Source organism: Phascolarctos cinereus, unplaced genomic scaffold (assembly GCF_003287225.1).
Source record: "Phascolarctos cinereus isolate Bilbo 61053 unplaced genomic scaffold, phaCin_HiC Scaffold_4;HRSCAF=312, whole genome shotgun sequence".
Taxonomy (NCBI): Eukaryota; Metazoa; Chordata; class Mammalia; order Diprotodontia; family Phascolarctidae; genus Phascolarctos; species Phascolarctos cinereus.
This window is the reverse complement of record NW_027555847.1, coordinates 303,549,678-303,621,766: the sequence shown is the minus strand read 5'-3', so window position 1 is coordinate 303,621,766 and position 72,089 is coordinate 303,549,678. Positions and strand designations below refer to the sequence as shown.

At 36.5% G+C, this 72,089-nt stretch overlaps 1 pseudogene; it reads left to right on the top strand.

Moving 5' to 3' along the window:
• Window positions 1-46,071: 46,071 nt before the first annotated feature.
• On the top strand, window positions 46,072-47,359 carry LOC110221986 (rab GDP dissociation inhibitor beta pseudogene; annotated as a pseudogene).
• The last annotated feature ends 24,730 nt before the right edge of the window (window positions 47,360-72,089 follow it).

The following is a 72,089-nucleotide window of genomic DNA, read 5'->3' as shown; positions in this document are numbered from 1 at the left end:
AATACATCAGAGAATAAGTCCCAGCAAATAGCACTCCAAGCAATGAAGAATGGTTGAGATTTTCAAAAGCACAGGTTCTGCTTAGGTCAGCTTTAAGGACTTCAACTCTAGTGTTGGTTAATTTAGCAAAAACTCAAGCCATTCTCAATTCAAAAGATACCTGGAAGGACAAATAATTCCTTAAAATGTTGTTGTTTTAATCCCTGTTAATGCCCTTCTTTACTTATGTCTGAATTAAGGAATGGTAGAATTGCCCTAATTACCAATTAAAGCAGTCTAAGCAGATTAAATTAATTTCTATTACCAAAACTGATGGACTATCCACCCAAAGTAAATTTTGCTTTGATTAGGTTTTCCTTAGTACCTATGATGGTGCATGGGCCCAAGCTGAGACCTTTGCCCCTCACCCAAAAAGAATTTGGGTCTCATTTGTTTATGGCCCCAGAAAACCCTTGAACTTTCCTTGAACTCACTTACTTGGTCAAGGAAGTCTCTGGTGGTTGCCTGAGGATATAATCCACTCAGCTGGCCTTCCCTTATAGTCTATGCCCAATCTCCCAGTTCTTTGTTACCCTAATTAAGCATAGCCCTCCACTGTCCCAGTCACTCTCATCCAAATCCTCCCTAGACCCTCCAGGCACCCCAGATTACTGGCCATTCCCATCAAGACACCCCTTATCCCAGCCCCTCCTCTAGTCACACCCCAAACTACTTGGCTTCTCCTAGATCCTTCCCATAGTCTTTCTGTATATACGATCCATCCTGGCCACCATTTAATGGCTGAGATTTCTTCAAGCCCACTTGTCCTTAGGAGTGTCACACATGTTCTGATTCCTTAAGAGTCTGGCCTATACGGCTCATCTTTAATAAACCTTGTCTGTGGCTGAAAGAAGGCCTGGATCAAATTCTTGAGGGCAGGACCCTTGTGTTGTGATTTTGGGGTTCCAGCACCCCTAACATCTAAACCTCAACACCTGAATCTTCAGTGCAGCTAATAAGGCATGGCAAAGAACTAAGCATCTTGCTTCAGAAAATTGTTTTGTTTTGTTTTCCTTTGTTCTTAAAAAGAACCATGACATTAGGGAGGTGATGCCATGACATGCAAGTGAATCAGATCTAAGTGAGGGAGGGCTGAGCAAAATCACCAGCATCACTTTCTCCTCTAGAGCAATCTGGGTCCAGGGGCCAGAATGGGGTTCGGAGTGACGAAAAAATTATGGAGGGCAAGAATAAAAGAGAGATGACCTGTGCTATGCTATGTTTATGTTGGTTTTTGTTTGTTTCTTTGTTTTGTTGTTGTTGTTGTTGTTGTTGTTATTGTTTTTTGCTTTTTTTTTCCAGAGGCAATTGGCCTCAGAGTAACACAGCTAGTAACTGTTATGTGTCTGAGGCTGGATTTGAACTCAGGTCCTCCTGACTCCAGAGCCAGTGCTCTATCCTCTGCACCACCTAGCTGCCCCCTATGTTTATGTTTTATCCAGTACAAGCTAACATCTGTATTCCCACAAAGTTCAAGCTGATTTTGATCTTAGGCAGAAGAAACAAAGGGTAGAAGAACATATCTCTATTCTCCAGGTCGTCAAGGAGAAGTGTTCTTTGAAAGGATAGAAGAAGCAAAAAGGAAACAAAGAAAAAAAGGAATTAAAAAGAGAGGAGAAAATTCTGACCTCTATTATGATCTTGGAAGATGTAGAAGTGAGATGCAATGAATATGGAAGATGTATTGTTTAGAACTAACTGGGGTAAAAAAAAACTCACCAATTTAAAAGCAAAGGATATAAACAAAAAAGAACATTTAAAAAGAAAAAAAATTAATCTACTAAGGCAAACAAGGGGAACTACTACTCTGGACCTGATTCTCTCAAACAAGGAAGACCTGTTTTGTGAAGCAGAAACAATGAGAATCTTTGGGGCAAGTAGCTATTCCATTATTAAGTTGAGGATGGAGAGAATAAAAGGAGTGGATTTACAATGAAAGGACCCAGAATCAAATTCCTCCACTGTGCTTATTATCTGTATAACCTTAGTCAGATAAAGTCTCTTGGTGTCAGTTTCTTCATCTATAAAATAAAGGGAGTTGACAGTCTCTGTAGTCCCTTCAAGCTCTATGATTCTATATGAAAACTAAACAGAATTTAGTATGCTTACTGGACTTTGGGAGAGAATAATTTAAAAGTTTGGAGGAAAAAGAGATAAGATCCAAAGGTCAGATATTTTGTAGAAGTCAGTCCATAAATGTTGAGATTCCTTTAAGAATGAAGACCTACAGGCTACAGAAATAGTTTCTAGGATCCTTTATTGTTCTTGTGAGGAAGAAAAAAAGGAGAATTGTTAAAAGACACCAACATCTATGGAAAACATATTGACTAAGTAAGATTTTAAAGACATAAAAAATGTCAAATTAAAAAGAATAACATGATCATAAATAGGACCTGAATGAACTCAAGTTATTCCATGAGTTACACCAGCCAAAAGGTATTTTTTTAAACTTTGTTGGAGGCAAAGGAATATCAAAGAAGGAATAGAGGTGCTGCTTGAGGCAAATGTGATAACAAAAATGATCAACAGTTAGAAGGCTCTAATACTCAACTCATATGTTCAGTTTTTTCTAACAAGGACAATGCTCTTTGGACTGAAAAATAGAACAAAAATGGTTGACCATGAAAACAATTACCCTTAGGGAAGGAAAACACTTTAGGGCCTGAAAGATGTGGCAGATGTGACTGTTGAACAGCTACAGACAGTCTTTGAAAGATCTTGGAGAATGGGTGAGGTGCTACAAGACTAAAGAAGGGCAAATTTCCCAGCTTTCCATAAAAAAGGAGAAGGGCGTCTGCAAAACAAAGGTTAGTACATATGTGTGTATGTGTATGTATATATTCCATATGTATGTATGTATGTATGTATGTATGTATGTATGTATGTATGTATAAAAGGATTATTCTGTATTTTGAAAGGCAAGCAGTGAATTGTAAAACCAGTGTGGCTTCATCAAGAACATATCGCGCCAGACTAACTTCATTTCCTTTTCTAACACTCACTAGACTTCTAGATCAGGAAAATGTAGGGTGCTTACATTTCAGCAAAAATTTAAGTCTTGCATTCTATCAAAGTGTTTTTTAACAGCTCAGTCTCTTTCACTCCATAAAGTCAATCACTTGCCAGATCTTTTTTTTTATTTCTATCTCCCCAAAACCTCTTGCAGAGATCCCTTCTCACTCCACACCTAGTTTCACCACCCTAATTCAAACCTGCTTTACCTCCCAACTGGAATATTACCATAGGTTCCCATTTGATTTCCCTGACTCAAGTGTCTTCTCACACTCAACTCTGTTCAACTGCCAATAGGATTTGCCTAAAGCACTAGTCTGATCATGTCATGTCTTCCCACCTCAATAAACTCCAAGGATTCTCTATTACATTTAAGATAAATATAAAGTCTTCTGGCATTTAAAGCTCTTTACAACTTGTTCTCTTCCTACTTTTGCCATCTTTCTACCTATCACTTTTCTTCAGGCATTCTACTTGCTCCAATCATTCTGGGTTACTTGCTGTTCTTCACATATGAACATCCCTGCTCCAGCAATACCCGAAAAGTCCCCTTTACTTACCTCTGACAGACTCAGCTTAATCTCTTTACCTTCTCCTTGAAGCCTACTAGGATTCCCCACTTCTCCTTGCTCCCACCAGCTGCTAGTGCTCTCCTTCCCCAAACTATCTTTTCCATTATTTTCTATTCTGCACAAGATCATAGCTTTAGAGTTGCAAGGGGATTTAGAAGCCAAGTCCAACCCTCTCTTTTAGAGATAAGGAAACTGAGACACAGCAAGGTGAACTGGTTTGCTCAGGTCACACAGATAGTAAGGGTCTGAGGTGTGATATCAGCGATTAGTCTAGGACCATTTGGATTTTGAAGGGTCATCAAAGGCCAATGAGTTCAATCCTATCGACTACATATGAGAAATTGAGCACTAGAAATTACTTGGCTTGCCCAGAGTCACACTGTTATCTGAAGAAGGATTTGAATTCACATCTTGCAGACTCCAAGTCCAGCAGTCTCTCCACTATACCACACTGCCTGTATTAAAATGTCTCCAATTAGAATGTAAGTTCCTGAGGGCAAGAGCTGATTTACTTTGGTCTTTGTTTCCCCAGCACTCAGCATAAAGCCTGGTACATAGTGTGTACTTAAGAAGTTATTGTTGGTTGATTGAAAAAGATATTTGACCAAACTGAATCAAATGTAATTTCATAGGACTAAATGTAAAGTTCTATATTTGGTTTAAAAAAAATCAATGTCATAAGAATAACTGGGGAAGGACAAACTCATACATAGCAACATAGATTCATTTGAAAACTATCTAGGGATATTAGTGGACTCAAGACTTAATGTGAATCTAGTAGTATAAAAGCCCACCCTCCAAAAAAAAGAAACCTAATGGTGTTGTCAGCTGCATTGAGAGTTACAGTAATGAGGTGGGAAGGAGTGCTTGAGATAGATGGGGCAAACAGGATGCTGGATGTATCAGCCAGAAAGTGCACATAGATCACAATCTGACTTCAAGAAGACTATGCATAGGGGCAGCTAGGTTCAAATCTGGCCTCAGACACATAACGCTTACTAGCTGTGTGACCCTGGGGAAGTCACTTAACCCCATTGCCTAAAAAAAAAAAAGAAGAAGAAGAAGAAGAAGACTATGTACTGAAACTCCCCACAGTGGGCTTATCTGTATGCATTCACAAAGCACCTCAGACTGCCTGACATTCCAGACATTCTGAAGCAGCACTCCTCCTCCTCTCTCCTGTTCCCCCTCCCATTTTCTTAACTTGTGGTAACTCTCCCTCTCCCCCTATCCCGTTAAACTATAGACCAGACATATAACCTGGCTCAGTGCTCTGTCTCCCATAGGGAGCAAGACCCATTGGTGCTCTGTCTCTCATGGAGAGCCTTTGTTAGACATTCTGGCCTCTGATCAGGAACAGGGCCCACTGACCTCATCAACCCAATAAATGCCTTTATTAACCTAGAGACAGTCTGAGTGAGTTCTTTCAGGACAGGTACAGTGACCCACACAATGATTCTTCATCAACAGTGTTCAGAATAGAGAAGATAATAATTCTGCTTCACTCTGCTGTGCTCAGAACCTGTGTCATTTCTGATTGCCATATTTTAGAAAGGACATTAAGAAACTGAAAGACATTTAAAAGAGAATCAAGTTGGTGAGAGATCAAAATTCAAGGATCCATTAAAAGTACTAAGGATCCCTAATCAGAATATGAGAAGACTGAAAGACGACATAAGTGTCTTCAAGAATTTGATGGACTGGCTAAAATTCCTTAAGAGTCTAGCCAAATACTCTGCTTCTTAAAATCTAGCCACTGCTCAGGTTCTTAAGATCTGGCTCACTTCCATTAGCAATACAAATGCTTAGATTCCTTAAGAGTCTGCCCAATATGACAGATGTTCTAATAAACCTTGTCTTTGGCTGAAAGAAGGCTTGGGTTGAATTCATTTGGACAGGACCTGTGTGTTGTGATTTTGGGGTCCTAGCACCCCTAAGCTCCTAAACCTCAACATTTTGGTGGCCCATACAAGGAAGCTCCCTAACCCCAAGTTCTTCTCCAGCCAAGACTGAAAGGTATGTATGCCTCCCCACCTTCTTTCTTGACCTGCAGTTGAGGTTGTTCTCCAAGCACCTAGGAAGGTTAGGAGGTGCTTTCTGGGCAGACAGTTACAAGGCTTTCTCACACTTGGCCTGATGCTTTCAGGCTCTCAGTCCATTGGTTGAGTTCCAGGCCATAGACCTGGGTACACTTTCCGCAGCATAGAGAACAAGAAAGTACAGACACCCTTTCAGGAAGCATATGCCCAATGTTAATTCTCTCAGCACTAGGGAATTGGGAAAACTGCAGGTGCTTTTTGGTTTTCTGAGGCTAATTTACTCCCTTCCCCCTAAAGCCCTAGATCGAAAGTTAGAACAGCTAAAAACTTTTATGATCAAACATCAAGGAGTTTTGAAATATCTCCTTAAAACTCTGGTCACTCCCTTCTCCTACTCTCTTCCCTTGAGTCAAAAGGGTATCTCTGTTAACCTCTCTCCTAGGAGAAGAGAGTTTTACCCTTCCTCCTCCACCTTCTAATTAGCCCTCCCCTACCTGGTGAAAGAAAGGAGAGGCAGCACTTATAGCAAGGGCCCAACTGACAATGGCTTTGGGCCCTTGGGGCAATCTTTGCCTGGAATCACCACCCAGGTTCAGCACATCCTGTTCACTCTCCCACTCCCACCTCAACCCCCAGCAGCCATGGGGAGTGAAGGAAAGGGGATAGGTCAAGGTAAAGATAGTAGCCAGACTCTGTAGTTGGCTAAGTTCTCTCTTTTAAAGTTATAATTTAACAAGTTAATCATAAGATGCTGATTCTGTGTGTAAAAGTAATTTGGAGATGACATTTAACAAAACTGAAGTCATCCGATTGGTAATGGGTTTGTTTCAATTTCAAATCTGTGAATTTTTTGTATCAGTTATGTCAAGCAACTTTTCATAATCAGGTTACCCCTAAAACAATTTGGCTACTGTTGATTATTGTTTTAATGTGTAAACTTGCCAAAAAGCTTGTTTGGGTTTGGTCTTGTTCAGAATTTTTAAGTATATAGAAATCATCTCTAATGATTGGCTTTTTATACCAGGACAAATTTAAATTTAAGATATAAATCCTGGAAAAGTTTTTCCTAAGCTATGATTAGTGAAACTTGCTGTTTGAAGTAAAAGCTCATGGGATTTTATTTTGAGTTGTCTAATGGATCATAATAATCCCTCGATAATCAATAATCCACCATCTGAGAGAAATGCTACAAGCTACTCAGAGAGACTGTGATACTGGTGGGGAAAAGCTGAGAGGATAATTTTAGCTTCAGTCTAAGGTGGGATCCTCCTGGCTCAGTTTCCCCATTATATTCCTTTAAAAAGGAATGTTACCCATCTGGCTATTCCTGAGTCTGCCTATGAGGTGGATTTGATACTGCATGGTTGGAAAACTGAATCATCTGAATCTAAACAGAGCTAAGGATATTTTATCTTGTCATATTTGGGCCCTAAATCTAGTCCCTGCTTTATCCTTGTATAGCAGATTTCTATGATTAGAGCAAGTGGTCAGTAAAAGATAAATGCAAGTGTGTGAGATCTTGCTGTTTTGACCTGAATGTGTAGTCATTCAATACCCCCAAACAACTGAAATTAAATCAGAAACATCTTCAGTTTGGTTTGGGGAAGAGAATTTAAGTGATAATTGAAGTGAAAGTCAGGCTCTGGCAAATTCATTTGTATAACTGTTGAACCCAGGGGTGGAAAACTTCTACCTGCAAAAGTGTTACTTAATTTGTAGAAAAAGTAATAGGATCAGATAATCCTGCAGGTCAAATGTAAATGATTTTAATGGAGCTCTTACACTTTTGCTTCTCCCTATTTCCGGGACCTGAAAGTTTGTGAGATCTGTGTCTTCCAGACTGCAGGCCATTCACCTACAGTTGGTAGCAAAAGGTGGGTACTAGCCAATGTCATCCCATCGTTCCCTGGATGCAGCCTGTGTTCTGTTCCAGTCAATCTTCTCTTTGGGACCCCCTTGAGGGAGAGACAGCTCTACACCCCTTGCCAGCAGGAAGCAGTTTCAGAAGCCAAGACCTTTGCCCCTTACCCAAAAAAGAATTTGGGTCCCATTTGTTTGAGGGGGTAATGATAAGGATGGAATCTGGACCCCAAAAAGGGAAAACTCTGGACTTTCCCACATGGCCAAATCTCTGGCATTCCCCTGAGGCTGCTATGATCCTATCAAATGGCTTTTCAGTATTGCCAACTCCCAATTCTCTGTTCCTAGCCCTCCATTGTTTTACCTCCCTATGGCCCCAGGCCACTTTCTACCCTGAATCCTATCTGGATTCCATTCTCCCTTGGTCAAATGGTCCAGGTCCCTGGTCTTCTGTTCACCCAGTTTACTAGCCACTCCTATTCAGATCTTCCTTAGACCCCTCCTCAATCACCCCAAACTACTTGGCCACTCCTAGATCCCTCCCACAGTCTTTCTGTATATAAGGTCCATCTTGTCTCTATTAAGATGCTCAGATTCTTAAGATCTGACCCACTTGCATTAGCAATACAAATGCTTAGACTCCTTAAGAGTCTGCTCAATATGCTGAATGTTCTAATAAACCTTGTCTTTGGCTGAAAAAAAAAGAATTTAATGGACTGATATGTGGAAGCAAGATTTAATTTATTGTATTTTATTCTAGAGGGAACATGTGTAGGCTCGCTACTTGGTGATTGCATATATACAGATTTTAAGCTTGATGTAAGAAAAAATGTCATAAAATTAGAAATGCACAAAAATGGAATGGATTGCCTAGGTAAGTAGTGGGTCCCACTAACTAGAGGTTTTTAAGGGAACAAGCATTTATTAAGCACCTACTATAAGCCATTCACTGCACTGTTTTATAAATAGTTTCTCATTTGACCTTCATAACAACTTTGTAATATAGGTGCTATTACTACTCTCTTTTTACAATTGAAGAAATTGAGGCAAAAAGAGATCGAACAACTTGCCCAGGCTCATATAGATAGTAAATATTTGAGGCCAGGTTTAAACTCAGGTCTTCCTGACACCAGGCTATGTGGGGTGTTTATGAACCCCCTTGTAATAATCAGTTAGAGACTTTTCTTAAGAAGGGCAAAAAGGAGTTGTATTGCTTTCTCATGAGAAAGGACACACCCCATGTTGCTTAAGATGCCCTCCCCAAAGGAGTTTGTGGGCGGATAGCTCAGAGCAAGTTTATATAGACCCTAACCCAAAACCCCACCCACCCACTGACTCTTTTTCCCATTGGCTGGGCTTCAGAGCTCACAGTCTAAGGGCCAAAACTTCTCCCCAGCACCAAGGACAAAAAGGGAGAGAAACAGGGAATGGTTTGCTTCAACAACTAGAAAGCGGGCCTGAGGAGGCGAACAGGATGTGGCTCTGTCATCTGATCTACTTGTGACATTCTGCTTTCTCAGCAAAGCAGCTTCTGAGAAATATAGGGTGGGATCCTACACTGAGGAGGCTGTACTATTTCAGCATTCCATTCAAGGCCTAAGACTATCAGAAGGCTGGAGTGACTTTTTGCCCACAATGTTGTAAAGTGGATGCTCTGTCAAGCCCTGGTTGGACTTGATGGCTTTCTTTTCTTTTGGTCCTTTCATTTCTCTTGGAATTCTCTTTTGCCATGAAGTAGAAGATTCAAGATACTCTTTAGTGTATAGCCATACATTTTAGGCTTTTGTCTACGGTAATTATATTTAGATTTGGGAGAGAGATTTCTGGTTATATGATATTTATAACTGCATAAATTCCAGCAAAGATAGAATGCCTATTCACAGAATAGAATGTAAAGTAGGTGCATTTTGTTTTCTATGATTTTCTATCCTTTATATTATACCCTCCCCTATCCTTCCTTTCATTGTTCTGCCCTACTCTCCTACTTCCCCAGAAGGTCTGGCTATACCTAGGAGTACTCTGACACTGTCCTTTAGAATGCCCTCTTTAGCCTGTCCTCTCTCTCAGTGTTCTGTGCTTAGATCTACTCATGACCCTCAGTCTCCAATTAAAGCTTATCTTTCTTACATTTCATTCCTTTGGCTAACAGATAAATTAATTCAAGCCAAGGTGCTAATGGCTGATAGTGGCTTAATATATTACCCTCTCTCACAAAAATATTTGCATTTTAACAAGGGCCTTTAACCCAATAAAATGACAGTAGTGGGTGGGCCTGACTCAGGCTAATCCCCTGGTGATTTAAGAAACCTATTGTAATAAAAAGATACACTTGTAGGTCAGTTAACAGAAAGACTTACTTAGCCATATAGCACAAAAAGGAGACTCAGCAAGGATACTGCAGCACTCAAATCTGGTAGACATTTTCCTCCTTTCTCTACCTGTCCCTACTAAGTGCCCTGTAAATTCATAAGGCATCTATCCAGCAGGGCAATATGTATGGTTATGATGAGGTCTAGAGGTTAGGGGTTCTGGGACCCAAAAAATCACAACATGTGGGACCTCTCCAAAAGAATTCAACCCACACTTTCTTTCAGCCAAAGACAAGGTTTATTAAAGATCTGCCATATTAGCCAGATTCTTAAGGAATCTGAGCATCTGTGAGCTATTGGCTAGATTGTAAAAATCTGCACTGTGGCTAGATTTTAGGAAACAGAGCACCTTAATGGAAATAAGATGGACCTTATATACAGAAAGACTGTGGGAGGGATCTAGGAGTGGCCAAATACTTTGGGGTGACTGGAGGAGGGGTCTAAGGCAGATACAAATGGGAGTGGCCAGTAAGCTGGGGTGAACTGAACTCCTGGGACCTGGACAATGGAGCCTAGCTAGGATTAAGTGTGGGAAATGGCCAGGGGCCATAGGGAAATAAGACAATGGAGGGGAGAATGGGTGTAGCCACAATGAAAGGCCAGTTAATAGGATTTTAGCCTCAGGGGAACACCAGAGATTTGGCCATGTGGGAAAGTCCAGGGTTTTTCCTTTCTGGAGACCAGATCCCAACCCCATTAGTTATATCTTCAGATTTAGGATATCTGTCAAGTTTCAAAGAGCTCAAATCTACATAGCTGGGCTTTTTGTGTTCTTAGGTGAGTAGGAAGCCACTATAACATTGATGGGATGCTGCTTCAATGGAGACATGGCTTTAAGCTTTGGCTTCCTAACCCCATCAAGTCAGTTTCCTTGCCTTTTGGGGAAAGAATGACCCTAATCTCCATAGTGTGGCAGAGGCTGGTAGATATTGATCCTATCACAGAGTAATATGATAAATTTTAGATACTTAGTTCCAATTTGGAAGATATTTGGAGGCAAGGGCTGACCTACTACATAATACAGTAAGATTAACTCTATTTGATCTAAATGTTATTGACCATTAATTTGGGAAGGGTTGTTTAGACGTGTTCTTCTTGAAGCTGTAGTCAATTAGTAGTTTTTCAACACTAGATTATTTGCAGAGAACTTCTAAAAAAATGTTGAAATTTGTATTCCAAGAACATTGTGTAAGATGTTGTTTTGTATTCCTAGAATCAAAAACTAATGGTAATCACCTTTTCATTTTTGTATTTCATCTGATTTTCATAAAATGAGTTAAGGTTTCTTTAAGGAATTCAATATGGAAAAGAGAGAAAGGAGAAGATGAAGCAATTTATAAGGAAGAAACTAAGAAAGTGAATAAGACAGCTAGAACAAATTGACATTTTTACTACTCTGATAAAACTTCCAATTTAAGGTTTATGTATTCATTTATTTGGTTGTTTATTTATTCATTCATTCATTTAATTATTTTTTGGAGAGTAGGTGTTGCCCAGGCTGGAAGTGCCACAGCCACTCACAGACCCAATCCCAACACAGATCAGCACAAAAGATTTAAATTGTTCAGTTTTCCCACATGAGGCAGGTTGCCACTCCTTAGGCAGCCTGGTGAACTTCTTCCACATGGGGACTGCAGCACCTGATATGCGTGATTGGCTTTAGTCCTCCCAGGACTTAGAACTATGGCACTTAAGTTGTCCCTTCAGCCTACCTAGTGGCACAGATTGTAAACTTGTATCACCATATTGGACAATCAAATTGAAAGTTTGAAAAAAAATGCAAATTATCAAGATTAAATAGTTATCCATGTTGAATATACAATAACAGACCAAAAATGTGTGTGTTTTATACTCAAAATTGGTATTTAGGAATAAAATATATTTCAGCATAAACAAATGAGAGAAAACAACAATAGTAATAGGAATAATATCTTATTACATAGATATGCTTCTTTCCTGTAGTCACTGTCTCTGTCAATAGCTCAAAACTTAGTAGATGGTCTTAGAGACAATACTATACTAAATATAGAGTGACTTAGATTTACAGAGTGTTTTCACAATTCTGTGATATTTTTTACATAAACAATACAAGTATTATTATATTATCTAAGGCTAAGGCTCAGAGAAGTGATTTTTACAGGGCCACATACCTCAGTGGTACCACAAACAGGAATCAATCCCAGATTTCTCGATCTTTGCTGTTTATACCATTCCATCCTACTTAATCAAACTCCTCCTCTTCTTCTTCTTCTTCCTCCTCCTCTTCCTCTTCTTCCTCCTCTTCTCATCCTCATCCTCTTGCTCTTCCACGGATTCTTTGTTTTTCCATTTCTACAATTCCACACACAGACATGAAAAGTAAAAAGAATCAAAGAAAAAGTCATCTAGATTGGTTTCCAAAACACATGTTAAAACTTAAAGACTTTAGGTCTTTTATTAAAATCCCTAGGAATAATCATTGTTAATTAAAGTGTGTATCCTGCTGTATAAACCATAGTTGTAACTAGGAAGAGACAATTGGAACTTTGCCTGAGGGTGTGAAAATTAGCAAACATAAATTTAGAGGGCACAGAAATTCAACATTCTGCATTGCTTCACCAGAATTGAAGGAGTTGAAGTGAGTATAAGTTCAGATGCTGACTGAGAAGCCTGAAAAAGTGATAATAGCAGGTAGCATGATAATAGCAGATTTTATATGTATGTATGCATGTATGTATATAAATATGTATATGTATGTATATATACACATACACACATATTAACAAGAGTCAGAACCTCAGTCCAACCTTCCAACCTATATATACCAAAAGAATTCCAACATGACCATACTCTTTCAGGCTCTGCTTGAAGACTTCCAAGGAAGGGGAACCCACTACCTCTCAAGGCAAACCATTCTACTTGTAAATAGCTGTAATTGTTAGGAAATTGTGGTTTGGTTGGTTGGTTTTTCCCCCTGACATCTAGTCTAAATTGCCTTCTTTATAACTTCCACTCACTATTCTTGGTTCTCCCCTCTGAGGTTAATAGAACAACAGAACATACATGACAGTCTTTCAAATACTTCAGAATATCTGTTGTTTCCATTTTGAGTGTTCTTTTCACCAGTCTATGCTTAGTCATTTTGTTTTAAATTAATCATTAAAGGTAATGGACTCAAGCCCCTTCATCATTCTGATTGATTTCCTCGGTAAACTCTCCATCCTCTCTTAAACCTTGGTGCCCAACACTAAAAGCCATAATGCAGGTTCAGTCTGATGAAGACAGAGTACAGAACCACCTGATTGTGCTATTATCTAATCTACATCTGTATCTGCTACACAGGAAAAGTATGAGGCACTTTAACCAAAAGCTTTGTTAAAATGTGAGTAAAATATAACCACAGAACAACCCTCATTTAGTAATCTTATTTAAAAAAAAAAAGGAAATGAGGTTATTTTGGTACTGATAAATCCTTGCTGAATCTTTGCAATCATGGGTTCCCATCCAAATTCCCATTTGCCAATAAAATAAATAAATGGATAGATAGATAATAAAATCTCTTTAATGATCAATTCTAGAATTTTCCCAGAAATCAAAGTTCAGCTAACTGAGCTATTGCTTGTAGAATCCATTCTCTTTTCTTTATAAAAATAGGAACATTGGCTCTTATACTTATTCAGTGACACTGGTCTCCTGCCCCTTCCATGAACGAGACACTCCAACTTCTCAGCTATGGGCATTTTCTCTATGCCTCAAATGTTTTTCCTCCCCCACTGCAACTACTGACCTCTCTGGCTTCTTTTAAGTCCCAACTAAAATCCCACCTTCTGAGGGCAGCTAAGTGATGCAGTGGATAGAGCACTGAAGTCAGGAGGACCTGAGTTCAAATCCAGCCTCGCACCAAACACTTAATACATACTAGCGTGTGACCCTGGGCAAGTCACTTAACCCCAATTGCCTAAAAATTAAAAAAAAATTTAAAAATAAAATAAAATCCCACCTTCTACAAGAAGATTACTACAACTCTTATTTCCAGTACCTGATCTCTGTTAATTATCTCCCATTTATTTTGTATATAGTTTGTTCTGTACATACATACATACATACATACATACATACATATATATATATATATATATAATATATATATATATATATATATATATATATTATGTATTGCCTCCTCAATTATAAGATCATGGAGGGCAGGAACTGTTTTTTGCCTCTTTTTGTATCCCCAGCCAAGTGCCTGGCACATAGTAGGTGTTTATAAATGTTTACTGATGGTTTGATTGATTAATTATCCCACCTAGTAGCACCTTTCCTTTATCCACAGTCTTTCAAATACCACCAACAGGAGCTTACCCACCACATCTGCCAGTCAGGACAACAGAATGCAACGTGTCTGGCACAGGTGAGTTGAATTTATTGAGGATAGCTGGTACTCTATTACTACCTCCATATTCACTTTTGCTATCAACACTTTATTATTCATTTTTGTTTCATCATGTCTAATGTAGAGGTCATTCTCCTTCCCAAGGAAAAAAAGAAACAAAATAAGAAATAAAGACAATTCTACATTCTCTCTTATTTTTTTTGTCAGGTATCATCATCCCATCCACCTCAAGCAAAGGTCCCATGAACTCTGATTTTCTCTTTTCATCCAGTATGCAAAACAAGACAAGACATAATAAAACAACATTTTTGTTGCCTTTGGCTTTCCTTACCAGCTTCTCTTTCTCACACTAAATGAATAACAATTCTAGTGATATCTTTCATCCAGTATCTTCTATAGTAAGGACCCTTGCTTAGGCCTCTCTAGAAGAATAGAAAGAACATGGAACATCAAATCCCACAGATTGGACTAATTGACTCTTCTAACTCAGAGATTTTATGCTCTATGATACTATAGTAATCAATTCTTCTATCTATTCAACTAAGTTTGTCTTTGTTACTTCCTGTAATATTTTTACATGATGAATTAAAGAATTAATCTGAGTATTTCATAGGATCATAGAATAATAGATTTAGAGCTGGAAGGGATGGTAAAAACCACTTAGTCTAAACTCCTCATTTTACAGATAAGAAAACCAAGGCCCATGAAGGTTAAATGGACAAGGTCATACAAATAATGTTGGGGGTGTGATTTAAATATTTTATATTACTACCTCAGTGGGCACTGCTTGCCCCAGGATGAAGTTACCATGGACAATGAAGTTACTAGATATATCTCTGATACAGCAAAATATCCAGATGAAAAAGTAAAACCAATAAAGCAGTCATCCCATTTTGCCTACATGTGCCAGAGTTCAGATGCTTCATGTGTTTCTCTTCAACTGTAATAACTCCTTTGTATGTATTAATAAGTTTGTCTCTTACTCACTGACATATGTCCCTGAGAAGAGGCTAGTAAAACTTTTTTTTTAAATTGCATTTTATCATTGATTTACATTGTGGTTTTGGAGATTTCCGTGGGGGAAAATTTGACCCAAATCAAAGTGTATTGCTTGCTGTTAAAATGTTCCCCAATGCTAATGGAAAAAGGCTGAGAAGTCCTTACAAAGTTGATCAGATGATCTTCCCATTGCAGGATGCATTATCATCATGCATAGTCACACTGTGGGTGATACATAATGGCTTTATTAGTTAATGTGGGAACCAACCTGAATATCTATTTAAAGCCAGAGATTGTGACCAACATTATAATGTTATTGTCCTCTGTCTTACTTTCTTTCTTGTTTTCCTTAAGATTTCTTAGCTCTGCCCGAGGCTGAAAGCATCATTGCTTTGAAGAGGGACATTGTCAAGGGGAAAGTGCTTGTAACCCTCATAGCACTTGATAAATGAGAATCATTCTTATTATATTTTTGTTGCCATTATCTCTAGGGTTTTTTTCAAACCAACAAACAGTAAGAATTTCGGATTTCTCAGGACAGTCTGGCTTTATTGGAGCTTAGAAACTTTTATATAGGTCTGTTCCTGCATCTGAAGAGTTGTTTCAATTTTATTTATTTATTTTAATAATGAACTTAAATGTCCCAAACAGAACATTTCCATACATACAACAGAATACAAAAAGAGGATAAGAGGATTCTATATAAAGTCGTGAATCTCCATTTTGTACTATTTTGCCTTTTAATATAAATGTACGTATGTATACCTATGTATGTAAATCTATACATTAATTTCAAAACTTCCCAGATTGTCTATTCTTTCTTCTGAATTTCTCTTTGGTGCTTTAAAAAGAAATGCTATAGTCTCCCTCCATTTTTGTATCACTATTGATAACTGCTTATCCCCACCATCAAAAAAATAGGAATTAAAAAAAAACTTGTAACAAATAAACTTAGTCAAGCAAAAGGGACTGCAAAAAATAAGGAAGGGTTATTTCCATACAAGGAAATTGAGAGCGAAGTAGCTCTGGGTGAGGAGCTTCAAGAATCACCTAAAATCAGGTGAAACTGGTTGTTTGATTAAAGAGTCTGTAAGTGGAACAAAGGTTAAGCTTTATTTAGAGTGCACATGCTTAAAAGGCTCATGAACACTAGCTTCTCCATCTCTAGGCCGGGTTAAGACACCATTTTCTGAACATACAATGTATCAAGAGGGGGAATTGACCATACCAAGGGTAACATGTCGTGAGTGTTTCAGGAAGTCTGTGACCTACGCTAAGTTCTACCAATGAAAGTCAGTTAGGAGGCCCAGAATACGGATATAAAGTTTGCTCTAACTTCTGTAGAGTGTGTGTGTGCTCATCTCGAGTTCCATACTCGCTTCCCAAAGGAAGTGTATTAAAGGTTTCAATTGCTTCACTCAACCTGAGTCTGTCTAACTTACTGTGTCTATTTGGGCACTAGAGGTTATTTCCAACATTGAGGGCTTGTCCCACAATTGACGTCCTTGGGTTGGGGATTGACCACCACTGGAGAATGAAAATGGGCATTCTCCACAAGTTTTGGCGACTTCATTACCCAGGCAGTGGCCTCTCCTCTCCTACTTTGGAGAACCAAGAGTTAGACATTTCAAAAGGGTGACTGAAACAGTGATTAAATAAGAATAAGAAATGGCCACTGTTATGTAAGTCTGTGCACAGGACAAGGTAAGGAAAATAGGAATCTTCGTACTACCTTGTTAGTGACCCTATATGGGGCTAAGAGGGTTTAGAGTCCCCACAAACAGTAGTCCATCAAGGTTGAGGTTCAAGTCCCTGAGTCCCAGGGGTCAGAGTCCCCAGAACGGGAAGTAAAGAAAACGTACGTGAGGAAGGAGATTCCAGTGCCCCAGAGATTCCTCTAAATAGCCCATCAGGGAGGATGTGGAACATAAAGGAAAAGGATCAGCACTGGTGTCTTTTGACTGATCAAGGTTACTTTAAAATTAAAGGTGTGCACACTTTGTCTTGTCAAGCTACCTCTATCTGTGTGTGTTTGTAAATGTTTCATGTGATGCAGCCAGGAAAATTTCTAAGGAACTTCTAAGGTCTGTAATTAGAGAAAGAACATTGGGAAACAACACTCACCTTAGGCTTTCAGTGGGAGATTAAGAGCAGAATCAAAAAGCAGGGACTCCCCTAGACTCTAGTAGTGAAATCAGAGCAGCAAGCAGCCTCTCCTGATAAGAATCTACAGAATACAAGCTAAGGATTTGAATTCAGGTTTAATCAGATCCCAAAGCTGAGAGTTTAAATTACTGTCTTTGTACCCTCCGCCCATATATCTGATATCAAGGCAATGTGTTTAAAACTCCATAAATAAGGGTTTTTCTGTCTTTTAATGTGTAGGATTTCAGTGATTTGTTTAAAATGCATGCTAACATTATAAAAGCTGTTTGTGAAGAAAGTGGGGAAAATCCAGTTGTTAACTCCCTTCAGATTTTAACAGGGTAAAAAGAAGCAGACTGAAAATGGGGTGAGTATAAGGTTTGGTTTTTGTTTTTTTTTTTTTTTAATCTGGAATATAAAGGAAATTGGAGGTAGTCAGAGAAATGTGTTTAAAAGATTAGGAAAAAGGAGTCAAGGTTTTGCGTAAAAATATGATGGGTAGGGAAAAAGAAAACCAAAGAAAAAGAAAAATTACATATATGTGTGTGTGGGGGGTGTTCTGAGGCAAGCCCATGTGCTCTAAGTTCTCCATCCTGAGACGTTTGTTCTGGGTGACTTTGCCAGCTTCAAGGGGTTTTAAATAAAATGTGAGGAAGTTTGATTCTGTTTTGGGTAGCAAAAAGTTGAAAATGAAAATTTTGTAGCTTGATTTAAAAACCAATGAAGTTATACACGGCCATCCACCTCTCAGGATAAACTTGTAGGAGGGTTTTATGAAATTTGGCCTAGCATAAATTTTAGCTATGGTAAAAATATTGATTATTGTAATTGGAGATTGTTACACAAAATCTTAAAATGTTTTCCTGGGCCGTTCAATTAATTATTGGAACTCTAGAGGCTTTCTTCCTAGAGGGGAGAGAGTTATTCAGAGCAGGAATTGCCACCATGTATCTTTTTTTAAGAGAATATATGAATTTGTGGAGAATATTTCTTTTAAAGGCCAAGAATATTGGATTTAAAACAAAAATGTTTTTAAATGTTTATCATTAGCAATTATAAATTCAGATCTGATTTAAGTTTACTGTTCTGTAAAGAAAAAAATAATAATGGTTGTTATGGGATAAAAATGATATAATGATTGTAAAGTCTTAATACAATGGCATGTATTACACATAGCATTATTATTATTTCTGTAATTTAATGTAATTGTTAAAAATACCAAGAGTAATAAGATAAATAATTTCTATATGTTATAATCCAGAAATGCAATTGATGTTATCTGAAGTTTATAGTTTGTGTTTTTAAAATTGTATTGTATTTCTAAAACTCTCTTAGATTATGAAATTTGAGGGACCATTGTGAAGTAGAAATTCTGTTAAAGCAACTCTTAATATGGAATGGGTCTTTTAAAAGGATGTGATAAAAATAAAATAATTTGAAAACTGTTAAATATTTAGTGAGGTGTATTTGCTTATAAGCAAGTAATAATATTGATATTTACTATAACAGATTTTTTGTTTGAAATCTTGGCTATTATAAAACTATATGGTGGTTTAAAGTTATAATTTCAACATATTAGTTATGAGATGAATGATTTTCTGTGCAAAGTGACTTGGAAGTGCATTCACCTAAATTGATAATGGGTCTTAAGTACTTAATGTACTTAAAAAATGTTACAACATGGGGTCAGATAGAATGACCTAAGAGCTTCCCAACCCATTCCTTTTTCTCTTTCTCTGACAGTACATTTCTTACTATAACAATATTCTAGATTATAAGAGAAATTGCTTTTCTAACAACCTAACTGATAAAATTTGTTTACCAGATTACAGCACATAAGAAAATTCAGAAATATAACCATACCATAAAGCAATTATCATATATTTAAAATTTGAAACAGAACCACTTAATTACTATCAGGTGACTTTAATTTAGTTGGATTGAATAAATCAAATCTGGATTCATAATACTAATGGTAATAATGGGGTATGGGCCCAAGATAGCCCTCTCCCCAAAAAACCTTTTCTTGAACCTTCTCTGAAGCCCTCCACCTGGTCAATGAAGTCCAGCAGTCTCCCAAGGCCATTTCCATCCTTATAAAAATGGCTTTTCCCTATCACTTGTACCCAATCTCCTAGTTCTCTGCTAACCCAGCAGAAGTCCAGCCCTTCACTGTCCATTACTGGCCTAATAGCCCCAGGCTACACTTCCTATCCTTGGTCTTATGCAGACCCATTCAAACTCCCAGACACTCCCATCAGGATTCTCCCTCAGTCATCCCAGCTTACTGATCACTCCCATCTGGACACATGGCCACTCCTAGATCCTTCCCACAGTCCCTCAACTACAAGATCCATCCTGGCCACCATCCAAGGGCTGAGACTTCTCCATGCCTGCTCATCCCCACTAGCACAATGAAGATTCAGACTCCTCAATGGTCTGGCCTATATAGCTCATTCCTAACAAACCCGGTCTTTGGCTGAAAGGAGGTTTGGGTCAAATTCCTTTGGGCAGGACCCATGTGTGGCTACCGTGGGTCCCAGTATTGCTAACCTCTAAACCTCAACAATACTTAAGTACTTAAGAAACATGAACTTATGAGTTTTCTCTATATTTAAAGGTAAGTTTCTGCCAAAATTATTTTGTTCTCACTTATGAAATTTAAGATTGTTAAATAAGTTATTTGGAGTTATTGTTTAAATTAAGTACTTGTAAAAGTTTGGGGTTTTTTTTTGTGAAAGGAAACGGTAATTACAAAAAGAAAAGATCTTGTAAAATCTCCTCGTAATTCTTATCAACCCTGTGCAGGAATTTTGTGTTGTGGAATTCTTACTGAGTAAATGGCTCATTACAAACACCTTTTTGACTAGAGAATTTAGGTAAATAGGAATTTTGTAGTAATTGGGAAATTGCAAGCTGTTTTTTAAAAAAGGGAAATACTTTTATGAAAAAATGTTTTGGTGAAATCTTTGTGTAATTTGTAGAAAGCCTACTAAATTTCCATTTGCAAGCTAATTTGTTGCAGTAATAATTTGTTATTGATGGCAATTATGTCCAAGCCAACTGTGAATTTTAAGTTTGTTTCTAGGTTTGTTGTGTCCCTGGCCTAGTCTTAATGGGTGCTTTCTGAGAAACAGAGTCAAAATCAGGAACTCAATGGCAGCAGCATCAGAGACAAAAGACTAGTGATTGATACTAAAGCAACTACTGTAATGAGTTGTAAGTGGGGAAGATCTTTCTGTTTTGATCTGAATTCATTCCATGGCTTAGCAATGGTTAGAATTAGTATTTTCTATAAATAAGCTTGAGAAACAGAGAGGCAAATCTATTAGAGTAGCAACTTATGATCTTAATGGAAAATTGATTTTACTCAGGATGTTATTAGGAACTCAAACATTTGTAGGAAGGTATGCAAACTACTTTAGGCTCTCTTAGGAGATGTTCCCTAATTATCGTGAGATTATAGTCACACGTGAAACTCTGATGAGGGGAATTTGCTATCAAACGTATTGGGGGCTGTTAATGAACAATTATTCTGAGTCTAACTCCAGGTATGGTTAACAAGGAGTTGATGGAGCTACTGACCCATGATGCCAGCAAACCCGGTGAGGGGTTTGTGAGCTACATCAGTGAACTGGAGAGGGTGTTCTCAAGGGTAGGTCGGGAGAATGACTTTTCTGCATGGCTGAAATAGGATTCTCCTGACTCAATTTGCCCACTGTGACACCTGGCAGACTTTAAGCCTGGCCCAATGCAGTTGACTATTATATAATTTCTGCCTGGAATTGACATGAAGCTAGAGAAGAATTGTTCCCTTACTTAAGTTGTGTCCTTATTCTTTCATGGCAAATTTCTATAATCAAAAAGTTTTGTAAGCATAATATCAAATCTCTTAAATATTGGTTGATGCAGGAATATTGATGCAAGAATATCTGAGTTTATTATAGTAAGATACAAGTATAAGATTAAGTTATTTGGCCTAGAATTTTACAATTAAGTATTCAATCTTGACATGTGTTACTAGTATATTCCTGTATAAGTCAAGGTCTTTTAATTTCTCATAATGGTATGGGGATAATTAGGCCAGGAGCTTGTATAACCAGGATATTATTCTATTACTTAGTTAATTGCTCAAGGAGCTAAAATTTCTGGTGATATTTTTGGGTATAGTGTATTTTTTGGAATTTTCTACCAATCTTTTCTCAGCCAATGCAATCTAAGGTTCGTTCAGTAGTAGTTTATGGTTCAAGGCTCAGTACTATACAGAGAATTTGACTATGTCTCAAATGTTTGTCCCAGAGAGATGCGTAAACTATTTGTAAGCAGAATAGCACAAGCCAGAATGATTATTATAGGTTAAAAAACAGAGTATTACTACATAATAACATGAGTATACAGCCTTTTACCTAGTTTTGTATAAATGTATTAAAATACATAAAATATCAATCATTTGATCTTTATAAAGTAATTAGATTTAAGAAAAAAATTTTGTTGTTCAGTTATTTCAGTCATGTCCAACTCTTTGTGACCCTATTTTTGACGGTTTTCTTGGCAAAGATCAATATCGAGATACTGGAGTGGTTTACCATTTGCTTCTACAGCTCATTTTACAGATGAGGAACTGAGGCAAACAAGGTTAAATGACTTTCCCAGGGCCACACAGCTAGTAAGAGTCTGTAGCTGAATTTGAACTCAGGAAGATGATTATTCCTAATTCCAAGCCCAGTGCTTTATCCACATTAACACCTAGCTGTCCACTAAAAAAATAAAAAAATAGAGTATTAGAAAAATGTATTTATATCGTATTTTTTTAGATTGCAAGGTGAATTTTTCACTGTCTTTGAGTAATAAGAAGCGATCAATCACATTTTCCCACTAAGAACAGAAAATTATGTTAATTAGTTGTATTTTTACCCATTTTAACAAATATCAGAGAACTAAGGTAAAGGAAACAACATGTACTGGAAGTGATGGGATAAACTCATACTATTGAATTTCAGTATCTCCCTGGACTCTGCTTTTCTGAAATTAAAATTATATAGCTTCGAAACTGGAGTAGTAAACAGATTACAGAATGAGGCTCTGAAAGCTTTAATACAAATGAACAACTTTTACTATAGCTGGCTATGATGAAAGGCCAGGAAAATGTTTCAGGTTAAAATACAACAAGCATTTATTAAGCACCTACTCTGTAGTGCACTGAGCACAAATAGACAATATCAAAGTAAAGAATATCCCCACCTTAAATGAGCTTTTCTACTTCAAGTACACTTTGCCACCTCCTTAATCAGTCATTAAACTTTATTAAGTACCTACAAGGCGTCAATCACTGTGCTAAACACTGGGGATACAAAGAAAAGCAAAAGACAGTTCCTACTCTCAAGAAACATAAAATTTAATTAGGACAACAAAATGGAAAAAAAAACCTGTGTACAAATTATACTTGTGTGTTGTTTGTTGTTGTAGTTTAGGTATTTCAGTTGTGTCTGACTCTTGGTGACCATCTTTGAGGTTTTCTTGGCAAAGATACTGAAGTGGTTTGCCGTTTCTTCCTCCACCTCATTTTACAGATGAGGAAATGCAATGAATTGCCAGGGTCACAAATTTGAGTGCAGATTTGAACTCAGGTCTTCCCGATTCCGCACAGCACTCCATCCACTGAGCCACCTAGCTGCCCAGGTATATGCATACACATATGCATGTCTGTGTGTGAATACACACACATGTATGTATGTGTATATATACATATACATACCTACATGTATGTATACATATATAATTGAAAATATTCAACAGAAAGAAAACAACATTAAGAGCTATTGGGAAATGCTTATTGTAATAGGTACAATTTTCAAAAGAAACCAAGAAAGCTGAGGATGGAGAGAATTCCAGGCATGGACAATAGCCAGCAAAAATGCAGAGTCAGGAGATGAAGGGTCTTATTTGAGGAACATCAAGGAGACAAGTGTCACTGGGTTCCAGAGTATGTGAGTAAAGCATAAGAGATCTGTGAGGTAAAAGGGGTTTGGGGCAGTAATGAAGGGCTTTGAATTGCAAACAAAGGATTTTATGGTTGATCCAGGAGGGAGCCACTCAAGCTTATTGAATAGAGGAGTGACATAGTAACATCTGCAATTTATGGAGATCATTTTGATAACTGGGTCAATGATGGACTGGAGAGACTTGAGATAGGAAAGCCAACCATCAAGCTATTGAAATAATGCCTGTATGAGGTGATGAAATACTCGCACCATAGTGATGGTAGCAGAGGTGGCTCAGTGGGCCTGGAATTAGAACGGCCCAGGTCGAAATATTGTCTCAGACACTTTCTAGCTGGGTGACCCAGGACAAGTCACTTAATCTCTATTTGCCTTAATCCACCAAAAAAGGAAATAGCAAACTACTCCAGTATTTTTGCCATTTCAGCCATGAATAGTATGGTCCATGGGTGTCATGAAGAGTCAGACACAACTGAACAAGAAAAACAAAAGTGAAAAAGTGATGATGTATAAAAGGAGAGAAGTTTTAAACAAAAGATAATGCAAAATTAAAATTGACAGGTCTCATCAGATTAAATATTGTTGTGGGGGGAAGGAGTGGTGAGAGAGAAGAAAGTTTACAAATCTTGGTAACCAGGAGGATGGTGGTGTTCTTAACGTTATTAAGGAAGTTTGGAATGGGGGAGTTGGGTGAAACATATTTAGTTCAGCTTGGGACATGTTGAGTTTAAGATAGTCATTTAGATGTGTTGGAAGAAAAGTTGGGACTGGATAAGTAGACCATTAGTGGATATAACCTGGATGAAAATCAAGAAATGTGAGACAGAAGGAGCAGTTAGACAAATAGGAAAGTAACAGGATAGATTACTGTTATGGAAAGCAGAGAGAAGGGAATATGAAGGGAAAGAGAGTGATCAGCAGTGTCAAAGACTGCGGAAAGGTCAAGAAGGATGAGAAGTAAGAAAAGGCCATGAGTCTTGGTGATTAAAATCATCGATGGATTTAGAGAGTGCAGTTTCAGTTCAATAATGAAATCTAAATTCAGGTTATACAGAGTTAAGAAGAATGTGAGATGAAAAGAAGTGGAGGCTCTAGTTATACAAAAATTTTTCAAGGAGTTTACCCATAAGTGAAAGTAGGGATATGAGATGGATAAATTGGGAAGATTTTTGAGCATGAGGAAAACCTAAGCATGGTTGTAAAAAGTAGGAAAGCACTCAGTAGACGTGAAGAGATTGAAAATAATTGAGAATATGGGGCAGTTAGGTGGCACAGTAGACTCTAGAGAATAGGACACTGTAACATTGAACTGGTTCACTAAGGGGTCAAGCTGAGGAAAGGAAGAGAACATAGTCGGTATAGGGGTGATGACCTGGAAAAGAACTGAGAAGTCAAGAGACTGTAAGTCACAGTGGGTTTGAAGAATGGGGTTTGGGGTTTCAAGGCAGATGGAGAAGTGAAATCACAACAGATTTGCTACCTGATAAATGAATTTCAAAGCTCCTAAACATGGAAGTGATGCATTTATGGGTGATGGCAAAATCAAGGATATGACCATATTTGTGTGTTGCTGAGGTAGGGTGAAGGAGTACATCATGATAGGCTGAGGAACTTTGAGATTGCAATGAAGATGTATCAGTTTGTATGTTGAAGTCTCCTAGTATAATGGCAAGAGTTGGAGAGGTGAGATAGCCTATGAGCCAGACACTAAACTCATTAAGGAATAAAGGGTAGCACCCTGGAGGTCTGTAGAAAATAGCTACTAGAATTTTGGTTGAGTAGCAGATATGGATCAGGTAAATATCCAAATAAGAAAGGTTACTAAGTGATAGTGGTGGAAGAGGATAGAATGAAGAGCAAGGGTATTACCAAATCCAACCTAATCAGTGAGTTCATGGAAATGAGTGATAAGGTAGTGGAAAATGGTGGTTAAGGAGGCTATGTAATTAAGAGGGAGCCAGGTCTCAGTAAGATACACAAGATGGAAGAAATGGAAAGGAAAAAAAGTTTTAAGATGAAACCAAGTATGTTACATATAAAGTCAGAATTCCAGAGAGCACAGTGAAATGGTTGGGTAGCTTTAAAGTGGGACATTGGGGAGGGAAAGAGGAGAATGGGAATGAGGGATCAGAAGGACAAATAATAATGAGGCTTAAATAATGACTGCTTGTGATACAGATACAGAAAATCAAAGGGTATGATGAAACAGGGGTTTGTTAATCATTGAGGAATGAATTTCATCAAGTTATGAATGTCACTAAGGGTTTGACCTCAAGGTACAGCCCTCCTCAAAGGACAGTTCAGGTGAAAAGGACAAGTGGGGGTGGAGGGTGGGAAGGGAGAGCGGATATAATGGTGCTTCTCTCCTTCCCCTGCAGGTAGGAAAAGGTCAGGCAAATGGATTGGCACTCAATGGAACCATGATCCCCCTCTCCTGTAGGTAAAAGGAGGCCAGTGGCTCCACATACTTTGTTTGTTTCATGGCTTGCTTCCTGCTTTTTGAAATAAGTAATCCATAAAAGGCATTTAGTGTTCAAAGATTTTATTTCTAATCTGTCAAGGATGTCTAATTATTTTAAACTGAAAGCATTTTTTCTAGTCTGAGACCACAATTTGTATACTATTTGTTTACATAATATATATACACATACGTACATATATGTAAATGCACTTGAATAATATGCCTAAAATGACACTGGCAATGTTCACAGAATTTATTATTTAAAAAATGTGGAGAACTCATAAGTAGAACTGTTCATATATCATAAAACTGCCAACTATCATTTTAAATGAGGGTACAGAACAGAAGCAATGATTCATGTAACCCATTTCTATCTAATTTATTTTGGTTTATTTGTGACAATTCTATATAGTATCCTTCAGTTTTCATTGTGATTCAATTTCTTCTTTGCCTCATAAATTTTTTTCTTCCTCTATAGCTGACCAAAAACAAAAATCAACCTTTAGGTCTGACCCCTTGTCAGCCAAGAAGAGAGTTAGCCTTGTTTTACTTGAAAATTACTATACTGAATAGCAGAAGGCCACATTTGAGTTTTATGGAGTGATAATATGCAGAGCACATAAAGCAAATACACTCACCTGATGGAGAGTTCTACTAATTGGACACAAGCCTTAGAATCTGACCAGGTTGGGGAAACAAATAGAATAAACATTTATTAAGTGTTTATTATTTACCAGATGCCATCATAAGCATTTTACAAATATTTTATCATTTGATCCTCACAACAACCTTGTGAGGTAATTATTATTATGTTGTTGTTGTTGTTGTTGTTGATATTACATTATTATATTATATTATATTATATTATTATATTATATTATATTATATTATATTATTTATATTATATTATATTATATTATATTATATTATATTATATTATATTATTATAATTTTATAGTTGAGGTTAAATGGCTTGCCCAGCAAATAATTGTCTGAGGGTGAATTTGAATTTAGGGGCTGAATATATAAAATAACCTTTTTTTTGGATTGAATTGCATTGGATTGGTAACTTGCAGAAAAGCCATGAAGAATTGTGTAAAAAAAATAAATTAAAAAAGAACGTAATAATTATTCAGTATTTAGAGTGGAGTTGCTTCTTGAAGTAGAGAAATGAAGTTCAGAAGATAGAAGAGGCCATATTAACAACTTAGTTATCTTTTTAAAGTGAAACACCTCCCAATGCACACACCTTTTCTCCTTCTCCCTCTTCAGAGAAGGGAGACACTTGAAACATTGTAATAATTTATGACTTCAATATTATTAATTTATTATTGATAATAAAATCAACTGTGGATCTTCTCAGCTGGCAGTGATACTGAAAATTTGAACACAGCCATCAAGCAAGAAGTGTTATTTGTTCCAAGCTCAATAGCTTCATGGGATCTTAGATTGCTACTTGAAGATACCTTAGAGACCATCAAAGCTCTCATTTTGCAGATGAAAAAAACTGAGGCTCAGGAAGTTTAAGTAAAGCCTAGGGTCACACAGCAAGCAAGTGTTTGAGGCAGGTTTTGTGTCCATGTCTTTCTCATTCCAATACAGTCCCTCATCATCGTATTATGTTGCCCCCCAGTTTTCTCAGGCCCCAACCAGCAGAGTCCCACTAACTACAGAAAAAGCTAGATCTGTGGAATTTCCAGTAGCATCAAAAACTAGATGTCTCTTTCAACAGACATTGATTAAGGACTTATTATATATAAGGTACTCTGCAAGGCACTGGAAAAGCCAAGATGAAAAGTAAAAGCTCCTCAAGAAACTCACAGTCTAAAGACATAACATGTACACAGATAAATATGGTATAAACTAGAAGGTCAAGTGAGAAATCTAGATGAAGCACCATGATAATATTTTTTTCTTTTTGTTTTGTTTTAAGGAAAAGGTTGAGTTCATTAAAAGCAGTGTGCAAATATAATCCATCCCACTCTCCTATTTGGGTTCAGTTCTAGGTCCAGTTCTTTGTTCTTCTGTAGTGTCTATCCGAGCTAAAACACGTCTATCCAAGTGTACCTTTATTCTTACATTGATGACATGTGGCTGCAATAATAGATTACAATGAAAATTTAAATTTTCATTTACAAATACATTACAAATACATTTACAAATACAAAGAAAAATTTAAATTTCAGGACACTCAAAGAACAATGAAGAAATACCTGGTGGGCATACATAAAGTAAGCCTGTGTGATCTATTGGCAACCAGGAAATGTCAAGAGACCTAGAAAATGGTCTACAGAATTGTGGGTAGACCCTTTTCGAAGGATTAACAGGAAGAAATATGCAAGAGCTATACAAACTAAGAAGGCAAGCATATATTGTGCTTGGCACCATTGAAGGGAAGGCCCACATCAGATGGAATTACAAATACATTAAAGTGAAAAACCTGGACAGACTTACACGAGCTGATGAAAAGTGAAATGAGCAGAACCAAGGTAACATTGTACACAGTAATGACTGAACTATTCTCAACAACACAAGGATCCAAAACAATTTCAAAGGACCCATGATGGAAAAGGCTATCCACCTCCACAGAAAGAATGGATGGAGTCTGAGTACAGATTGAATCATACTATTTTTCTTTTTTTTCATGTTTTTTTTTTGTCTGTGTCTTTTTTCACAACGTGACTAATATGGAAATATTTTGCATGATTGCACATGTGTAACCTATATCAAACTGTTTACTGTCTCAGGGAGGGAGGGAGAGAATTTGGAACTCAAAATTTCAAAAAATAAATGTTAAAAAAATTTACATGCAATTGGGGAAAAAAATAAAATATTATCTGAAAAAAATCTATGTGGGGAAAAAAAAGAAAGTGTTACATTGCATTGGTAGAAGTAGTTGCCCCAATGGTGAGATTTCCATACCATTGAAATCTCATATCCAATCCCTATCAAATTGCTACAGATTTAGTGGATATTGCTTCTAAGAGATTCTGAAAGGCTATTGCAGTTGGACCTATTCACATCTTTCCTAGTCCTATTCTTTCAGGATCTGCTATCTAAAACAGACTTTCTTTAGTTCCTAAGCTGACCTAGATGTTTGGTTGAAAAGTGATCTGGGGGAGGGTTCCCTTGGACACTACTATGACAAAACAGTGAAAAGCTTTTGCAATTGAGTCTCTTCTCCACCTTTCTCACACTTTTTTTTAATTTCTTATTTCCTCTCTAATAGTATTAATTAGCAGCAACCATATCAGCTTTTCTGGGTTTCTCTCCTCTCCTCTTGGTTCCACACTCCTTTTCACCTCCTTTTCTTCCACTGGAGACTCAGATTTGAATCTAGTGTCATTCATAGGCCTCAACACTGGAAGGTTCTCTAACCCCCACACTTCTAATAGATTAACTCCTAAAGTCTGTGCCTTAAGATGCTGCTTGCTTAAGAGTTAGCAGGTGGCAGCTTCAGGTCAGGGCAATTGGGACCTATGAGAGTAGGGGGAGGGAGCAGCACCAGAAACCCAGGAGCTAGTGAATTGGTCTTCTATTATTGTTACTGTCAGAATGACCTTGAGGAAGTCCTTTCCGTTATCATCATTGTGCTCCATTTGGGTTCATTTTGCTATTTGTTGGCAATGTAGGTAGAATTCCCTGTGAGTTACTTGTCATTCCATCATTACTCTTAGATTCTGAAAATTTTGTCTTAAAATCTATTTATATTCTCTTGAGTACATTTTCATTCATTTTACAGCTAGCTAACAAATGCCTTTTTTTATTTTTCAAAACAATTTTCCATTATTACAGTCAAAAAAGGGTAACATGTTGATATATTTGTTGATATAATTCACCAATACACCAAGTTTCTCAAACCTGAAAAATTCTATAAATTAAAAAGTCTCTCTGCCAACACTCTAATTTGTATGTATAGTTGATCACATAAATCTATCATTGTTTGATTTATAAACTAAGTTCTCATTAAAATCAATGGTAATGTTACACAAAAGATCTTTAGCTTAAATTATTTGGAGGTAATAAAATCATTTGTGTTGATGTCTACAGATAGGTATTATTGTGTAACCTTTTATTTAGGAAAAATGGCCTGCCAAATTTTATTTAATGTGATGAATCCACCCTGAACCTTCTTATATCTGTACTTTAGTGTAGGTGTAATTCAGAGGATCTGTGGCTTGCTCAAAGAATCATATTCACTGCCTGTGTATGATGAATTCAATTTACTCTGGTATAATATAAAGAAGAACCCTGGAGGTATCTTTGATTCTGAAAGTTTCATTGAGCTGTTTGTCATTCTGACTCATACCTGAACAGATGTTCAATTTGGCAGTAGGAACACTAAAATGGTGTGTTGCTAATGGCCTATTATAAGACTTTAAAGTGTCAAGATGGTCATCAATGCTATCAGTTGAGACCCATTCTTTTTTGAATGAGGACTGTTACCATTCTCTGACAATGAAATTCTTGTTGAACAGAATTTTGTTTCCCATTGGGTATTTGACTACTTCCTTTCAAGAAGGGAATTACAGCCTTACATATGAATTTAGAGATTTCAAATACCTCCTCAAATCATTGACATATTTCTTATTCTTCTGGGCACAGTTTCTATTCAGAAAGAGCAATTCTCAATTACTCCCACTAAGTATAACTTTGGTCCATGGTGACTACAGGCAGCTAATCAATTTAACTCGATGAGTGGCATTTTGTGCTACATTTGTCATAGAGGGGGAAAAAAATCAAAGATAAAATGGTCTTTGGCTGAAAATATAAATTGTGCCAAATTGCTTTTCTAAATACTGGGGTGAGGGGATTAGAGGTTAAACATCATGCCTCACATTATGCTAATGAAAATATCCAGGATATGCCTTTCCCAGAGCAAAATGCCATTTTAACGGCTGTGTTCAATGTCATTTTGGTTAATGCGACATCTGAGAAAGCATTCCTCCTGCAGCTATAATCTACATTCAAGGACAGAGATCAAAATAGCAATCACTTCAGCCACACTGGGGACTGACTGTCCACAGAGCCAGCATAAGGATAGTCATCATTCAGTTTAGTGTCAATTCCATTTTTTAATGAGTTCCATTGCCATTCTCTGGTAATTATTTTTTTTTCTTATCAGATATTTAGCTATTTTCTCCCAATAGGGCTATAGATGTATATGTGGATTTCAGTTCAATGAAGTTTAGCAAACCTTTCTTAACGAAGACACTGAGTTAGGACCTAGGGATACAGAGAAGAAGAGAAAATAAAAATAAACATAAACACTAAAAAAATGAGCAGACTGGAACAGAATGTAGCATTTACACAGCTGAATAAATACAAGATCATTTGAAGAAGAAGCAAATGCTAACAATTTTAATAAAGATTTCTCATTAGAGATTGTACATGAACTGAGCTTTGAAGGGAGGTGAAGATTTGAAGATAGAGAAATGAGGAGGGCATACATTCCAGGCAATGGGAGATAACCTATGCGTTTGTATTTACACCAGGCTAAGTCATGGACTTAGGAGGCTCCTGATGCCAAAGGGTGGTATAGGTAAATGTGGTCAGAAAATAATATAAATGATACAACCCAAAGAGCATTTTTATGTCATAGAACATGAAGGGCATATGCAGGGATTTACTAGTTAATGTTAAACAACTAGCTCTGGGAATAGATGGGATGGGAAATGTACAGGAATATGTTTTATTCATTTTTAATTAATAAAATTTTATTTTTCCCCATTTAAAGGTTAAAATAATGTAACTTTTTTTTAAAGTTTTGACTTCCAAATTCTATCCTCCCTCTTTTCTTCCCTACCCTTCTCCCTTCCTGAGATAATAAGCAATCTAATATAGCTTAAATATGTGATCATGTAAAATATTTCCATGTTACTCTTTTTGTACAAGAAGACTCAAAAGTGAAAGAGAGAGAGAGAGAGAGAGAGAGAGAGAGAGAGAGAGAGAGAGAGAAAGGAAGGAAGGAAGGAAGAAAGAGAGAAAGAAAGAAAGAAAGAAAGAAAGAAAGAAAGAAAAACAAACAAACAAACAAACAAACAAACAAACAAACAGACAAACATATGCTTCAGTCTGAATTCTGGAAGTAGACAGCATGTTTCATCATGAGTCTTTTGGGATTGTCTTGAGATCAGTGTATTGCCGAGAATAGTTCTTCATTGTACAGTGTTGCTGCTACTGTGTACATTTTCCTTCTGCTCACTTCACTTTGCATCAGTTCATGCAAGACTTTGGCATGCAAGGTTTTTATGAAATTATCCTATTTGTCATTTCTTATGGCATAATAATAGTCCATCACAATAATATACCACAGTTTGTTCAACCATTTCCCAACTGATGGGCATCCCCTCAATTTCCAATTCTTAGCCACCACAAAAAGAGCTGCTATAAATATCCTTTGACCATTGATCAACTGGGGAATGACTTGTATTCTTACAAATTTGACTCAGTCCTCTACATATTTGAGAAATAAGGCCTTTAATCAGAGATACTTGATGCAAAAATTTTTCATTAGTTTTCTGACTTCCTTCTAATTTTGGTTGCATTGGTTTTGTTTGTACAAAAACTTTTAAATTTTATATAGTCAAAATGATCTGTTTTACATTTTGTAATGTTCTCTACATCTTGTTTGATTCTAGATTCTTCCCTTATCCATAGATCTGACAGGTAAACTATTCCATGCTCTCCTAATTTGCATATGGTACCACCCTTTATATGTAAATCAAGTGCCTATTTTGATCTTTACCTTGGTATATTGGTGTGAGATGTTGTTCTTTCCCTAGTTTCTGCCATCCTGCTTTCCAGTTTTTCTAGCAGTTTTTGTCAAATAGTGAGTTCTTACCCAAAAGCTTGGGTCTTTGGATTTACCAAATACTAGATTACTATGGTCTGTGTACTTAATCTATTCTACTCATCCACCACTCATTGTCTTAGCCAATACCACATTGTTTTGATAATTACTGTTTTATAATATAGTTTGAAACCTAAGGCTAGGCCACTTTCCTTAACATTTTTTTCATTGATTCCTCTGATTTTCTTGACCTTTTTTTCTTCCAGATGATTTTGTTATTCTTTTTTTCTAGCTCTATAAAATATTTTTGTTAGTTTGATTGGTATGGCACTGAATAAATAGATTAATTTAGGTTGAATTGTCATTTTTATTGTATTGGCTCTGCCTATCCCAGTGGCCTGCACTGGGTGTGGGGCTGCTGGGTCGGGACTTTGCTGCCCTGTGCAGACTGCTGGCTTGCCTCCTGGGATGGGGACTTGCAGGAGGGCAGGACCTCCCTGGTGGATTGGCCCAGTCTTGGAGCCTTGCTGCAGGCCCCCTGCTGTGAAGTCTGCACTGCTGCTCTCAGATCTCACTCCCCTCTCACCTCCATGAGATAGACCTTTTCCACTGATCTGGTAAGCTGCTCCTAAATCAGTTTTGTGCTGGTTTTCAAGTTGTTTGGAGAGGAATAGGAGGGCTCCAGGGACTTTCTCCCTCACTCTGCCAACTTGGCACAAGGAAGGGTACATTTTAAGTTTAACCTGAATTAATGTTTTCTCCTTCACTTTTTTTAAGTCTAGACAATTAAAAAAACAATATACAAAGCACTGATTTATGAGTATTTATCCATTTGGGGGGTATAAATGCTCCCACCTAGATCTGACTTCCACACAACCTAGGCAGGTCTACATTTTAAAAAGCAACTGTGATCCATGAAAATAAATGGGGTAGAAATAAAAATTGAAGTAAGACTTAAGAGAGAACCACAGCCCTAAGGAAAAATTGCATGTCAACTTAGTTTCTCTTTGGCATACAGTCTGCTTTCTAATTCTTCTATTCTTGTGTCCCTATGTAATATCCCATTTTTCCTATTTTGGACACCCTGATTTCAAACAATGAGAAAACTTTCACATTAAAGTATAAATAACCTTTTGGCACTGTGAACTCATACTAAAATGTAAATAACTATTAACTTCCACCTCCCTTCACACTTCACCAGGGAGGCAGACTAGCTCAAGTAATGAAATATCTATGGTATAACTTCAGGCACTAGAAAGTAGGGGATAGTATTTGAGGGTGTTGCAAAAGGAATTTCCCCAAACACCTGAAATCACACTATGTGTGTTTATTCTGCCTACAAGTAAAGTCATTCTTAATCAAATATCTAAAACTGTCACAGTGCATCTAGTTTAACCATATTTATCTTGCTTTTTTTTGCGTAGCAATTATTTCTCTCATATCCAATATTTCACTATAGTTCTTGCATTCGATTCTTTGTATTTATGACATTTTGCTTTAGAGAACTTTACAATTTATGTGGTCCTTTAAAAACCCTTTTAATTAGAAGCACTATCAGAAAATGGTTCAATTACATAAAAGATTTTCCCTGATTTATCATAGAATGAATCTGGGGCACTGGGCAGAGCACTTGTAGACTGTTTAATTCCCAATCACTAGTTCAGTTCAGTTGGTAGGAGCTAAGAATCATTATCTATGAGGCATATCATCATTATTCTGTATGAACTGAATGCATGAGACAGTCTGTTCTGAAAGAAAGAAAGAAAGAAAGAAAGAAAGAAAGAAAGAAAGAAAGAAGAAAGAAAGAAAGAAAGGAAGGAAGGAAGGAAGGAAGGAAGGAGGAAGAAAGAAGAAAGAAAGAAAAGAAAGAAAAGAAAGAAAGAAGAAAGAAAGAAAGAAAGAAGAAAGAAGAAAGAAAGAAAGAAGGAAGGAGGAAGGAAGGAAGGAAGGAAGGAAGGAAGGAAGGAAGAAGGAAAGAAAGAAAGAAAGAAAGAAAGAAAGAAAGAAAGAAAGAAAGAAAGAAAGAAAGAAAGAAAGAAAGAAAAGAGAAGAAAAACCAACTTGTCCATATCATAAATTCTGCCATCACTACTGACACTAATTGGCATCCTTGTTAGTCGTTTCAAAAGAGAGGTCAAAGCTAGAAGCTCATAGGAGCTGAATACTTCCCCTCTCACTCTCTAAGTGGCTCCTCTGGGTTGAAGAGCAGGCAAGAGGAAAACTCAGACAAACTGGTATGTGCTCGACAATAACAATGACAGGAGAAATGGAGATGTTGAACTGTGAATGGGAGCACTCTGTAAGTTTGAGAGACCATTAACTGATTAAAATAATCTTTAAATTGTCAAAAAAAATGTAAAAAGCTTGGAAAACAAAATGTACAAGGGATGATTGGAAGTGTCAAGATTTATTGGCCTACACAACAGGAGGTTGAAAGGTGACTAAATTTTGGTCATCTGCTCTAATTAGATTTCTCTATCCTCTTCTGAAGTAAGAACAAGAAGAGGCTTTAACTGTTATATGAAACATTTAGGTTTGAAAAGAATAATTTTCAATAAAGTTTATTGCCAGGAAGGTCTACAAAAAAAAGAAAAGGGATAATTTTCTTCAGATGAGCAGAGCTGTCATCAAGGAAAAAGAACCAAGATGTAAAATTGCATGTTCTAGAAAACTTCGAAGAGAACATAAACATTCCTTATAGGGTATTGAGTATTTGATTTATTATGCTAGATTATCAGGGTTTTTTTTTTCTGTATATGTATATGTTTGTGTGTGTGTGTGTGTATGTTTGTGTGTATTCATTAATGATGCTGGCTGATTGTAAAGTTGAGCACAGCTAGAAGGGGTTGGGGACAATTATGGTAACTTCAAAAATATGCTAAATACTGAAGGGAAACTGTTTGAGATAAATAAGAATAAGGGGTACAGATATATTGTTTTGCCAAATAAAGTAGTCAGATTTTTTCTGGAAGTGACTCAGCATCAGGAGATTTGACAAAATGGCTTTTGGGGACTCCTTATCAACCAACAATACTGTTATATCATTAATTTTTCAGTACTTGATGCAAATGAGTTCTAAATATCTGATAGAATGCTTCATAGTCCAAGGGCCCTTGTCTCTTTAGAAAAAGTGCTTTATTTTAAAACCATCAAAATAGCAACAATTCATAATATAAGATTCACTTAAATCAGCCAAATTCTAATTAACTTTCAAGTTGCTGAACTGCCTAAAAATAATTAAGGGTAAACATGATACTTAAAATGTACATCCGTGCTTTTAGATGCCAATGAAACCCATGCTGAGACTGATAGCCATCATTTTTATTAAAAAGGGCTCCTGATAAGGCCAAACAGAAACATTTCCTCTATAACTTGAAACTCAACTTCATGGTAATAAATTTTGGTTACCCCACTGACTGTAGTAACAGTACAAACATGAGCACTGCCCTTGGTAACACTGAAATGAAACAAGTCATCTTGGCCAATTGCTCCACAGCTAAAAATATCCTTTTATTTAACTATTGATTTCTCAAAGAAGTGACTAAATATGTGTCATCTTTTAAATATAGCAAAAATGCTTTGGCCTCACTCTTCCAGAGTAAAGCCTGGTACATCTCCATCTTTGAATTTTAGAATACCTAGAAGGTTTAGGGGCTTTCGCTACCATCCTCTGAAGCCCTTACCAATATTCTTCTAAGCACCTGGATTCCATTTAACCATTGAACATCAATTCCTTTTACAGAGGTATATTTACTTTGAAAAAAGAAAAACTACAAATGTTTCCCTCTGAAGCCTGTGGGGCACACTCAAACTTCTCCCACCTTGGTTTCGGGGGAGAGTTGTCTCAAAATTAATTCAATTCCTATCCAGCATTGGTCCCAACAAGTTTACAAACAAATTCAGCATGACTGCCAACTGAGTCTTTATCTCAGTCACCACTAGTCTGGGTTCTAAAAGTCATTCCTTACTCCTGCAGGTATCAATGCTTATCTGACTACGAAATGTGGGATGCTGGGATACTGGGATACCAAGGCACCAAGATACTCAAATGCTACCTCTCCTGATTTTTCAAGACTCACAAGATCAGAGTATCCAAACCCTTCACCTAAGTGGGAGGCAGAGGTTGGTGGAAGGGAAGGAAAGAACAAATGCAGAAGCCAAAGACTGAGGCTTATTTCATGAGATCATATTCCAGTCCCAGTGGAGAAGGCCTAAGGCCTCTCTCCTTAAGATGTTGCTTCTTACCTCAATGAAGCAGTCAAAGAGATCCAGTAAAATAGAGTAGTCAAACAGAAAAACTATGTAAGACCCTAGTCATTAGTGCCTTTATTGAAGGCACTGCTCAAATCATGTGGTTGATAGACCAGAACCAGTTACAGAATTTCTATCTACGCCCAAATCTCTCCAACGCACTTCCATTACATGTCATAATGACTTTCCCAGAAATAGGCTCTCCGGGCTCTCCTACTTGAAGAGATACCCTTTGAGGCACTCTGTGCATGTACCAAACCATGTTACATAAATATAGGTACCAGAGTTGTCCACAGAGCCTTTAAATTCTCCCTCTACCTTAACTAAATTTCCTCAGTCCCTGATATTTGCTGATAGTGTTTAAAGCTGACTTATACGTTTCCATAATCTCCCAGGACTTCAACATTTAAACTGGTGACCCCTCAAAATAGCTGACTATTCTTTAACATCTTCAACATCAAGGATCTTTCCACCCCACTTCAACCACAAACTAATATAGTCATGCATTAGATCAAACCATTATCTTAAAATTAGATCCTCTAGAAAGCTATAGTTCCACTATCCTATCACAGCCTCTTATTTTTCTGATCTCCCACTCTCTCACTTATGTGACACTACTCTTGCATTTTATTATGAAATTTGAGCCTTTGAATCAACCTTAGTCGTCCTAGCCAGTTTCTATAACCAGTCCTGACTCCATGATTTGCCACTTTATTGACTTAGTATATACTATTCTAGCATCCCTTACTTCCCTAGTTATTCCTGATCACAGAACTCTCATCCCCGAAGAGCTCCAACCATTTAATTTCTCTACCCTTCTCCTCCAGGACTACTGAACTTTGATGCAGAATATCACAAGACTGGGGTGATTTCACTTACTACAGGATCATTTTCCCCCCAATAATTTCAGTTTGTCCTTCACTGATGCTTGAAAAGACTTTTGATCTAATCTTATTGATTCCTTATCTCATTCCCTATGGTATTTGGTCCAAATCTTCTCTTGACTTCTTTTTCCTACCAAATGACACATTATATTTAAAAAAAAATAACCTAATCTTCTATTCTGCTAGGAAGCCTAAGGAAATCCAGAAGAATTCTCTTAGCCCTTTTTTGCTATCTCTTCCTCATTCCAGCATCATCACCCACTCTTTTTTTTTCCCTTTCCTTTGATGACAAAAGAGATAGTCCTACTCCTCACTAAAGACAAACCCACTATCTTTACCCATGACCTCAATTCCCCTTCAAAATTGTCCTCAATATCTTCCTCTTACAACCTGCCCCTACAAACTTTCCTATTTCTTTTGGTGGCATTGATATTTTCACAGTTTCCAGACACCACTCTTGCACACAAAGTTATAACACTTTATCACAAGGATTCTTAAACTTTTTTGCATCATGGACCCCTTTGGCAATCTGGTGAAGTCTATGAATCCCCTCTCAGAAAAATGTGGGTTTTTAAAAAATCATAATTGAAGGACATGGCAAATTTTGGTTATAAGTTAGTGAAAATAAAGATGTAATTATTTCTTATACAAGGTCTCAGACACCCTGAAATTCAACTGTAGAACGTTTAGTGATCCCTGGATAACATATTAAAACCCACTGTTCTAGGACTACAAGTTGCAGAAGAACTGGTAGTCTTCATTGGTAGAGGAATTCCTTACTAGGCACTCCATATACCGGTGAAATTACAGATACAGCCCCTATCCTAATCCATTAAACATCTATTAAACACCTACTATATGCCAAGCATTTTGTTAAGTCCTAGGGATACAATTAATAAAAAGTAAGGCAGCCCCTGTCCTTGAGGAACTCACAATCTAATAGGGGGATATAGCACACAAAAAAAGACAAAAAAAGCAGGAGAGGTGGGAAGAAGGGAGACCAATACCCAGCATGGGAGTCTCTTGCTTAGTGGAGTTGAAGCTAGGAAGAGCAGCAGATGCAGACGCATACATGTCTCCTTTCACTTATCTCACTCACTTACCAAATTTAATCAATTCCACCTCCTTTACCCCTCACATCTGTTCTCTCTTGTATTTCCACTGCCCATATTCATCATCACCCACCTGCACTACTTCATCAGTCTTCTAATATGTTTTCCCTCTTCTCTAATCTCATCCACAAATCTATATATCAAATTAATGCTAAACTACTCTTTCTTACACAGAAATCTAGTTATGCCATTCTTTAACTCAAAAATCTTCACTGGCTGTCTGAGAGAAATTCAAATTGTTTTGCCTAATGTTCATAGCCCTCCATGTTCTTGGATTACTTGGCCTTTCCAGTCTTATTACACTCCCATTTATACTTACTATACTCATACAACATACATTCTAGACAAACTGGTCTACTGTCAGTTCATAGAATGGATCATTTATCCTCCTTCCTGTATCCCTTTTTGCCACATTGTTCTGTGTGCTTTAAATGACCTACCTCTGTCTTCTCATGTATTAAATTCCTATACATCCATTTAAAACCCAAATCAAATGCCATTTCCTCAATGAAAACTTCCTTGACATCCCTTAGACCTTACATGGCAGTTTGCTGTTCCTCTCTCTAATGCACAAGTACACCATCACTAGACTGAAAACTGTACATGGTCAGGCAATGTGTTTTATTTAAACTTTAAGTCTCCTCTAGGATCAGCATAATAACTATCTGTTAAATGAATCAACTGATTGGATGGGGGGTGAAGACAAAATTTTCAAATATGACATAGAAATTATAAGCCTGGGTGACTGTGAGAATATAAGGAAAATATTGAGGTCAGTTTCAACATTTTTAGTTTGAATTGTATGTAGGACCTCCAGTTGGAAATATGTAGCAGATAGTTGGAGATGCAGAACTAGAGCTCAATGGAGACAGTGAGACTGGGGATATAGATTTGGGAATTATTAGCACAGCAATGGGCAATGATGCACTTTCCAATTAATAGAATTGAACAGTCAAGTAAAATTCACCTAGGAGATATCCTTTGGAGAACTTAGGCAAAAAGAATAGAAAGAGAAATCAGTGAAGAAGACTACAGAGAAATCAAAATCCCAGTTGCAGAAATACAACAGGAAACATAACTGTCTCAGAAGATGAAAAGAGGAAACTGTACGTGAGATGTGTGAGTGCTGAATTTTGTTACTAAAAGGTGGGCATGATAGTGAAAGCACCAACCTCTGGATAGTTCTCATGTTCAGTACTATTTCAGATGGCAACAGTCCTTAATGCAGTCAGCCCATTTCTTAACTAGTTAATGGGTGTACTTGTCTGCCATATGATGCTTCAGCTACCTTTTTTTTTTATCATGATTTTCAGGTAGTCCAATAATTTTTAAATTGTCTCTCCTAAATCGATTTTCCAGGTCGGTTGTTTTACTGATGAGGTATTTTACATTTTCATCTGTTTTTTCATTTTTTTGTTTCTGTTTGACTAATTCTTGCTCTCTCGTAGAGACATTAGTTTACATTTGTCCAATTCTAGTTTTTAGCAGATTGTTTTCTTCTGTCAGTTTTTGTACTTCCTTCTTCAATTGGCCAATTGTGTTTTTTAGGGACTTGTTTTCTTCAGTGTACTTTTTTTCCAATTGGCCAATTGTATTTTTTAAGGACTCTTCTACCTCTCTCATTTGACTTTTAAAATCTTTCTTGAGCTCTTCTAAGAAGGCTTTTTGGGCTTCAGACCAGTTCATATTTCCTTTTGATGTTGTAGATGTGGGTTTGTTGACAATGTTGTCCTCTTCAGAGTTTCTGTCTTGATCTTCACTCTTCTAATAATATGAATCTATGGTACATTTCTTTTTACTTATGGTGTTTCTTTATTCCCTGGCCTTTAAAGAGATTGAACTCTCCTGCTGGGGAACAGAGAGCACTGACCCAAACTTCTTGTGTTGGGAGCCTAGGTCTTGCTCACTGGCTTTGTGTGCTGGGGCCTCTTATGTTGGCAGTTAGAGGCTGTAGGGTTCTGGCAGCTTACCTTGTGTTGGGCTAGAGTCAGCAAGGCTGGAACTTTCGGGCAATTCTAGGTTGCCTGCTTTTCCTGCAGGGTGCTTATCTGCCTGGGGTGTCTTGCAGTGCTGCCTCTCACATTTCTGCTAGTGCACTGAGAGATTCCTTTGCAGTAGAGTGCCGAGGCACCTGGTGGTTTTCTGAACTGGTTTCCACCGGTTCCCGCTCCCTCACTGAGGCACTCAGAGGTCCAGGTGTTGGTGTTTGCCTGCTCTACCACCTGGGCATCAAGATCTCTTCCTGGTTGACAACTGGAGGCTGTGGGGTTCTCTTATGTTGGCAATTAGAGGCTGTAGGGTTCTGGCAGCTTACCTCATGTTGGGCTGGAATCAGCAAGCCTGGGACTTTAGGAAGACTCTAGGTTGCTTTCTTCAGCTCTTTCAGATGAATGCTGCAGGGTGCTTATCCACCTGGGGCCCTTTGTAGTTCTGCGTCCCTTATTTTTGCTGAGGCACTGGGAGACCCTTTTGCTGGGCTGCTGTACTGCTGCTCTCCATCTTTCTTCTAGTTCAGCTGTTCCAGGGTTTTTTTCTGGGGTGATATTTTCTGGGTTTTCACAGGTTGATAGGGAAGAGTAAGAGTGACTACCTTTTTACTCCACCATCTTGGCTCCCAGAAGCGGAAGTCTCTGCTTCAGCTACCTGTGAACATTCTCACCACCCCTCCCTTCCTCACAACTTCTTCACTCCTCTGAGACTGGTGATGATCAGTTGAATAGAAACTAATGACGTGATGTGTAATATTGTCCAAATTAGCAAATGCACAAAACTTCTCTTTTCCAATTATTTTTGTCTCCATTTCCCATGGGTTAGATTTATCCTCTTAGCCATGACCTTCAAACATTCAAAGGATTTAACAATTCATTTTTAATAATTATTTAATTTATTGACATTATTATATCACAAAACTCAAGAAAACAGTAAAAAAAAACCAAGGTTTTTAAGTAGGAAACAAGTAACATTGCAGTTTGGATAGATACCCTTTTCTTCCTGTGAATCTTCCCAGCTAAACTATAGGAAGGGAGAAAGAAAGGGAGAGAGAAAGGGAAAGAGAGAGAGAGAGAGAGAGAGAGAGAGAGAGAGAGAGAGAGAGAGACAGAGAGAGACAGAGACAGAGAGAGAGAGAGACAGAGACTAGGATTGGAGAAGAAAGGGGGAGTTAAGCAGAGGATATTCAAAGATGGAGGAGAATGAATCATTGAAATGGCTGGCCAGTGACTGAGAGAATAAGAAGTGACTAGAATACCAGAGGTCCTGATAATGTTAAAGAGCAGGTTCTGGAGAAGTGAGAAATTTGGAGAGATGAAAAAAGAGACAATGATCAAAGAAGGGAATTGTAGAATTCAAGATCTTAGAGGCTGAATACGTTCATGTGACAGTGAGGTCTAAGGCGTTGCCACCCCACTTGGATATCAGTCAATCAATAAGTTTTTATTAAGCAGCTGTTTACTATGTGTGAGGCAGTATGCTACTCATTAGAAATACAGGAAGAAGAAAAAAAAAGTCCCTGTCTTCAAGGAGAGCATAATCTTCAAATGGAGATCAAAGTCAGAGGAGTTGAAGAGACTGAGAAACTGAGAGATTAGAGCATTATAAGAGTTATTAATATGAGTATTAAAGTTGCTGAGAATAATGGCAGGAATGCAAAGGAAGAGAAGCCAAACAGTGGTTACTGAGAAAGGTGGGAAAATTTCCTAGAAATGAATAGATGTTGCAATATTAACAAGGATAAGGAAAAGGCGATATACTTGGGAGATAAAAATTTCAGAAGAGGAGATGCTATTGGGGGATAGTGTCAAAGGTCTGGCATTATCAATATAAAATAAGGAATTTTCTAATACTTCCTGCTGATTCTGTGAGCTGAAGTAGGAGGAGATGAGTGTCATCAAAAAGCAGCAATAACAACCAGCAATGGAGATGGCATTAGCAATGTGTTACTCCCAGGAGTTCCAGTTGTACAAGAAGATTTAAAAAAAAAAAGAAAACATAAAAGGAAGAAACAAAATGTGAAGGGAAGTTTGTTGACAACAGAGAGTACATGGTACTCTAAAGTCATAGATAAAGAGTTAAGGTACATGGTGTGAGAAGTAAAAAGAGATAGAGCTAAGATAGATTGAGATGAAAGTGGAAGGAGGACTAGCAGGTTCTATGTTGATTTAGGGCAGTAGTTTGGGAGGACAGGAATTAGGAAAGAAGGATCTTAGAAAGTAATCTCTAAGCACTTGCCAGTCATACTAGCTGTAAGAAAAGAGTGTTAGAAAGTAAGCAGAGTCCTCATAGAGATAAAAACATTGAGAAATGTACAGAAGCAGCAGAATCCTGATCCCTTTTTTCTAAAGGAATATTTATAGAATTATCCAAGACTAAGGCTCTGACCACCACCCCAAGAAACAAAATGATTTTTGCATATGAAAGTTGACATTTTACCCTTAAAAATACTGAAAAAACTTTGAAGAGATGGATATAATTCAAATTTGGAAGATATTTGAACTGTGGGCATTAGGGAGTGGAGAGATAGAAGGGATAGAAAGTGACTATATAACCCTACAAACAGTTTGGGGGAAAAAAGATGCGTTTGAAGAGGGTAATCTATATAGGATACCTTTCTTCTGTTTTCTTGTTTTTATCAACTTTTACAAGGAGTAAAGGCAGAAAAACAGGATAGAGGATGATTTTGTTAAACAATAAACTCAATTAATAAATAGTAAAAGTGAATATGTTTAATACATATTCAAACTAATAATAATAATAATAATTGAGGTACCTTGAGTTTCCACCATCCTTTGGGAATTCAAGGATATATACCTGGTCATACGTTGTTTAACATTTTTATCAATGAGTTGAAAAAAGGCAAAGATAGAAGCTTATCAAATATGCTGGTGACAAAATTGGTGACAAAGTAAGCATAAAAAAGAAGAAGAAGAGACACTGGCTATGAGACCAAACAGAAGACATTTAACCTCTCCCAGCTTCAGTTTTCTTATCTGTAAAATGAGGACAATAATACTATATTTCATTGGGATGAGATAATGTATGTAAAGTGCTTTGCAAAACTTAAAGCGATGCATAAATGTTAGCTGTTATCTATAAATGTCTTTAAAAGCTTAATTTCTTCTAAAGTCATGGAATCATAGGGCCCAGATAAAGAATAAGATTCACCCTTAAATGTTTATTTAGGGGGAAAAACTCAAAGACTAAAGGATATATACTCTGAACCTACAACAAAATAGAACAAAATATGTTAAATGAAAGGCAGAAATTCCCCCCAAATCCAACTTTATTCTTCCTTGAATGAGTCCAGTAGACTTTTTTTTAATAGAGTAGAGAAATACCTGATTTTAAATACTGGCTCATAATTTAAAGGCAGATCTTGTATCTCTTGTAAGAATTAAATTCCTGTGATGACAACAACTTTTACCAGATGTTTTTTCAGAAGACTGAAAGGAGTCCCTAATTATATTTGTCTCTTTTCCTCTATCGGTCCCTAAACATGCTCTCAGAGTAAAAGATAAAGAAAAATCTAAATAATTGTCAATCCAGCTTCCTTCATGCATCTTAAGATTCCACAGATATTCTCAGTGGTCTTCATTAGACATATAGCATTTCTAGAAATGTTTTAAGCCCCAGATCTAACCAGTCATCCTTTACACGCACTCTCTTCTCGCAGAGAATAGTCAATATCTGGTACTTGTGGGGTGAACGTAAACTCAACCATAATCCTATGCCTAGAGCATGATGGCATCTTCTTCATGCTGAATGGAGCAATGGATAACATGAAGCAGACCCATTACTGAGAGTTATGTTTCAGCTGTTTTAATTTCATTTATTTCACTTTTATTTCTGATATGCAGAAGTTGCTTGATAAACTCCCTTTGAGGAATAGAAAAGAACTGGAAAAATATACATAAAATGTTATGAAGAATGTATAATTTATAGAAATGAACTCCTTATCCCATACTGTTCACATGTATTCCTTTAATAGTAACAATTTGGTGAAAAAAAATAAGTGGTATTTGATGTGATCAAATAAGCTTCAGCATAATTTTCCTTATCTGTAGTGATTTATATAACCTTGAACTACGCAAATACTCACAGACTCTGCTTAGTTCTGGCAAAGAAAAAAAAGCATTGCATAGCTTCTTCTTATTTATTAATGACAAAGAACTTACATTTTACTGTACTCTGCAACAAACAGGGATACTTTCCAAATTGATTGAATAGAGTATTCAGGCACATCTCATGCCAATAAGGCAAAGCAGCACAGAGAGATTATATATGAGGCGTACTGGAGTCAGAAGGACCTCTCATATCTAACAAGGTTCGTTTAATCAAACAAATATATTTACTAAATGTAGATTTTCTTTGTTCCCCTTAAGGCTCTACATACTTTTAGATCCAAGTCATGGGCACCCAATGACCATGCCTTCAAATCCCTCTGGAGAACCAGGAGAAGGGTAACAATCATATTTCTATGCTTTAGCCTCATGTAAGGGAGTTTTATGGTAAATTTGTATTGTTTGCTTTCCTCTGTGCTTGATCATTCTGAGACAGGAGTTCTTAACCTGAGGGTCCATAAATTTTAAAAAAAAAATTTGAAAACCGTTTTCAATGGAGTAGATTTCCTTTGTAGTCATTTGTATTTTATTTTATGCATTTAACAACATTATACAGAGAGGAGATATATAAGCTTTACTAGATTGCCAAAGGGGTCTAGGACATGTTCCAAGGGATGTGGAGTTAGTACTTTTTTCCCCTAGTCTGCCTTTTCCCCTAGTCTCCCCCTACTAAACAGAATTATCTATTCAGTATTTGACACTTTCATACTGAGCCCACTTTATCATTCTGTGGGGGTATATTTGTACTGTCCTGACCTCTGGTTTGTGTTTTGTCACATGAAAAATATGTATTTAAGGCCCTGTCCCCTTTCCTTCTAGGCTCCTCCTGCTTACTTTTTCTCAGCCCTCCCTCTTCTCATCTAATCTCCAGCAGTTTCTCCTCTGTGCCTCCATTTTATCTTCTCTCTGTGCTTACCAAACTGCGGGGGGGGGGGGGCTTCTCTACTTGCTCCCTTTGGTTGTTTTTCCTCCCTTTCTAGTTCTTGGCCCACTCTCCCCCTTTCTTTTTTCCCCTTTCTTCCCCTTTCATCCTCTGACCCCCTCCATGAATGAGTAGTATGACATGATCATGCTGGGCACTGGCCTCACAGAATGCATACTTTCAAGTATCACATCAGTAAATGGAAAGAAGGTCCTTCATATGGATAGAAACCCCTATTATAGAGGTGAAAGTTACACCAATACACCACTGAAAGATTTATACAAGAGGTTTAATGTACCAGGAAGCCTCAGTGGGAAGGGGGAGAGACTGGAATGTGGACCTAATCCCCAAATTCTTTATGGCAAATGGTCAGTTGGTTAAGATTCTGCTTTATACAGAAGTCACCCAATATCTGGACTTCAAAGTAACCAAAGGAGCTTTGTCTACAAGGGATGGAAAAGTCTAGAGTTCCTTCCACTGAAGCAGAAGCCTTGACACCTAGCCTGATGGGGCTGTTTGAGAAATGTGGGTTCAGGAAATTCTTAGTATATGTTGCCAACTTTGATGCAAAAGACTCCACAACTTTTGAGGGTGTTGATCCTTGGAAGACTTTAATGTGAGATGTGTACTAGAAATTTGATTTGGGCCAAGATGTCATAGATTTCACTGACCACGCCCTTGCTCTTTACAGAACTGATGACTATGTAGATCAATCATGTTTATGAAATCATCAACAAGATTAAACTTTATAGCAACTCTTTGGCAAGATATGACAGGAGTCCGTATCTTTATATACTCTATGGCCTTGGAGAAGTGCCCCAAGGATTTGCAAGGCTGAGTGCGATTTATGGAGGTACCTATATGTTGAATAAGCCAATTGAAGAAATCATTGTAAAAGATGGACAAGTGATTGGTGTGAAATCTGAAGGAGAGATTGCCTGTTGTGAGCAGCTCATCTGTGATGCTCCTTATGTAAAAGAGAGAGTACAAAAAAATAGAGTAGGTGATTAGAGTTATCTACATCCTAAGTCGCCCAATTAAGTACACCAATGTTGCCAATTCATGCCAGATCATCATTCCACAGAATCAGGTGAACTGGAAATCAGATATCTGTGGTTGCATGGTTTCTTCTGCACACAATGTGGCTGTTCAAGGAAAGTATATAGCCATTGTTATTACTATTGTAGAAACTAGAGAAGCTGAGAAGGAAATCAGACCAGCTTGAGAGCTTTTGGAGCCAATTGAACAGAAATTTGTTAGCATCAATGATCTCTATATTCCAACTGATTTGGGAACAGAAAGTCAGATCTTCATTTCTCACACTTGTGATGCTACAACTCACTTTGAGACAATTTGTGATGATATTAAAAACATTTACAAGAGTTTAACTGGGCCTGAAGAGATGAAGTGAAAAAAATTAAATTTATGGGTAAGACTAATAGCAGTAATATGCTAATATTAGAAGAAATTTAAATTTGAGTTAATACAGAGTTATATCAAGAACCTAATGAACATTATATGAAATCAGTATTGTATGGACTGCTTTTGTAATCACTTCTTTGAGATTGAAGAGTACTATGCCCCTAAATGTCCCCCTCTCTCTCTCCTTTTAATATCATGGATTATTGTCTTTTTCCTGGGATGACTGTCCAGAAGTGACAGATTGCTAACATTATGTTCAGTTTCCCTGAGTGTGCACGCGTGCGTGTATGTCTGTGTGTTTTTAAGGGAAGGTACAGTTTAAATATACACTCATTGAGGCAGACAAATAGTACTTGATACAGTATTGGTATCCTTCAGTGCTATAGCCTTTTCAGTTATATGCTTATTGGGTTTCTGTTGATTCTATAAGTTCATGTGCTATCTGCTGTCTTAAACATTAAGAAAACTTTAAATTGAATACTCCAGTGTTGGGCAGCATCCATCCAAGTCCCATAACCTTTGGTTTTTGTCTCATGTCAAATATTATGACATTGCTCAAATATCATAGTCATTAGTTATGGGCATAGATTTCTAACTGAGCTTTAGATTTTGAAAACATTTACATAATTTAGGAGAGGCCTGTGTGCCTAAAAGCTCCTTTAGTGTTTTAATCTAATAAAACTGATGGGAAAAAAATAATAGCAGGCAAGAAGTGAAAGCACCTTCTATCCCCCTGGCTTTTTTGGGTGGACCAAACCACAATGCAGTATTAATTTGACAGAACCTCCAAGTCCATGATGTTTCATAAAATGGCTCTAAATGATTTCTGTACTGCAAAGTAAAGCCAAATTCTGGAAACCAGTACCTATTTATTGGTCTGTTTGGTTTCCACTGTAACTAAAGTTATCATTGGCCAGACCTGCTGTTTCCCATATCAGACTTTTGCAAATAGTATTCTCATAAGCGTACACAAACACCAGAAATGTTTAAATTTGGAGACAATAGAACTATTATGTTGTACCAACTATATGAGATTCCTCTTTCATGTAACTCAGTGTAATTTGATCACAAAATTCCTAAGCAGGCGTCATTTGTCTAAAATGATAAAACTAAGTTAGTTTAAGAAAGACTCAACAGTCTTTTAATGTGAAAGTTAGTTAACACAATAGAAAAAATCTGTCTTTGTTTGCTTCCAGAACATCTGTTAGAATTAATCACTAAGGGAAGGAAGACTGACCTATAGCCTTCCCCAATAAGCCTTCTCCAAATTTCATGCTTTTAGCTAAATACTGCCTTAGGTAAACAAAGCCTGTTTAAAGGGGATTAGTATGGGGTGGGAATGTATAGTTAAGATTGCCAAGTGCTGTGAGAAATCTGAGTAGTAAGGGCTCATTTATTTTATTTGGGCATAGTTGTAGTTAAAGGAATGCTGACTGAGTGTGTTGACAATAGGTAGTAGGAACAGTATGACATAGAAGCTGATATTGACTCTTCCCTTTTCCAGTTTTTTTTCCTTCTACTTCAAGAAAGAAATGGCTATAGCTAACCCTGTTAATTTTCTGTCAATGTCACCAACTTCGAATTTTATATCAAGGGATTAGTCTGCTCTTCACTGCTTGTAAGCCCAAAAGATGTAATACAGTGGTCCAAAGCCATTGTTTTATAATAAATCATTTGAGCCGTGTCACATAACAGCCACCCTGAGTTAAAAAGTACCTGGTAAATTCATGCAATTACAGATGTGGAACACAAATAAAAATTTCCTTCTTAAGGATAATGGCACTCAAGTTTAATATCTATCTATCTATCTATCTATCTATCTATCTATCTATCTATATATATATATATATATATATATAGATAGATAGATAGATATATGTGTATAGATATATAGATATAGATATAGATATGTGTGTATATGTATTTGTATATGTATTTGTGTATATATATATATATATATATGTATAAAATTAATAAACTCATGGATAGAATTTTCTCAATGTCCTAGACAGTATGTTTCACTGAAGCATAAAAGGGACTCTGTGTCCTGGAGGTTATGGCAGTAGAGCACAACTTCTGTCTGAAAAATTCTCCTTTTAAGGATCAGTTTAATCAACAGAGAGGATACTCACCAATAAGTTGGCCCTTCTGTCCAAGGACATTTAAAAAACAAAGAAAAATACAAAATTATCCTTGGAGACTTTGTATCTCAATTCTGTTTTTGAAGTGATGATGATGGAAGAATAAGAAAGAGGAGAGTAACAAGTGCTAAGAATTATTTTTCCTACCAGAAGGATTAAACGTGGCAAAGTAGACGTAGCAACCCAGCCAAACTCACACAAAATTCCCCTCCAAACAACTTTAAAATAAGGTGTTAAATTGAATTCTGATACTGCATAGCCAACAAAAGGTTGGAGTTACACATTTTTTAAGACCAAAACACCTTAGGAAATTGGCAGGAGAGTTCTGTGACACTGGGATGGGAGCTGGCACAAAGCACATGTCGGGGGGACATCAGCAGTGGGCTTCGGAGGCTGCTATAATAGCAGTAACAACAGCTTCAGGAGCTCTCAGCCCAGAAACAGTAAGGGAATTTGAATGGAGAACTGGTCAAAATGAGATTACAGATTACAGAAAAAGATTACCCTGAGCAGACACTGGGTATAAGACCAGGGATTGTTTGATAATTCCATTACCCATGTGCAGTTCTGGGTCAGAGTTCCACAACAGATAGGAGCATTTACAGTGGGTCACAAGCAAGCAGGAGCCCTGATCACAGTTGCAGGGCAGAGAAAATAACTAGCACTTGCTTCTTATTTATTTCTTTAAATTATTTATCCATCTATTTATTTGTGTGTTTATTAATTTGTTTGTTTATTTGTTTACTTATTTATTCACTTATTTTATTTATTTATTTTCATTTGTTTATTTATCTGTTTATTTATTTATTCATTCGTGTATTTATTTATTTATTTTAGGCAATTGGGGTTAAGTGGCTTGCTAAGGGTCACACAGATAGTAAGTGTCAAGTGTTTGGTCTGATGCCTTTGAACTCAGGTCCTCCTGATTTCAGGGCCAGGGATCTATCCACTGTGCAACCTAGCTGCCCCTCAGTTCTTGTTTCTATAGAGGAGCAGGGGCCTTGGTCACAATTCCAAGGCCAGGAGGTACACTAGCACATGCAGTTACAATACATCTGGGCCATTTCCTGGATAAAGATCAGAGTACAAACCAGGAGATCAGTGATCATACCTTTCCTAGTATAAGACCACCTTGGAAGCACTGGAAATTTGCAAATCCCCAGAACTAACTCTGAAAAATCCATGCCAAAAAGACTTGAAAAACGTCAACAAGCAAAAGCCTCAATGAAAAAAATGCAAATTAAAACAAGCCAACAAAAATTTCTGGAAGAGTTAAAGAAAGAAGTAACAGTGGTAGAGAAAAAATTGGGGAAAGTAATGAGAGTGATGCAAGAGAATTATGAAAAGAGAATTAACAGCTTGGTAAAAGAGGTACAAAAAATACTGAAAAAAATCATAAATTAAAAAACAGAATTGGCCAAATGGAAAAAGAAATGCAAAAGCTTAGCAAAGAAAATCATTCCTCAAAAATTATAATTGGACAAGTGAAAGCTAATGACACCATGAAATAGGAAGAAATGTTGTTTTTTAAAGTCCAAAGAATAAAAAATAGAAGAAAATGTGAAATATGTAATCAGAAAAAAAAACAACTCTGGAAAATAGATCAAGGAGGAATAATTTAAGAATTGTTATACTATCTGAAAATCATGATCAAAAAAAGAGCCTTGGCATCATATTTCAAGAAATTATAAAGGGAAATTGACCCAATATCTTAGATCCAGAGGATGAAATAGAAATTAAAAAATCCACAAATCACCTCCTGAAGAAAATCCCAAAATGAAAACACTCAGGAATAGCACAGCCAAATTCCAGAGCTCCTAGGTGAAGGAGAAAATAGTGCCAGCAACCAGAGAGAAACTATTCAAATACCATGGAGTCACAGTTAGGGTGATATGAGATTTAGCAGCTTCTACATTAAAGGAGTGGAGGGCTTAGAATATATTATTCTGAAAGGCAAAGGAAGTAGGATTGCAACCAAGAATCACCTGTCCAGCAAAACTCAATAATAACTTTCAGGAGGGAAAATGAGAATTTAATGAAATGGAGGATTTATAGGCATTCCCAATGAAAAGACCAGAGCTGAACAGAAAATTTAACATTCACAAGACAAAAGAAACCTAAAAAGGTAAATATAAAAGATAAATCATAAGAGATTTAATAAGGTTAAATTGTTATATTCCTAAATGGAAAGATGATACATGGAACACATAAGAACTTTATTATTAATAGTGTAATTAGACAGAGGGCATGAGTTAACTGTGAGGGATGAACTTCAAAGAAATGAGAGTGAGAAAAATGGATGCACTGGGAGAAGTGGGAAAACCAAGGAAGAATGGAAGAAATTACCTCACATAAAAGAGATTCACAAGGAAGAACTTACAGTAGAGAGGAAAATGAGGGCAACACTTGAACCTCATTTTCATTTGAATTGGTTCAAAGAGGGAAGGATATATATTACACACTTGATTTGGTATAGAAATCTATTTTACTCAACAGGTAAGTAGGAGGGAAAGGGGGTAAGAGAAAGGTAGGGTGATAAAATGGAGGATCGATTAAAAGAGACAGTGAACACAAGTAAAACAGACTTTTGAGAAGGGACAGAGTAAAAACAGAGAGAAGAAATGGAAGAAAATAAGACAAATAGAAATACGCATTTACTCATCATAACTGTGAATGTGAATGGAATAAACTCATTTATAAAAGAGAAGTGGATAACAGAATGGATTAAAAACCCAAATCCAATGATATGTGGTTTACAATAATCACATTTAAAAGAGAAAGACACACACAGAGCTAAATAATACGTTGGAACAGAATTTATTTTGCTTCAGCAAAGGTTAAAAAAAAAGGCAGGGCTAGCAATCAGGATCTCAGACAAAGCAAAGGCAAAAATAGACCTAATTGAAAGAGATAATTAGGGAAACTATATTTTGCTAAAAGGTATAATATACGCTGAAGTAATATACAAATAATTTTACATCAAGTTTCTCTGTTAAAAACCTCATTTCTCAAATATACAGGAAAGTGAGTAAAATTTATTAAAATAAGGACCATCCCCCAAATCGATAAATGGTTAAAGAATATGAATAGGCAGAGTTCAGAAAAAGAAATAAAAGTTATTTATATTTATATCAACTCTTTTTTGGTGGCAAAGAATTGGAAATTGAGGAGATGTCCATCAATTGAGGAATGACTGACCAAGTTGTGGGATATGGTTGTGGTGGAATATTATTGTGCTATAACAAATGATGACCAGGAGGGTTTCAGAAAAACCTGAAAGGCCTATATGAATTGATGTAGAGTGATGGGATCAAAACCAGGAGATCATTGTACATAGTAATAGCAATATTGTAATGATGATCACAATGAAAGACTTAAGTACACTGATCAATAAAATGATCCAAGACCGAACTCATAAACTTTCAGGGTAAATTAAAGTATGTTTTTTTCACTTTCTTTACTTTTCTTGCTTTTTAAATTTTCTGACATGGCTGATAACAGAAATGTGTTTTGCATGATTTTACATGTATAATTGTTATATTCCTTGCCTTCTCAGTGGATAGGGAAGGGGCTGGCATGAGGGAGAGAGTTTAGAATTCAAGATTTTTTTTTAGTGTTAAAAATAAATAAATAACTTTTGGAGAAAATAATCTTTTCCCAATGATCAATGAATAGTTTATGTTACTAGAATAAGTAATTCCTATCAATTTTGAAATCCTTGGTAGAAATGCAACCAGAAGACAAAAAGAAGATAATAGTCAGTAAAGGAACAGGAAACCATTTCTTCCTGGAGAGGCAAATAAAAGAGTTGGTGAAAGTAACAGGAGATGTTAATCCATGAGATATCTGGTTATTTCACAGTACAGACCACATGACAGACAGACCACTGGCATAAAAATCACCATGAAGATAATTTCATCTTGTGTGCCAACATTTGTTTTAAAGGATGATGGGAAACATAGAGAAATTCTACAAAGAACTTAATATAATTCTTTAAATAAAATTGCCATCTGCCTTACTATTTCATGATATCAATTAAAAGGTAGGCATAGAAGAAAGTAGAATAAATTTTGGAAACCTGTTTCAGGAGCAAGCAAAAAAAGGCAAAGGCTCTTAGATAATATATCTTACTAAATTGATACATCACAAATGTATCTTCTGTAAAAAGAAAAAAGAGCACTAAACAAGGTGTGCTGAATAACTTCACTGAAAATTAAATTAATTCTAATAGACTGGAATAGAAATATTTCTGAAGAACTTTGCATGACAGAGGACATGCTGGCAAAAGACTGCCCAGAAAGGTGTACCTGCATCAAAGAAGGTGCTGTCCCTATGAGCAAAGCAGAATTGAAGTAGCTAAAAAGAAATACAAGATGTGCAAATTTAGAGAATCCATGCCAAATGTTCACGTGGACTATTTGTACCTGAACTGTGGTACAGCATTCTGAGCTCATATTGGTCTGATCAGCCACAGTAGGACACACTGAAACTTGACTTTAACACAGTGATGTCATTTGTGTCCTCTTCAAGAACAAAAGACAAAAACCAACTACCACAATCTTGAAGTCTGCTCATATCAAAGACAGAATCCCTGTTCATGATGAGATCCTAGTTTTCGTTATTTGCATCTGACTTCTGTAGATTATACTAAGCCTTAGAATCTTATAAAACCACCAAAATGAGATTCACACTCAATCTAAAGAGTTTGCCCTCACTATTCACACAAGAAAAATTAAGTTTAGAAGAATGTCCATTGTTCAAACATTATATGCAACCAACAAAGCTTGTCCATCAATAAATATATCTTGTCTATACATTACAGATGCATAATGACCTAAGCCTAGAATCAGGGAGAAGGAGGAGTGAAGCCTAGATTGCAACTAGTCTATTGTCAATGCTTTTAATGTTCCAAGCTTCTCCTTGAAATAAAAGGACTCATATTTTTGACATCAATATTTTTCTGGTGATGCTGCATGCCTACTGACATCAGTTCATATAAATCTTCCTAGGTTGCTCTGAAAATATATTTTTCTTCATTGTTTTTGTAGTTCAATAATATTATTTCATATTCATATAACATACTTTGTTCAGCCATTCCCAATTGATAGCCATCCCTCCCCTTTTCATTTCTATGCCTTTCCAGTAACAACAATAAGCTGCTTTTTTTTTTTTTTTTGTATATGAAGAAAGCCAGAAAAGCCAGGAAGTGGAGGTAAGCAAAGAAAGAAAAGTATTCTAGGAATGGGAGAGAGAGAAGAGAGAGAAAAAGAGAGAGAGAGAGAGAGAGAGAGAGAGAGAGAGAGAGAGAGAGAGAGAGAGAGAGGCGAAAGATATAGAAGAAATAGAAATAGAGATATAGAAATAGAAATAGAAAAAGATATAGAAGAAAAAGAAATAGAGAGAGAGAAAAGGCAACTAGTTGGGAACAGAAAAGCTGTGTTGTGCACAAGGAACAGTAAGAAAGGCAGTGCTATTGAATCTGATAATATGTGATGAGGGGATAAAATAAAAGGAATCTTAGAAAGTAGGAAGAGACCAGATTGTGATAGGCTTTAAAAGCCAAACAGGGGATTTTATATTTGACACTTAAGATACTACGGAGTCATAAGAGTTTATTGAGTAAGGAGGCAACAGTCAGACCTGAACTTTATGACAATCACTTTGGCAATGGCAAACTCTGGACTTGCATGTGGAAAGATTTGAGGTGAAAGATCAAACAACAGGTTATCATACTAGTCCAGGCATGACGTGATAAAGGTCTGTACCGGGGGAGCAGCTGTGTGACTGGAGAGAAGGGGACATATATGAAATATGTATACAGAGATGACCTTGAGATTGTGACTGGGAGGATTGTGGTACTTTTAAACAGCAGTAGGGAAATTTGGAAGAGATTTTGAGAGAAAGATTATTGAATTCTGTTTTGGAAATATTTTGTTTATATGTCTACAGGATAACCAGTTTAAGATGTCCAAAAGGCAATTGGTGGTATGAGACTAGAGCTCAGAAGAAAAGCTTACACAAGTCAGTGAGTGCTTGGATCCCAAACCTTTGCAGGTACAGAATCATCCCTAAGTCACTTAGTCCCTAGCTTTTTACCTATAAGATTATATAGTTTCAGTTAATAGCTTTTCTCTAATTTACAGAAACAAGTGACTAACATTCAAGTCATCAATGCAAGAAGCATTTCTGCTACTATTTCTAATAATCTGACATTTTAATCCAACAGGAGTAGGAGTTAGTAAGAAGATGCCTTGGCTCTCCTGCCTCAATTGTTACCTCAAGCACTCTTAACTTTGATGGCTTAGTCCTGCTGTTTGTTTTCACATGAAAGCATGGCCTTTCTTGAATACATACCATCTCATTTGCTTTCTTGTCCTTACTTACTGTGGTTTACTTTCTGCGTAGTGTCTGTATCTTATAGGAGTTTGAAATGCTAGTGTAGAGCATGGTTTAGAATGTCTGACAAAAGGATTTGGAGGTAGTGGAATTTTGAGAAGGAAAGAGTCTGAATTTGAGTAAAGGAGGATCAGCAGGTAGTAGTTTTTAGAATGAATTGGACCCAGAAGCAAAAGTAAAATGAAGCACTGAGATTTTGCCCACAGGACACTCTCAATTATTGGGTACTGATAGCACTTACACTCTTTGGGAGTGTAGAAGCAAATGAGCACCATATGAAGTTAGCAAAAATAATTTAAACAAACTAGGAAGCTATTAGAACCCTTCTTTTTCCCCCTGGGCAACTGGATTCCATGTACGTTGGAGTAGACCCACCTTTCTTCCTCCCAGGAAGTACTTCCAGAGCAGCAGTTTCAGGATCTCCACCACCAAATGTTAGCAACCCAAGCTCTCTGTGTAGCTTAAAAATTGAGGGACTGGTGACACAACACCTCTTCCCCTACAGGACGTTGAATCCTAGAGTCACTTCTTACAACTCAATTTGTCTTAATGATTTCATTTTCACTTCATGGTTTGCAAAGTTGGTTTGAGGGTACTCATGCTGATTGCTTTAGTCACATTTTCTTTTTCTTCCCCTGGGCAACAAAATTCCTAGTCATAGTTTTTATTGGAATTTCTAGTTGGGAGGTGAGTTGATTGACAAGAGAACATGCAAGAGGTAATGAGGAACTAAACTAGGGGTATATTAGCAGAAAATGTAAAAGAATGTAAGAATGAGAGAAACATCGTTGAGATGGAATTGGCAGATTCAATCTGAAGGATTGATTGAACATTAGAGGAGAGAGTGAGAAGATAAATATGACACTTGAGACTGAGTAACTAAAATAGTTTTACCATGAACACATGTATATTTGAAAAACTACCAGACTTTTCCATCATTCTGAAGCTGTGTTCATTCACATATGTGTGTGTATGTATATATGCATATACACACACATACATATATACACACATACACATAAACACTATATGGACACATATGTATGTATTTATGTGTGTGTAACTATATGTATGTGTGGATATGTGTGTATAGCATATATGTGTATAGTGTGTATACATGCATGCATACGTATATATATACATATACATATATACGTGTGTGTGTGTGTGTGTGTGTGTGTGTGTGTGTGTGTGTGTATACAGAGAGAGAGAGTTTCCCTCATTAGAATCCTTGAGAGCATGGAATCTTTTTCTCCCCCTATTTTCCCAATGCTTAGCACATTACTTGGCACATAGTAAACACTGGAAAAAAAAGGAAATTTATGCATTATTTTTATGTCACTTATATTTTTCTTTTCTGTTTTCAATTAAATTTTATTTTTAATTTTGAAAATTCAATTTTATTTCTCTCAGACTCATCACAATTGAAAAAAGAAAAACAAAATCCTTGTAACAAATATGCATAGTTAAGGGAAACAAATTTCTTCATTGGTCACATTCCAAAAATAAAATATATCTCATTCTGTTCTATGAGTCTCTGTATCTCTCTGTCAATAATTGGGTACAATGTTTCATTATTGGTCCTACGGAGTCATGCTTGATTACTGTATTGATAAGAGTTCTTAAGTCTTTCAAAGTTCTTCATTTTTACACTATTATCATTATTATATATGTTGTTTTCCTTACTGTGCTCACTTTACTCTGCATCAATTCATGCAAGTCTTCCCAAGTTTCTCTGAAAATATTTCTTTCATAATTTGTTATGGAACAATTATATTACACAATATTGGCATACCAAAATTATTCATCCATTCTCCAACTAGGACACTGTCTTTGTTTCTAGTTATCTGCTATAACAAAAAAAAGATGATAAAAATATTTTATACATATGGGAACTTTTCTACTTTCCTTGCTCTCTTTGGGCTACATATCTAGTAGTGTTATCACTTGGGCCATCGTGTGTGTAGTTTAACGACTGTCAGGGAACGGTTCTAAATTGCTCTTCAGAGTGGGTCCAATTCACAACTCCATGAAAAGTGCATTAATGCACCTGTTTTCCTGCAGCTATTCCAACATTTATGGTTTTCTTTTTTTGTCGACTATTTTTTATTCATGCATAACAATGAATGTGGTTGTTGAACTCACTCATAACAGAGGATAGCCGAAAGGAGTCAAGAGCATAATCCAGCGATATATTGTTTAAAAGAAACACACAAATCATAGACACATAGAATTAAAGGTCAAAAAAATCAAGGAATTTTTTAAGTGAGCAGGAAGAAGGGAAACAAAAAGGTATAACCAAATTTCAAACCATATTGCATAGCAATGCTCATCAAAACTATTTGGCACCTGATAAAAAAGATAGAAAAATTGATCAATATAGCAAATTGAGTTCTGCGGTTTCAGAAGGAATTGAATCGAGTAACATAGTGTTCAGTAAACCCAAGGATTTCAGTGACTAGAGGGGAAAATTACACAAAAAAATAAACACAGGAAAAATTAAAAAGAAGTCTGTCAAAAATCAAGTTTAGGCTAACAATTTATATCAGCCATAACAAAGTATGTATACATGCTATTGATTTTTTAAAAGTCATATTATAAACAGATCAGAATAAAAGGGAAAGAGATAATTTTCAGACTTTAAGAGATAGTGGAGGAAATGGCCTCGAATGTTATGATCCACAGCATCACAAGGAATAAGAAATGACTGAACAACTGAACATCAGCAAGGTAACTTTCACAACTATTGACAAAATTGGCAATTTTGATTACATAAAATTGAGAAGTATTTATAAAACAACATCAATATAGTTAGAATAAAAAAGATAGAGATGTAAAAAATGTCAGTGAAATACTTAAAATTCACAGAAGAAAACAAAGAATTTCAGGAATGCACAAAGACAAGCACGGTAATACTACTATATTAAATTTAACATAAATTTTAAAAAGAAACAATCTCTACATGATAGATATTCCTATGGTTTCTTATAAAAAACCTTTTTTACCTATTTTCTGTACATTGAAGTGTTCGTGTTCATCAATATTTATCAAATTCATAGTAAAAAAGATTTGGGAGAAAATCATACTTTAACAGGAATAATATAAAAAAATAGTGGAAACAAATAGTGAAACATATGATGAAAGACATGGCTAAGAAGTAAGGAATGGGAGAAACCAAAAGCTTACAAACTATACAGAAACAGCAGCAGCTAGGCATTGCATGCTTCAAAAAATATCATGAAAAATGAAACTGATAATATTTTACCTGACAGAAAGACTTGTTATGGGTGTGAGTCATTTCTGAGTTAGTTGTCTATGTGCATTCAGACAGCCAATAAAGAAAATAAAAACAGATTTGACTAGAACTTAAATATTAAAAATGAGCGAGGTATAATAAAATACCTCCAACCTGACTAAATTAAAAATTATCAATAAAAAATGAGAATTAGATGGAAGAGAGACATCAACATGAATAACTATTTTGTAGAAAGTTTTACTGAATTAATTAATGAAAATAACAAGTAGTGGAGAAAAAAGCCTAGAACTACCTCAACCATCCTGAACAATTACTCTACTTACCAATCAGAGGGATGTAATAGCCAAGGACAACATTGGTTTAAAAGAAAGTTCATTTTAAAAATCTTATGAGGAATGATGGGGGAAGATTATTCACTATATCACCATAAAAAACAGCAATAACTATTGGAAGGAAAAACAAGTTAGTGATAGCTTGGCAAAAGACAAACAAATCTTGAGAAAACTTAAGGATGAAACTTGAAGAACAACAAAGAGATAAAAAATTGAAAAGATCATCATGAAGGACAATGGAGTCATTGCACTAGTACTCTCACATTACAATCCATGAATGTGCTTCACGAAGAAACAGAAATTGTGTTGAAGAAAACAAAAGATGGAAAAGTAGTTGGATCCAATTTAATACATACAGAAGAGATCTATTCTGGAAGTGCCACTATTTTGAAAGAATTGAGTGATCGGTTCTTAAAATATATTTTTTTTAAAAACTTGGAAAATTAAGAGTTTGGAAAAAATCTTGGATCTTATTACAAAATAAAGGTAACTAGGAAAACATCAAATAACTACAGAATAATATTCCTGCTTTCTCATCTATGTAAAATTTCATGAGAATAATCTTCCCATGCATAAAAGGCATCCTTGAGAGGATACTGGAAGTGAGTGCAAGAACTATTCCATGATCAAACAACTGATTAATCACATACTCCAAGCAGGAGAATACAAAACCCCACTGTGCTTATTTTTTAGTGACTATAAAAAATTGTTTTGAAAGAGCAAAAAGATATTTTAAAAAGCTCTCTGCTAATGAAATGTCTTCCACACATAAGACAAAAATCACACAAGATTACTTGAAAGATTTAGCAACAGAGATGACTTTTTCAACAAGTCTCTGATTATTAGCATGAATAAGGTGTCAGAGAGATGTCAGAAACAATGTTGGTTGGTAAGCACAGAGTCCACATAAATGAAGGATTACTTAAAGATGGTGAGATCTTTCTGACACTTTTATTTAAAAATAACAATATATTGCTTACATGATGACCAAAACATTTCAGAGCTTGATCTATCTAGTCATGGGGAGTAAATGGATAAAAAGCATCTATTTTTCAGACTGTGATATGCAGTAAGATTGACAACCTAAATAGCTGTCAGTTAGTACATATATCTGGGAAAGAAACTGAAAAATAGATAATGAACAGAACCAAGAACGAAAAGGAGTAAGAAAGTGTCCTAGATTACATCTCCAAAATTGCACAGTTCTTTTATTAACCCGAGGCTCCTTTGAAGAAAGTCCTGTCTTTTCAAAACCAGCATTCTTTCAGTGACATTAGATGACTGTTCATTAAGTGAAAAAAAAAAGTGAAGTTGCATCTCACTCAAAGGGCAATGGAGAGGCACATGATGGTATTAAGTAGGTTGCAACACATTACAAATGAGAAATTACCCTGGAGAAGTGATATAAGGGATGTCATTATAGAAAAGTATGAACAAAGAAAATGGTAGCTTAGTCATATAGGGAGAACAAGTGACAGCTGATTGTCGTTGTCTCACCTTCCCCAATGATAGACATGAAAAGAGAAGAGGTCACAAAAAAGCACTAGAACATTGAGTGGACTACAAATTCACCTGCAGTGAATTCATGGGAGGACGTGACTGAATTTCAGAGGATAGGCAGGCATGTATGAATTGGGGTCTGTGTGGCTGGAGGGAATACTCAAATTGATGACCTCTAGATACACTGCAACATTAGAATATTAGAGCAATATATTATGCAGATGATCCTCCACTAAAGTGGTATTCCAATGTCTCAACATGGCATGGTTTCCAAAAGCTATTCCAGTTGAGGCTAAACTCTGGTACTTCCTACCAGGCTGGAAAGGCATCTGAGTATAGGCCAAGGGATAAACTGTCTTTATCTGTAGATTAGACTGGTTAACATCAGAAAAGTTCATCACTAATTTGGCGGCAACCTAAAAATAAATAGATAGATAGATAGATAGACAGATATAGTTGTAGTAAGACTGCAATACATTAATGAATGGAGTATGCAAGTCACTGAATTACATACCCTTAAAATTAGTATGCATTATTTTAGATAATTCATGCCTCACACATATTCTAATACCCTGAAAAATAAAATTAAACACTCTGAGCTCTTGGGCTTAAAATGTACTATTTTTATTAAATACACACACACACACACACACACACACACACACACATATTAAGTACTAGCATAATATACTCTCCTCAGAGATACTGGAAATACAAAGAGATAAGATTCAGACCCTTTCCTTAAGGAGATTGTATTCTAGTTGATAGAAATATGAAAAGTAAATAGATGAATGTAATACAAAAAAATTGTAAATAAATCAATCAACCAACATTTACTGAACACCTATTATCTTCCAGTTATTATGCTAGGATCATAGACACTCTCTACATGTTAGCCAAATTAGAAAAGTAAATATAAATAGATATATAAAATATTTTAAAGTCATAATTTACCAATATTCCATTAAAAGTATTATTCTGCACATGGCATATTGTCCTATTACCTCTAATTAGTCATATCATAACCACCAATACTAAAATATTGTTTACTTTCAGGCATGATCTGAACTACACTCCCTATTAGGAAAAATGGCATTAACTAAATGAAAAAAAAAATCAGTAGAGAAGCATTACCATGTAAATATATTTCTTTGTTCAAAATACAGAAGATCATTGTTGTTTTTAATGTGAGTAATTAAATGTAAGAGATTTTGGTGCCTGTAAATTAGTCCAGGGAACTTGGCTTTTGGTATCTCCATCAGAATTTTAATCATGACGTTTCCTGGAAACTTTAATTCATTTTTGTTGTCTCATCCTTGTCTTCATTTTTCTTCTTATGCTTTTCATTTAAGTACTTCGGGCATAATTTCTAGGCAAAGAAAGTCAATTGGAATGTTTATTATTGATGTTACATTAACAGACTCCAAAGCTAGTAAAGTGAACCATAAATACTGTGGCATAAAATACAAATGACCCCAAAGTTTTTTGTTGTTGTTGTTGTTGTTTAAGTAAAGCATAAATAACAGTTTTAAAATTGTGTGAAGCTAAAATAAAACACAATTCTAATAAATTAACAAACAAGACCCATTGGACTTATAAAAATGCAAAACACTATGTGCTTAAAATGAAGTTAATAAAACCAGCTGGGGAGATTTTTATTAACAAGCTGTGCAAATGACTAACATTGCTGTTTTGGAAGCTTATAAAAAAAAAATCTATATGTGTGCGTTGGAGGGAAGAAGCCAAAGGAAAGAATAGAGAATAAGTGAATAATTTGCCTTGACAATTACTATGCAAAGAATACTCAATGAAATCAAGAGAAATGGAATCTAATTTTCTAAGTGATCTAGAGCAATTCAAGCCGCCACATTGCCTCTTTGCCCCAACCCACAATAATAAATTTCCTGCCTGGGGATATTTAATTCTAAACTTAAACTTCTCAGCATTCTGTTCTTCTCTTTTCTTTTTCTGATTAATGGGACCCTCCAAATTAATAGGGAATCAGCTCCATAAATCCTCACAAGTAGGAAAATCTATGAATATTCTACTGTACCTATGGTACATGAAGAAATAGCCTGAATTAAAGACTGCACTATGAAGTATTTAATTATTTAAAGAGATTAATAGCTATCAACTACTACTGCTACTGCTAAATGCACATTTGGAATATTGACTGTTTCCAACATTTCCTTTGAAGGTTGGATATGCAACTCAAACATTCAGAACTATGGAATGTCCAGAACTATGGAATTAAGGAAGTTCCCTTTGTTTACAATTTTAAATAGAGATGTCTATTTCTAATGATTATTCTGAAATGTCACATTTTGCCAGGAGTTTCCTGATTTAATTTACTCTGGATTGAAAATTCCTTAAAATGCATGGCTCTCATTATTTTAAATTGATTAGTTCCATTTGTAAATAATACAAGTTTAAAATTATAGTTTAAAAAAACTGTTTATTTAAAATATGATTCATCTGTATATTCATTCATCCAGGCATGTTCATTCAACAAATATTAATTGACTATAAGTACTATGTTAGGTACTACAAGGGAAACAAAGATACAATCTCTGGTTCCAGGAGCATACAAGCTATTTTTGGACTTGTTTAATATAAGAATTTGTTTTGATCGACTATGACAATTTGCTATCCTTTGTTGTTCCCATTGTTGTACCATGTCTGAAAGGCCATTTTATAATGAAAGCTTTTTTAAAAAAAAATTATCATTTAACACATTTATTTTCTCTTCTTTCCATTTCTCCTGTCCTCCCCATTGGTCAAAACAAAGTGATCTTCAAAGGGTTATGTTCCTAATGTTTTGTTTTGTTTTGTTTTACCTCCAAAGAAATAAAAATCTATTTGCTTTATTACCATTCCTGTGTGTTATTTTCCTATAGTCCTTCACTAGGCTCTAACTCCAGTACCCCTTGTGATATGGAAGCAACTCTGAGTTCTTGAAGATTATGTCAAAATAGTCAAACTTCTAATAGGTGCTGCCTATGTGAAAAGGCTTCAGATATAGACCCAGTGACACACTAGTCAATCTAAATTTAGAGAAACTCAGTACCAGGAGGTTAGGGACTAAGTGATAAATATTTTAACCACAACATCTTACTAAGACCATGTTCTAAGATATGGAAAAGTTGTCATATGTTCCAGAAGAGGAAGTACCCTCCAATTTAGTTTTGAGCAACTAAAATATTGAAGTATCCCTTTATTATATTCTATAACCTAGAAAGCCCCTAAACTATTTCAGTAGCCTCTATTTGTTCACTCATGGAGAGGAAGTGTGTCATACTGGAAAAAGTATTAATGTCAAAGTCAGGAATACCTATGTTAAAATTTCTTTACTGATACATAATGGCTTTATGAACCCTACGTAAGTTACATAACCTCTCAGTGTCCTCAAGCAACTCTAATGTCATAGGCTCTAATTAGAGCAACTAATGAATCCCATGAAGTGGTCTTATTATTCTAATCTGCATCACACACACACACACACACACACACACACACACACACACACCTATGTATATGTATATAAGTGTTTGGTCTGGACTTCCCCTGGAGAACTCTGTACCTTCCCAAGGGCCAATATCCCCATGCACTGGGATATTCTCAGCTTCTCCAGTCAGCAGAGCTCATTGGTACTGAAAAAAGAATCTGGGAGATCCAGATTGATTATAGATAATAATTTAATGATCATAATGGGTTACTTACATTAGAGGCCAATCTGGGGCAGCTGCCAGATGAAACAGTCTCAATGACGGATTGATCCCCATGTAGAGACCCCAAGAGAGCCAAGTGATAATTATAGAAAACAAAGGGAAGAGGAGCTATAGAGTACGTCACTACTGATTGATTTTTGGTTTTCTGCTGAGTAATGAACTCATTTTTGAGCTTGAGCACTAAGCCAAAGTTCTTGGGTAAATGCCTAAACCCAGAATTGTGTAATGGTTGCAAACTGGTCACTGTGTTCATGTTATGGCTGTTACTAGACACATTATCTGAGTTATAACTCAGTGTCTGAATTATGATTTTAATAGGTCACCAGGTGTAGGCTTCCATCTTTCACAGAGTTCAAATTATGACTTTCACTTCTTACTGTGTTTTATGACTTTTCCCTAACAGGGACTCTACTACACATATATGTAGTAGTTGTAATTCAGTCATTTTAGTGATGTCTCACACTTTTTGATCCCATTTGGCGTTTTCTTGGCAAAGATATTGGAGTGGTTTGCCATGTCCTTCTCCAGCTCATTTTACAGATGAGGAAACTGAGGCAAACAGGGTTAAGTGACTTGGCCAGGGTCACATAGTAAGTATTTGAGGCTAAATTTGAACTCAGGTCTTCTTGATTCCAGGCCAAGTACTCTATCTACTGCACCATCTAGCTGTCCTGTATGTATGTATGTATGTATGTATGTATGTATGTACGCATGTTTATGTATATGTATAATTAGCTCCTACCCAAATAGCTCCAATTGGGACCGAGCTATAAAGTATAGGTGTCAATCTGTAATGGAGGAGGAATTTACTCACTATGTCCATTAAATCACAGTTTGGTCAAATATTATATTTGTTGACTACAAATATCCTTTTTTCTTTAAAAAATGCCAAAGGACCACATAGCTGTGATTTTTACTTCTCTTCAATTAAGTAATTTCAGTTTAAGAAACATTTGTTAAAGCATAAACTCCATGTAACGATATGTTGCCTTCATTGAAGAGGCCAAAATAAATGGATATGTCAAGATATGAAGAGCCCTTTGTTTAAAACAATAACAATCATCTCAGCAATGGCAAGTGAACTGATATTAAACCAGACAAAATATTTGGACATCAGAGTATTATATGAGAGCATTTGAATTCTAGGGCTCTAAATGAAATAAAACCAATTCAGTTTTGTATCGGGATTTTTTTGGCTTTCCAAAATTAATGAAAATTCAACCTTCTATGTATATGACAAAGATGATACTTGTGACTTCTGAAACTTTTTTATCTGCTTTTTGTTATATAGATTATAAATAATTGTGAAAATCTAACTCTTTGGTGAGAATATACATATAAAAACTTTGAGGTGAAGGCCTTCACAATACCAACATAATTACTAGTAATAGTTCACATTAACCAAGTATGTTAAGATTTGAAAACCAATTTGTATGCATTGTATTAGTTGATCCTTACAATAAACCCATAATGTCATCACTATTATTTTCCCCATTTTACAATTAAGGAAACTGTGGATCGGAAATGTTAAGTGTCTTATACAGAGTAGCCCAGCTAGAAAGGATCCGAGTATGGATCTGCCTTACTCAAAGTCCAGCTTCAAGGAAGGAAGAAAGGAAGGAAGGGGGAGGGAGGAGGGAGGGAGAAAAAAAGAAAGGAAAGGAAAGTGAAATTTGAGGTCTTTTGTTGAGAAGGAACAGGAGGACAAGGCATAGGAGGTCTGACAAGAGAGGAAAAAGTTGTAATTCTTTTTCTCCTTTTATTCAGCTCTGTATTCCCATTTATTCATTCACTTTGTTACAGCAAAGTTTTCTCCAGGGCAATTCTTTAGTTTTCTGTACTGCATGAAACCAGAAACTTGAAACAGACAATCACAAATTAGTGAAAGGCATGAAGCTCTGAGAAGCAGAGCTGTGTTTTCCTACAGTGCTCCCTTGTCTCCAGAAATAAAAGTTACAGTACAGGTCTATACAACTAAAACCTACTGAGAAGGCTACTGTCCTCTTGATAAGAATAACATTGTAAGGAGTTCAGTACCTCAATAACTGTAATTTTGATGGTATGGGTACTTCCTGTATAACCAGATCACATCTCATCTATGACTCAGTAAATTTGTGCAGGGTCACTGTGACTGAAAAATTCATTTCTTTACAGATAACCTGTAGATGAGCCTCTCAGAGCTAATCCAAGTCTAGCATGACAGGCATAAAATTTGACACTGGGAGTCTACCCAGCACATCTGCATATTGATAGAACCTACCTTATGCTCCACTATTACAACTTTCTGAAATTTAGGGTCATCTCTATACCACAATGAGGTATCAGAGTAGTGCTACAGTGGAAGCTAGTGATTACCTTGGCCATATATGCGGAACAGACTTAAGTCTGGTACAAAGGCACAAGGCAGGAGAGATGGGAAACTTCAATTATCCAGACATTTGCTGAAGCTCTCTCCCTCTGGTAAAAATAGAGAATGAAAACATTTCTTGGCTTGCCTTCATGATAATTTCATCTTTCAAAGGATGAAAGGATAAGTAAATAGGACCTCTTATTTTGAATCTAATTCTCATCAATGTATGAGTCAGTCAACAAGCATTTACCAAGCATCTGCTATGTTACAGGTACTGTGCTGAGTGCCAAAGCCATAAATAAAACCAAAAGAGAGTCCCTGATCTCAAGGAGCTCACAGTTTAATAGAGTGGGCAAATGTATGCTGACAGAATTGATAGGAACCTTGAAGAAAAACTAACTACTAGATTTTAGAACTCATAATACAGAAAGGCAATAAATTAATAAGTATCTACTAATCACTTAATCACATTATTTACAAGGCACTGTTTTAAGTGGGGGTGGGGGTGGGCATGGATGCAAAAACAATAGTCAAACAGTCCTTGCTCTCAAAGTGTTTAGATTCTAATGCTGGGGTTCTAATCTCATATGTGTCATGGACTCTTTCTTTAATCTGGTTAAGTCTATGGATCCCTCCTCACAATAATATTTTAAATGCATAAAATAAAATACATGGGATTACAAAAGAACTATATTTTATTAAAAGAGGGAGGTAGAGGGGGGAGAGAGAGAGAGACAGAGACAAAAGCAGAAAAACGGGGAGAGACAGAGGAAGAAACAAAAAAGAGAGGCAGAGAAAGACATGGTCCTTGCCAGGTCCTGCTGTTGATTCATTCTATCTCCCCAAAGTCTTTGGAATCTATCCCCTCCTCTTTATTTCCACTGTCACCATCATAGTCCCAGACCTCATTACCTTTCATCTGGACTTCTCCAATAGCCTCCTAACTGAAGTCCTTGTTTCTAGGCTTCCTCTTTTTCTAGTATACTACTGCCAGTTTCAATTTACTAAAGCACAGCTCTGTGTATTGTCACATCCCTGCTCAAAAACTTCAAGGTTACCTAGTCCAAATTCTTGCAAGGTCCTCCATAGTTAGTAAATAACTGAGATACCTTGGACTGCCCATTCCTCAAGACCTGATCCATGTAATTTAAAATTTAATTAAATCTTAAATTACCTATTCTGATTTTTTCTAAAATTGTCTATTCTGACAAAAATTGCATCTTTCAATCTTGATTTTTTTTTGGGGGGGGATGAGGCAATAGGGTTAAGTGACTTTCCCAAGATCACACAGCTAGTAAGTGTCTGGGGCCAAATTTGAACTCAGATCCTCCTGACTCTGAGGCCAGAGTTTTATCCACTGCATCACCTAGCTGCCCCAAAACAGTTGCATCTTAATTCTCCCTTAGGTTCCCATCATGGAGGGACAACCTGGAACACAGCTCCCTAATTCTATTTCCTGAGTTCAGTTTCTTTAAACCTTCTACATAGAAATAAAAACTGAAAACAAAGAAACCAAAGGTGGCCAAGTCCTTGGGTTTTGTATCCAGTTCAAATTGTGTTTCAGTCAGGCACTTCTTTTAAGTATTCTTAATAACATACTCTTTTTTTGCTTCCAAGAATGGTCGTTGTAAATATTATAAATTGTATTCATTGTTAGCAGAAAGACGCTATTCAAATTCATCTTACAGGCTATAAGTTACATTTAAATATCTTACTTTGGAAGCACTTCTGCAATTAATTATATTCCTGATCACCATATTAATTTTCATGGAGTTTATAAAATGAGACTTCTTTTTCAACTAAGAGTTCATAAACTATGTGTTCTCCATCACAAGTATGTGCATATATATTAGTTTCAGCTTAAAATCTCAAAGTTAAAGAGAAGCAATGCGTGGTTATTAGAATTCAGGCCATACAAATCTCAAAGCTATGTTCCACTAAAAATCTTTAGGTAGGACTAGTACCCCATCTGTCTCTAGCTTTAGAAGCCCTCATTATTTTTTTTTTCCAGATTCAGGGCAAGGTATTTGAGGTGATCATCTGTGCAAATCATGGCCTGAGCCACCAACAGTATAACACAATCTATTCAAGCCACAAATGAAATGGCAAAGCATTTAAATAAAACACAAAAGCAATGTAAATAACAAGAGAAACAATTATACAATGAAAGCTATTCTTGATCTCCACCTTCCCCCTCCACAGTCCCCTCATCCCTAACCTCCAGAACACACAAACACTCAAATGAGCACAACCTATTATAAACTCAGTGGAATTATAATCTAACCCCATCCTGCCCCCCATTATAAAATCCCTAGCATATTAGTGGAAGGACAATCTCCTCTAAAATCATGAAAAAAAATGGTTAACACAAAATTATGCCCTCTGCTTCAGAAGTTTCTCAGGGCAGTCTGGAGAATATATTAAACAAATGAATAAATAAACAAATAAATCAATGAATAGATAGACAAACAGACCAGACAGATAGAGAGATAGATAGATAGACAGATAGATAGACAGAAAAAGAAGGAGGGAAAGAAAAAGAAAGAAAAAGAAGGGGCTGCCAGATGGTGAAGTGGATAGATTACCAGCCCTGCAGTCAGGAGAACCTGAGTTCAAATCCGGCCCCAGACACAAGATACTTCCTAGCTGTGTGATCCTAGGTGTTGAGGGCCGGCTCTAAGAGTCCAATCTGGGTTTAAGATCCAGGACAGAATTTGACTCTTGCCCAGGCTTAACCCACAGACTCAATCATCTAGGAAGCAGGGCTCTCCAAATCTCCCCCTGCAAGGGAGGCTCCTGAGACATTCCTTCTCAGTCTTTGAAACTTAGATTTACACATTCACTCCTCTATGCAGGTGGTGCCAAGGTGCCTGGCAAAACCTTGGAAAATACAACCCAATCTAGGAACCCTGATAATGAGGAAATGTATGTTGTCACGTCCTCAGCAGATGTTTTGGGGAGTATCTCACGGGGAGGACTCTGAAGTTAGGCTAGATTCTCTCTATACATCCTGTACCCTCAGATGAATAAACTGAGTCAGTTCTGCTGCTCCGACTGGCCCATGTCTCAAGTTTATTTCATGCTCTTCCGTTTGGTGCACTATTTGATTGCTGGCAACACCTGGGCAAGTCACTTAACCCCAATTGCCTCAGAAAGAAAGAAAGAGAGAGAGAGAGAGAGAGAGAGAGAGAGAGAGAGAGAGAGAGAGAGAGAAAGAGAGAAGGAAGGAAGGGAGACAGAGAGAGAAAGAAAGAAAGAAAGAAAGAAAGAAAGAAAGAAAGAAAGAAAGAAAGAAAGAAAGAAAGAAAGAAAGAAAGAAAGAAAGAAAGAAAGAAAGAAAGAAAGAAAGAAAGAAAGAAAGAAGACCATGTAAGGAAGGCTTATCAGAATTCTGCTGTGGAATACCACTTCACAGGTTCACTGCTCTAACTGCAGCTCACAGCTTTTTTTCTTCCTATCATTTCTTCTCTCAGCCCCACTTTGGTTAAATCTTCAACCTTTTAACTGACTACCTGCAGAGTAAACTCCTGGCAATGTCACCACTCTGTGGACAGACATACAGACACCAGGGAAATGGAGTTTATGAATCTACTGCAGCTAAGAGTTGTTTCCTTGCATTATGGATAATGAAGTCCTGTGGACTTTTCACTATGTCTATGCCATTACGCTTACTTTAAAAAAAAAAATTACAGTGACAAAGCATGGCCTTCAAATCCTTAGGTCAAGAGCATATTTGATCCAAAGGAATAAAGAGGAAGGCATATATAATACTTGATTAAATTATGTTTTAAGAAATAAAACAAAGATGTAAATGCAAACTGTTTATATTAATAAATTAGATACATATATGTTTATACAATTCAATCATAAAAGTTAATAAACAAAAGACTGCAGTCTGACCAGTGGCTATAGCTTTTATCATCAAAAAACTCAACTGTATTCATGGTATTCAGCCCTCCCTATGAGAATACCACAGATTACGAGTCACTTCTTACAAAAGCCTAAGATCAAAGATTTTACACGAATTCTATTCATTGAGCAATGCCAAACTACTTCAGGTAACCCTAATTTTTCAGAGGAAAAAACCTTCAAGGATAATTTCAGTAGCTTATACCTAAAGGGGATAAACCTACCCACACCATCCTCTCAGAAAGAAAAAAAAAGGCGAATAAAAGAGGTAAAAGTCTAATATATGCTTGCCAGCTAACAATATAGTATAATGTTAGCATTTGTTCCTTTGAATGCCCATATCTCTATAGGCAGTAATTCATAGAATGAGTAAGGTCGGTCGTTTCTTTTAATGATAAACTATAACCACGTTGAAGTCTTAAACAGTTCTCACCTGTTTTACCAATATCAACTTACCTTGTCTGCTGATATCAGAGGATCATTGATTTAGAGCTGGGAGAAATCTTAGAGGTCACAGATTCCACCCTCTTCATTTTTACTTCTGAGGAAGCAGAGGCATGCAGCTTTTAAGTAACATAACCCACCTCACGCAGCTAGTAGCTGTCCAATGCAGGGTTTGCACTTTGGATTCCTTTTCCTCTATATCACACTGCCTTTAAAGCAAGATGGAATCCTCTTGACTGGGCCGGTTAACACATACCTATAACTCCAATTCCTGAGGATGCTGAAGCTGACGCTGGCAGATCTCTTGAGTCTGAGAGTTAATAGCTGCAGTGTAGCTATCTGGTCTCTCTTAGTCAACAAGCATTTGGTCCTATCTAGAACTCAACTTCCAAGCATTCAAACTTTGTTGTAGAGAGACCAGTGTCTGTGGGCTGGCCCCATAGTTCAAATGTCAAACATAAGCTTACCTGAAAGACTATTTTACAGAGAAATTCACAAGGTGTAACAATCACATGGCAATCAGAAGAAGCGATATGAGGATGCTATCTAGATAAGTATCTCTGCAGAATTTTAGTATTGACTGTGAGACATGAGAAACACTGGCCTAGGACCACCCAGCATGCCATTTTCACATCAAAGAAGGTCCTGTCCCCCACAAGCAAA